A 62083-nucleotide genomic window follows, 5' to 3' on the forward strand; every position below is an offset into this window, starting at 1 on the left:
AGCTCTGTGTCCCAAGGTGGCCTTCATCCTCCGTACCCCCGTGCTGCAAGCAGTCAGCTGAAACAGGACAGGTGCTGGTGCCTCCTTGAAAGCTTAATGGCCAGCACACGGCTTTCTGAGGAATGGACAAAGACAAAGCTGAAGGTGGCCAGAAGCCTCCAGGCCAGGTAAGTCTGCGCCGGCCCCGTGTCCTCCTCAGACCCTGGGCCAGTCGTGGTATCTCCTAAGTATAAAAGAAATGACAGAAAATCATCTTACATGCAGCAGTGGGAAACAATTCTGGGAAAGAGTCCTGTGAATGCACAGACCTGAGAAATTCACAGAAATTCACAAATTTGCTATTGCTTCTTATGTTAGTAAACATCACAGGAAACAAAGTTTCCAGGCCCAGGCTCTCTGCCCTATGTTATCTTGCTGGGCTCTCAAGTGCAGACAGAGCCTAAAATAACAACATTAGCAACAACTTGAAAACATACAGGTTTTGGTAGTTCAAGCTCATGCCAGATACCTTTGTGGGCGGGATTTTTTTGGAAAACTTTAAAACTAAAGTACAGCTGAACACCTATAGATTTGGGCAAGAGAATTAGAACTAACAGTTATCTATGATTACTTGACATAACAGGCTAACCAATACATGTCCGTACCTATAAGAAAACTCTGCAATAAACACATTTGTAATTTGAGTGATTTAAACAAGGAGAGAGTTAAGAGAATGGAAATCATGGTATTGAGTGGAAAGAAGAAGCATTTCTATTCATGAAACCTAATTTTATAGTACTTTTATTTACATCAGTGTAATTGGAATGTAATTTGTTTCCATTTATTGTTTAAAATCTGTTCCATCACAGGCACATCAGAACAGCCAGTTAAAAGCCAGAGCACTATAAGCAGGCGGCAGGCTTCTCTCTGCCCATGCTCCTCACCTGCATTGCTGCCTTTTTTGAATTTAGAAAACAGTGCTTCATCTTTTCACAGCCCATTGCACTTTCTCAGCTTTTTGCACTAGCATAGGCTGTTGGAAACTCAAATGCAGTATTTTTAGGATCATGTAGATGGAAAACATAACTAAAAGCATACACCAAAATCTCCTGTGCATCTTCAGATTTTGATCCCCTGGCTCAAAAAAATACTTACATTCCTTCAGTGCCCAAATCCAATCCATGTTACTTCACAGTGTGCCTTGAAGAAACTAGCAAGACTTGCATGGAAGGTGGGTGTTTGTAGCATTTACTAGTTAACAGGAAATAATTTACTTCTAAATGGTTTCTGGTGATATGTGTTAGATTGCTGCTATGTGCTGTCTGTTGTGGGTTCATGTGCCATATAATCCATGTGCTTTACAACCTACACAAGATTAATCATAAAGCCAAGCTATAACTAAATCACAATCAAGGTAAAAAATCTACTTTTATGGTTGTCTATTTTTTTATTACCTACAGGTTTTATAGTAACTGTTGAGTCCAAGGTATAAAATGTAATTTATGTATGTTAAAAAAGTTTAAATGCTGTCTGGAAAAACTTTGCAGTCAGGAGAACAGGTACAGTAAATGCAAGGAGGAATATTATGAAGTAGGCTTCGGTGTATTGGCAACATTATTCATGGTAGAAGATGAGTTGACAGTGTATTTCTCAGGACTGAGACAAAGTGCGCAGATAAAGCTTTGTGTTCTTTCCTACAATACAGGAGCATGGTCTGAAAACATGTTTGCTTTCTTTAAAGAGTATCCCTACCTCCAGTGACAGTTTTTTTGATAGGTTAAATTTACAATACTGTCATCCCAGGAAAACTCTAAGATTACTGAAGTTATCAAAATCACAGCATAAAAAACACAAGACTGGAAATTGAGCAGTGAGCAGATGCTGAAGTTTACTTTCAGCCTATTTGGAACTATTTGCCCTTTTTTCCTATAAAAAACACTGGCTTGACTTCTAGTGCGTAAGTATAGGTGCAATGATAAACATGCCGCAAGGCTTTCTGCAAAACTAGAGGAAACCAGAGCTTCCAGTCCTGATATTTCTGATTACAGCTTCTTAGTCCTTCATTATACAAAAAAGCAAAGCAGAAAATTAGCTTTTAAAAATCATGCCTTGGTCTCTTGTATACTTGGAGTAAATGGCCCTCAGCTGTTGTTTAGATGTTGGTCACACCTGTTGTAATGTCAACATACCACAAATGTTTTTTTCTACACAAACCTTTCAAGACAAACAAAGTAAGATTCAAAATTTTACAAGCAGATGACAGATTCTGGAAAATGTCAAGTGGTCATTGTTTAAAAACAGGAGTGTAGTATAGAAATGAAGCAGTGTTTCCAGTAATATCTTTGAAGGTGGATACAGAAGTTCTCTTTTATAATCCCTCCAGTATCCATCCTTTCCTTACTAACTAAGTATTTTTGTATTCAATTGATTCCACCTCCACATGATGAGTTGGATGTTCCTGTTCCTCCGTGGTTATCACTATGAGATTTGATTCTGGGCAAGCTGACAGAAATGCACCATGGCAGCAGCATCTTCAAATTATGAACGGTACAGGATTTCTGTGTAAACATCAATTTTTCCAGATTGCTACTGCCTGAAAGCTTTAGAAGCTATGCTCACAACTTGTGTCTGTGCTAATAAATCTTGGGAATGTTTACCAGCAAAAATGTAGCTAGCACCACCGCTGGTTTTAATAGCTCTGGTTTTGACAGGGCAGGCCAGAACCAAGGCTTGACAACATGCATAATGCTTGGGTGTTGGCAACTGTCCACCTTATTACTGACACCTTCTTACATCCTTAGGTCATCCTTGAGTATACCCCAGTACTGCTGCAGAACTCTTTCTGAGCACTGGAGATACTGTGCTACTGTTGGAAAATAGGCACTAAGTAGCCTGCATTAAGACTGTCAAACTGGCAATCCAGCTCCATCTGGATCCTAAATGATTTTCCATCATCATATAACAGTATAAGGTTCATTTGCCATCTGGCTTCTGAATCAACTGCTGTCATACAAGCAGCACCCAGCTGGTCCAGGGTCAAGATTAATTTGTTATTTGGGGTATCTCCATTTTTAGGTGTCCAGCTTGAGTAATTTTCCTTGCTGACAGCTTATCAAAAGGGGTCACAAGCACTTACCGTTACTGGAATACTGGGAAGCTTTAGCAAACCCTCTACTGGTACTCAGTGGGATCAGTGTTGCAGCAACTATCAGGAAAGAGCTGGAGTAGTATTGTTACAGGAGCTAGGCCTAGGGTGTCTGCATAAAGTTAGGTCGTGTACTTATTTGGATCTTAAGCACTTCTGTTTTTCTTCCTGTTTTTGGATGGTGGTATTAGGAGCAAGTAATACTAAACTGCAAAAAAAGAACCACCTTAAAATGCATTACATTTGGGTCCCAAAAGTTGAAGTCCTGAAAAATAATCATTGGTGTTGAAAATTTTTGCCTATCTGCTTTAATATTCTGGCCATCGTCTAATCTTTTCAGAGTATCAGTCATTTATCCTTTTCCCTGAGCTTTCCTCTGTACACATATGGTTCAAAGATATAATGAAGGTGACTCATTCGATGAGACTCTCCTTGCCCAGAGGAAACTGTGAGGTGGAGCAGTACTTTGCCGTAAGCACTCCAGGAACAAGCACAAGTGCTAAAAGAGCCATTGGTTGTGGAGCTCTCCAGCTACTGGAACACTTCATTTCTCATTTTTCATTCTTATTTCCTTTAAAGCCATTTATAATAGAGCTACAGCCTGAAGTGGAAGAACTCACCTTCGCTGTAAAGCTTCATTGCGAGGCAGCAAATTGTACTGTATCAGAATATCCACCTTATCTAAGATTCATGGAATGAATTATACATATTACATTGCCTTAAAAGTGAAACCTGGTGAAGTATTACTGTAATTTAAAAATCTAAGTGGATTTGTACAGTGAGATTTAAAATTTAAACCTGTTTAAATATTGAGCTGATTGGGAAAATATTTTTGAGAAATGGAATTCAATAGGAAAAGAATCTCCATTCGGAGAAACGACAGCCCCAAACTAATTTTATCATAAGAACAAACCATAAAGAAAGGTGTTCGCTGGGCTGCTGCCTTCTAGGAAAGCACATAAAATGACAGTCACCTGAATGTGTTAATATCCCTTAGTGGGAATTTATGCTGAATTAGGAATCCAAGGAAATGCAAGGTAATTTACTTTGCAGGATGATAACAGAGACATTCTGTGCAATATGGATTGTGCTAACTTTATTTTATTGATTTATTTTGATCTAATAAAAGCAAACAGTTACCATTGGTAGCTGATGCATGCCTTTTTGTATGTATTTTTAAAAGCACAAACCGTAGTGGTGACCAGCTCTCAGCCTCCCGGTTAGTGATGCCTGTCCTCAGGTGAAGTGGTATTTTAGCCCACATCCTCCAGCAATCATTACCTCTTGTCAAAGCAAAAGGGATGTCTCCATGAGAAAAATGTATCAGATTCTATCTTTGCTCTACTAATAAGGTGATCATAACAAGGAGCAAACTGGCAAGATGATTTTTTGTCTTATTAACACAGTGCTGCCAGAGCCTCATTTTACCTCTTCCTCTGTGAGTGTTGCAGGATTTTATGGGTACCATTTCCCTGCCTAAAAATGATGACTATCTTGCTCTTTACATACCAAGGTTATTTGCCTTTGATAAGGATGGTGGTAAAATGTTTTAGCTAGCAGAACAGGGAGATTTGCCCAAACACTGTCTCAAAAATGCACTTGGATTAGTGAGATCATTCTGAAACTGATCTGATATCAGCCATCGTTTTTAATCTCAGCATTACTTGGTATGCTTCATATGCCATGTGTCCTCTAAACAAATATGCAATAAAGCAGGCTGGTGAAGTTAACCAGACAGATGGCTGAAATCCTACATGCGAGATGGATCGGTAAATGGATAGGTAAGGACACGGATGGGTGTTTCAAAAGGCAGAGGAAAGGGTAGTTGATTACAAGGCTAGATAGAAAATGGAAGGTATTATAAAAAGAAATATGGGATAATATAAACAGAGCCCCTAATCCAGTTGACTGTAAATCCCTTTTTCTTAATTGGTTTAGAAACTGTGGGCTGTAATGTGAGACAGAGGGCTCTCAGCTGCTTTTCTTCTTTGCTGCCTAGAATTACATTAAGAGGAAAACAATAGCAGAGCTGACAGCTCCTTGTCTGTAGGGGCACTCGGAGCTAATCTGCTATTGAGACTAATACAATTATATGGGATTATAGGATTGCCACTGATACACAGATTAGGGAACTCCCAGAGGGAGTTGCATCTTGGGGTATTACACAGGGGGAAAATATATAAGGGTCCCAATTATTCAGAAGTCTAAAGAGAAAGCTGCAAAGATACGTTTGGATTTGTTGTTTCCCTGGCTCTTAAAAAATAACACTTGCACACACACAAACGTTCCCACCCAGCAGGAGAATAATGCAAGGGACTTATATATATATTGTTTACTCCATACACAATGCTCCAGTGTTCTCCTGAGCAATCTGAGGTCAGAGAGAAAAATGCTCATTTTATATTGCCTTCCTGCAAGGGTACCACCTCGATGCAGTAATTTGAAATGGAGGCAGAACCCAGACCTACATTTCATATGGCAGCTGGCTGTCCCTGCTTTCTCCCTCCTTGTGCATGCACAATGTATAAAGACAGTGGCCCCAAAATGGAACGATGTAAAAATCTCTTGTGTGTGTCTTGAATACCCATAAATACTGCGGTAGTTGTGAGCCCTGTCCTTACCTCCTGTTACAGATCTACTCTGTGCTCGCAGAATGAGCACAGAGCTCACACACACACTGTGGGTGTGTGTGCTGCAGACACTGAGCTGACAGCTTCTGGGCAGCACAGCTTCTGGTACCTCAAGCCTTTAGTGAATTATACTCTTAGCAGCACCGTAAGGTGTGCAAATGCCAATGTCCTGATTTTAAAGCTTATTAACCAACTCAGCCCAACTAACATAAATAGTGTGTGCTAGTGTAACTCATCAACTGTAGCTGTCCCAAGTCTCAAGTTACGGGGCCATCTTTCACACACAGCAATTTAAGTTCAGATATTTCATGCATGTTCTTTTTCCCTAGCCAGTTAGGAGCAAAATGTAAGGATGCTGTTCCCATTAGTCCTGTTCCCAAATCCAGGTCAAACAGCTGCCATGCTGCTTAACAGCATTTGCTCGTATGACAATAGTAAGTAGAGACCTTCAGCAAAGCTTCCCACCTCCTAGTCTAAGTTCATTCCAGCCATCTAATAAGAGAGATTCTCAGCTCCTGAGATCTGGAGTGAGAAGAAAAACAGAAGTGTGGAAATGAACTATGATTATCTCATAGCAATGATTCATGACAAAGCGAGGAATAAAATGTGATGGACAGCAAAGCCCAGTACTCGCTGGGCCACGCTGCTGTAATTCAGACCTGGCAGTTATTAATGGCAGTGGAGGAGAGGACTGTTTTCTCACTCTAAACTTAAAAGGATTTTTCCATGCATCCAGGACCATACTGTAAGGGAATCCTTTTATTTTTTTTCTTTTTTCTTCCATTTAGGCAAGTGTGTTTTATATAATACTAGACAATAATTCCCTAAAAAACACATTCTTTAAACCCTGACCTGGAGGACCTTTGACCTTCAAAGAGCAAGAGCAAGAGTTACACATGGGCCAAAGCATCCTTAGGAACTCGTCCTTCATTTTCTTTCAGACAGTGTAAAACAAAGTAGCCTTAAGGTCTTGAACCTCCATCTGGCACTACCCAAGTGCCAAGATAGGTTTGAGATTAAAGGAGTCGGGTGGTTGTTTGGCCTCCACCTTCATCCATCTTTTGAGCAGACCGTGCATTCTGGTCTTCCTCGGAGGTGCCTGAGGATTGGTGTCAGGAAGTGGCCTCACATTGCCTGGTATCATCCTTTAACACACAACAGACAGATCCTCCATCTGAACCAAACAGCATGTAGTGAGCATTGCGTTACGAATGGCTCTGGAGCCTCTGCAGCCCTGAGCACTGCTTGTGGGATGGACCTGAAGTACTTTGCTAGAGGGAACATGCTGCTCGCCAGTTTTAGTAGTCCTCTGAGAAACATCCAGTTCCTGCAGACAGTGGGAAGAGCGGTCAGGAGATGGTTCTGAGAAGCAGTACGGAGATGGAGGAGAAAACAAAAACAAATTCCTCGAAGTGAATTTAATTCTAATCATGCCCTCTGCATGAATGAGTCAAAGGCTCTGTACATCCCATAGACCTTCTCCCATGTTCACAGGAGGCTGGCAAGAAGAAGAAAAGTTGGCCTTTCTGCAGTGATATTATTATTTGTTGATTGATCACCTCACTGTTGGTTTGACTTAGAAGGAAAACTGCTTCCTCCTGCCACTGTGATTGGGCACATTTACTGCTCCATCCTCTGTTTTATTTTTATTTTTATTTTATTTTATTTTTTTTTCCTTTAAGAGGGCTTTTCCCTCTGATCTGCATTTATCTCTTAATAACAACTTCCAGCCACTAAAATTAACCAGTTCCTGCTGAGGCTAATGCTGCATCATGGAGTTGGAGAATTAACACCTTAAAAAATGACTGTAGAGGGAATTTCAGCTCAAACACAGCTCAGGCTCCTGCACATTCAGGAAAAGATTTTGTGTCCATCATCTTGTCTTTTCTTTTTTTGGTAGCTACATTAATTGATTCATTACAAAATATTACCTCTCCCTATACATCCAAGCTTGCAAAAACAGTATATTCATAACATTTAGCAGCCAGAGTTGTAATTTATTTGTATTTTTAGGAAGAAAGAGCTCTTTCTAGGTGATATGCCACCCGAGGTCATTCAGCATACTACAAGTCTGTACCCCAAAATTATATGAAATAGAGATTAGCTTCAGTCTTGTTGTTGTTGTTGTTTTGAATACTGAATTTTAAAAAGAGGTCTGAGGGGGTGAAAACAGAGAACACGAGTTTGTCAGCCCCACCCCCCCAACGTGTAACCTAACTTAGGGGAGAGCTTTGGGGTAAAACTGTCTGAATCTGTGCATGCAAGTTCATGTGTGTGTGTGTGAGCGACGGATACAGATTCCCATCTGGCTGGGTGCTGGGGACAGAGAGCCGCAGGTGCAGCAGGGAATGGGAAAGGCAGATAATGTGCAGTACGGAACAGGAGCGCTGCATAAAGCATTTTAAAGTGGGACATGTGACACAGGGAGTTGCTTTTATGGGTGAGAAGCATCTTGTTAGGGTCTGAAGTGGATGAGAAGACAACAGAGCTTACTGAGGAATTCTTGTGAGAGAGAGTGGAAGGAAAGGACGAGGGGAAAGTGAGCAGAAAGTCTCAAGTCAGATGATCCTGTTTATCCTCAGTCAGCAGTTGGGTGTTTGCATTTGGTGTGCAGGGAGCTTGAGCACAGCAGCAAGCATCCTTTACAGCACACCCACACATCACCTGCTGTAAGGTGGGAGCTACACGGAGCTGAACACACCTGTGTGTACAGGACCATGCGTGGGATTCAGAAAATAAACAAGCTTGAAGTAGTACAGGGCAGATTAGATTTCTGTATACCTAAGCAAGAGATGAGGGATGCTTTACAGTATGCTATGAAGGGAAGTTGCCTCAATGGCATTTCTGTCCAAGTGCTTTGCACTGCAATTGTACAGCTCCTAACAGCAGTGCAAATGAAACAATCACTCGTACGTGGAAGGAATCAGCAGCTACAGTTGTTCACAGGTACAAACAGGTTTCTCGGAGGGTTAAGTACAATAGCCAGTTGCCAGCACAAATATTTGTTGTGGTTTTAGTTTACTTATTTATGTGGGGATTGAAAAAGTGAAAATGATGAATTATTGTTCAGTCATTACTGAAGAAATATATCTACAATCCAAGAGTGGGCAAAAATACCGCTTTGCTGCCACGTTTGTATACACAGCTTTAATCTTGGTTATATATGAGAGGAGCTGAATGTTTATGGTTATCTAACCAGGGGACTATAAACTTGGAGCATAAATGACAAAACATACAAGAAGAATGTAGTTCAAATGAGTACAGAGGGTCAATCAGAATTAAGAGAAAGGAGAGGAGAGAAACTGGTTTAATTTAAGCAGCATTAGGGGCTAGATATTCAAGATGTTATTTCCCTGGTGCTTGATGAAAAACTGCCTTTTAGCTGCGCAAGGCTGTTTCTCATAATCACAAAAGATGTTAGCATGTGCATGGAATTATAATGAAAATTCACTAGAACCAAGAAGCCAATTGTAATTTTGGGGTGTTTCTGCTGTGGGGTGCTCAGTTTAAGACTCAGAAAGAGCTCAGAAGTCTCTCTTTGAGCACCTCTTCAAGTGTCTCTTCATTGAAAAGTTGGATGTCGAGAACCAGAGACCCTCAGCTTCATTAATCTTGATAACCTTGTCCTGTAACGAGAGAGGAGAACCCAGACTTTTCTATATATAACTCCCAGAGAATGCCTTGGGATCTTAAACATTGAAGATGTATTGAGGAATGATCCCAAAACATTTTACAAAATATATCTGTCAGGAAGCATCAGCACAGATGGACACGCTTTGAAATTAATCAACAATATGGAGATGCCCAGCACCACAACAGCAGTTCAGGGCAGGAAGTAGAGGCTATTGTAAGCAAGTGAAACTGAGGGGGTGAAGTTTGGTTGGCAGAAAGTAACATTCAGAATTGCAGCCTGATTACATCGTAGTGCCACATCATCTTACATGTATTTGTATCTCCAGATTGTTCCTTTAAGGATTCTGCCCCATGACACAGACAGACCACCTAATGGTCTCTAGGTTGCCTACTCTTTCCCTTCTGTCATCCCTTAACCTTCTAGTAAAGCCAGGTTACACCTCTGATCTTGATCCTGTCAACTTCTCCTCCCATTTCAGAGTTAGGGAACTTCCCCCAGCAGTCTCACTGTGGGACTCGAGATTTCAGCCAAGTGCATGGAAGCAGTGGGGGGTGAGCATACCCAAAGCACAAGCTGACCTCTATTTCACATGTTCTTGGCTCAGAGATATTTAAGTCCCTTCCATGGTGACACCATTGGTACCAGAGTTGTGATGTTACAGACATAAGAGCTCTGAATTCCACCACGAAAGCAAAGATCCCACCCAAGACAGAAGCAGAAGATTAAGCTGGAGAGTTTGGCAGCCTCCACCTCAGTGACTGTGCAAGCCGTGGCCACGAATGATTGAGTAGGCCTCTGCCTCAGAACTTCTCTTCAAGCACTCAGAATTGGAGACATGCAAGTGTGTTGCACCCATTTACCCTGGCGTACACCACATCCTTCACATTGCCCAAGGGAGGGACAGAAAGAGGTGGAGAAGGAAATTTTCTGTCACCTACCCACCCAACAGCTGGGGCAATGAACACGTCAGGGAATACGCAATCGATGTGTGTCTCAAGATCATGATTTGTTTTAGTGAGATACAGCAATAAATGTGTTAAAAACAAAGCATGTTCACGTTTTACAATTGCATGCTTTTAAACAATATTAACAAGATTAATTCAGACCCTTTACAACACAGAATGAAAGAGTATTTAGAAACTTCTAAAGCCGCACACTGTGAACCTAACAGTCTGTAACTGCTTCGTTAAACTATAAAACTTTTCAAGCTAACATAATGGATTCATGGATAGCAAGGTCTGGAGGGATGGATCATTATGCTCATAAACTCTGACCTCCCGCATACGACACAGTCCAGAGCATATCACCCAGTGATACCACCATCAAGCCCAATAATTTATAGCTGAACCATGCCATCTCTTTTAGAAGCAAGGACATCCAATCTTGATTTAAAGACTGTAGGCGATTAATTTACCACATCCCTTTACCATCTGTTCCAGTGGTTAATTATCTTCAGTTAAATGTGTATCCTATTTGCAGTCTGATCTTTTCGGCTTTAGACTTTTATCTGCCTCTCTGTGTGGACATGATGGCTCATAATGCTTTGATATTTCCCATGCATTAGGACTGAAATGTGATGCCTGGACTGGAAATTTCAGGTTTGGAGTTTTGTTTTGGTTTCTCTTGTTGAAGCCTTAACACAAAGACTTTTAAGGCATTGGCACAACACACTGTAATATTTCATTTTGGAGCAATTTCAATGACTCAGTGTTAATGGCATATAGTATTCCAGATTTTGAGGAGTAAAAATATTATGTGCACTTCATCTGTTTGTTTAAAGTGGGTTTTCCTAATGAAGGCTGTACTGCGCTGAAGTGTGGAAGCAGGAGTTTGATGTAGTGGCAAGAATAAGGAGTGCTGAGAGTTTTAATTCTTCTGCAATGGTCCCAGTTTTGCCACGGCAATTTGATTTGTGAGGCCCATGAAGTCACCTCACTCCATAGTAAACAGTTATGGGGGCTGGGTTACAAAGTGCACTGAGATTTTTGGAGCTGGGCTGGCTGAATGACATAAAAAAACAGTGCCAGCTTGATTTTGTGTATATTTGGAAGCTTAATAACTTCAATTAAAGTGATTTCAAAATCACTTCAAAATTGAGTTTTATAGGCAGGAAGTCTGTCACACCGTTCTGAAAAGTATTTTATCTACCAACATATACATACAGACTTACATCTCTCTTCTACACATTCATGTGCAGATGTAAAATCTAATTTTGGTGCTTGCATTGTTTTATTGCTTAACCTCAGTTATTGTTATTGCCATGTCCTCTTTATAACCTTGCTCTATATCCCATTTATTGGAATAGTCCCACTGCCTATCAAGGCCAGAACTCCATTCAGTCTGTGGTATTGCACTTTTTCTGTTTTTCCTTCAAACGCTTTTTCCTTCAAATGCTTCAAATTTTCTAGCTGAATAGAACCCAAGTTCCTGGAGGATGACCATTTCAAATTACTCTTTCTCAGAAATACTGTTACCTCTGTGAAGTGCGGCTCTAAGGCCCACGTCTGCCTTTCTGACAATACAGAATTCAACCTCTTTCCTCTCTCCAAGGAATTAAATAAGGCTCTCTCAGGTTACTGACTTCCTAGCAGATACGATCATCTGAATGCAGACAGTTCCTCAGATACCTGGTATTTTCTTTGACTAAATCTCTTTCTTCCCTGTGCCACCAAAGTCTTCAGATTTATCAACAGTCTTCATCTTTCTTGGTAAAAAAAAAAACAAAACAAAACAAAACAAACAGCATTCCTCATTCTGCATTGCACTTGCTTCCCTTGAGCCACATAGAAGTAGTCTTACGTGCAGAGTAGAAAGCCTGGAGTTAAGAAAAAAACGCAACTACAAAGCTGTCCAGCCTCGTCCTAGCCCGGCCACTCTGCCAGCTGGCACATGGGCTTCCCTGCAGGAATTCCCCCGCTGCCCTTTGCCACTCAACAGAGACAGGGCTCCATGTGGGGATACTGCCTACGTGACTGGAAATTTAGTGTTTATGACCTGCTTTGCACTAAGTCCCCTACTCGAGGGACAGTGTGTGCTTCTGTGTGAGGTGGCCCCCTCGTCTCATTGCACGCACTGGTGCAGCTTTGCTTGTGCCATTCCAATTCACACTCTTGCTTACTGCCCAGTAACTTTGGGGTACTGGTACGGGCACGGGGACAGGATCAGCAGCGCTGTGATAATGAAGGCTCTGTGCCTTCCTCCAAAGAGACCGCCAGGATGCACAAGGAAGGCCCAGTGCCTGCTTCCACTGCCAGACGGCGCCGTGCTGTCCCTTCTGTTCATGAAGCAATTAACAGTGAATTCTGGCAGGCTACCATAGGCAGCCAGAAACCAGAACACAGGGAGTTAATTCCCTGCTAATCCTCCTCTCTTTCAACAATCATGGAATGCTCCTAGATCTCCTTCAATCAGGAGCCCTAATTAAGAGAATCCTTTCCCGTGTCTAATTAAAACCTAAGAGCCAAAGACCAATCAGGTAGCTTTAGAGAGATGCTCCCAAGCTGACAGAAAGAAGTGTTTGATGGAAAAGAAGCTTCGAACAACCACCAAATTATTACAGCAGTGCAAATGCAAATGGAGACGCTTCAGGGAAGTCCACCAAATTCTTCTTGATTTTAATTCTCTTCTCCTTTGAACTAGCGTAGTCTCAAGTTTTGTTTTCCTGACCTCAGCTTTTTTTCAAGCTGCTGGCATATTCCTGGTACCAGCCACATTATCTTAATCAAGATAACTGGAGACAGTGGCCACACAGAGCTACGTAGGTTATCTCCTATGGAGGCAGATTTGCTAAGTCATGAAATACGTACCAGATGTAGCTATTAAGAATGTTTCCTCCCTTCTACCTCTGCTTTACTCTTGATGGATAATGTATTCCCAAGATACATCAGGTATTGTGATCCTCAGCAATATTTGTGCTTACATCGTTCAGACACTAACAAAAGGTGAAAAATGCTGTTTATCTAGCTACACAAAACACAACGTGAAAAAGCACTTCTCTTGAAAGATCTGTTTACTCAACTGACATCGGCAACTGCTAGCTCGGATGCATTTGAGAGTGCGAGAAACCTAAGGCTAGGAAAGTGCACTGCAGATGTGACAGGGAGAGATGCTGCAAAGCAGGAGTGTCTGCAGCAGGAGTTAAGGAGAGATGAGCGCTTCTGAAGCAGCAGTACTGGAGTGGTCAGCAAGGGCAGTCCTGAGCTGTGCGGGCGTACAGCTGGCCAAGCAGCCCTTTCAGTCTGCACCCTGCTGTCCCACAGCAGCAGGCCTGGCCCAGGACACAAAGCAGGGCTCCTCTTATCAGAGAGGAGCAGAAGTAGCTCAAAAATGCTGCGGTACTTCTGTCTTGCACTGAGTTGTGCCAGGCACACAAAAGTCAGGCCAAGATATCTGGCCCTTGTGCTGCACTCAAAACAAAATTTCTTTTGATCCATATTAAATTTGTGCCTTTTGATTTCATCAAGAGCTGACTTGCATTTAGGCCATAGGACAGAATGGAATTCATTATCTCGTGTCTCTTATCTTTTCTATTACTTTGCACTTTTCAAATTAAGTCATCATACTCTTTTTTAACTTCATCTGGCTTAGTTTCTCATTCCTCCATGCTGTGTCTAATAGTTTTCTTAGGCTCTTGTCTGGCTTGCTCTCTGCAGTGGCCATTTAGAAATGAAGCAACCAAGGCTGAATGCCGTCGGTTAGTTGGAGCTATAACACCAATCGATGTAATCCTACTTCAGGATGTTCTGTATTCTCCTTCTTCCCTTTTTCATACAATCTGGCATTTTTGCTGTTTCTCTTTTAACACCTCTGCACATTGCAATGATGTCTTCATTGAAATCTCTTATTTTTTTTCCCCGGAGGGGTTGCAGCCAAGGGTGTAGCTTAAGCAGTTCTTTCCAAAGTACATTGTTCCCTTCCTTTTCCCCCCACATTTAGGAAAATGTGGTATCAGTCATTTCTCTATCATGGGATTGCCGCTTGGTGGACCCAGCACTGGCTGTGAGTTCTCGAGAGCTCTGCCCCACTCTGTGTTTCTGGGGTTGTGTTACAGACGGCTCCATGGCACATGCTCGGCAGCATTTCACCTTGTTCTCAGCTGATGTAACCTAGAGTCCAGTCCTTACACGGGATCTTACAGTTGCTGACAATAAATCACTGGCAAACAACTGCAGAAAGCAATAATGGAACAAATGGAAAAAAGAAAGAAAAAAAAAAAACACCTTGATGTGGCTCCTGGGTGCCCCACCAAATGAGTACAAAAAGATGTGTGTGTCACAGTGGCAGCAGTAATCTACGGCTCCAGTAGAGCGTGCATTGTCCCGGGGAGGGTTGTTTCTGACTCTTGTTCACCTGCTCGGTGACACTAATGAATCTCTTCCTCTCCCTGTCCTCTGCCAACCCCTGTTTGCATTGCAGGGGGAGGACAGCCTTGCTAGATGTCTCTGCGGCACTGACTGTAACAAGGACTCTATCTCAGCTCGCTCTGCTAAGTGTTACCGTAACACAATTAACAGGCAGGGATAGAAGGCACTAACACCAGGAATTACTCCTGACTGTCAGAAGGAACAACAGAGCATTATCTCTGCATCACAGCAGCATCTTTATGGGTAGTCGTATCTTTAAGTGTCTTTGCCACTGTGAAATAACTCATGCTTTGGAATAAATGTGTGTACACATTACACATCATATGTTATATATGATTTATTTATACATAAAGACATCTATGAAGTGTGTATATATAAGTAAAAATTAAGGTCTTCTGAGGGGAAAAGCCTAGTCAGTGAAGTAACTGGCAATGGCAACTATAACTATCATTAGGCTTAATGATTTAGGCTGAGACGCTTAAGCAAGTTTTCCTTTGGGAAACCAAAGCCCTGGGAGCAGACAAATCCTGCACAATCCTGCTTTTAACCATCACTCAATAGAATCAAAGAACGGCTCAGGTTGGAAGGGACCTTAAAGATCACATAACTCCAACCCCTGCCGTAGGCAGGGATGCCAGGCTGGTGCTACCAGGAGCTGTTCGATACAGGGCAGACAGCAGTGGTGTAGACAGGAGGAAAGCTCTTCTAAATCTGCAGCTAAGCCTGAGTCGCGATGTATCAGCCACTACCTTTAACCATGCACTGCAGAAAGTGATAAAACTTTGCTTCAGTGCCCATAAAAGAAATTTAATAAATGCTTTAGAAGCGATTTGTCTGTTGCCCAGCTTCAAGGCTTCTCTAATTCCTTATCCTCAGCCACCTGCCCTCTGTCCCCCCCTCACAGGCCCATACCACCCCCTCGCCTGGAAAGTGCAGATCCCACTGCAGCTGTGGGCTCTGCTGAGCCCCTGCAAGAGCCACACAGGTGTGTTAGCATCTATCAGCTCTCCCAGAGTAAGCGCCTGTCTGCAAGATCTTATCGCTTGGTAATTGTAGTGTCATTTGAGGTCACGTACTCCGCTCTGAAAGAAGAGTAAATTACCTCAGCCAAACCATAAGGGAACAAGACATTGCTGGAGAGCAGTTACGTGGAGCAGCTGACCTGAGGTAATCTGATGCCATGGAAGCACTGAGACCGAGGAACCTGTTGCTAGAGAGACCCTGTGAATGTAGATGCTGAGCAAACTAGCACAGAGCTAGTGGAAGCAAAAACTCTGTTAATTGAAAATAATCAAGACCAAATATATGCTTGAGCTGCAAAGCTTCCTGTGATCTATTAGTCTTGCAAGCTGTTAAAGGTGTGTAGACCCTGACAACAGGTCCCCACGAAGGACTTCACCTACAGCTCCTCGCAGGAAGGTGGAAAAACTGCTTTGAGGGAACAAAAGAAAATATGCTAATCACTGCGCAGAGTTTCTTTTCTAATAATTCCTGATTTACTGCAGAATCCTAGCTCAAATCCCACTAATTTGAGATTCTTTGAGTACTTGCTACAATATGCCTGACAGCAACAGCAAAGCCACCCTATAGGAGTGTAATTTAGGAGTTTGGGCATCTTCATGTTCTTTCTCATAAGATTACAAACTGGGGAAAAAATGATAATACAGCACACTTTGTTTACTGCCTGCTCCCCTCTCCTCTAAAAACAACCAAAAGAAAAGTATCGCACGGAGGATTACGCATTTAATGAGACAGAAGCAATTCCTTTAGTGCCGAGTTCAATTAACAATAAACACACACAGGCAGCTCCTGCTGTGCAAAGCTTATCCAAAAATATGGATGTCTCAGAGTTTTCTTGACAGACAAACCAGACTCACTGACTATTATTCGTAGCCCACACATTCTTCTGTCATGCTGTTCCTTAGGAAGACTGCTTGATGGTTATTCACAGTGGTGTCCTGATACGCTCTTTGCTGTATGCTGATATACTTGGGAGTACAACTAATAATTTGAATTGTTTGCCTGCGGTGTGGTGGGTCATTCAGGTTTTGCAGTTCTTAAGTCTACACAGATTGCTCTGGAGATGACAAAGAATTGGCCTCTGTTTACACACGTACAGGCAAAATCCCTTTGAAAGAAGTGAGACTCTGAGTTGGGAAGTGCCTTGCCAACTCCCAAGACTCCCAAGGAGACAGATCGTCTCACATATTGATACAACATCACAATGCAAATATCATATTGCAGTGTCGGGACAACACGCAACAAGTGTTTTGTGGCGCTCCCAGAATCCATTTGATGTGATCCATCCCTCCTCTTGTTCCTTCTGTCTGTGTGCAGAAAATGTGGTTTGTTTCTTCTCTCTTCCTGGATGCTTGGAGAAATAAGAGATGAAGGTTTGAAAAACATGCTGCATACCAGGCGCATTAGCTGCCCTCAAGAGCCACAAATAGCCCTATTATTCTTCCAGAATATTTATATTACAGTAGCGCCTAGAGGCTCCAGCTAACAGCATGGCTGTACAAAACTAGGCTGTCTGCCAGCCACAGTATAAAATGCATGTTAACACACAGCCCACTCTCCAATGAGCTTGGGATCCTCACTGCAACTGCCGAAGTACAGATTTTTTTCCCCTTCACATGTTTCACATGTTTCTGTGAGACAGGGACGTTCCAGGTACCTGCGGCGCTCTCACTGCAGCCAAAACTCTGGATAGTTCTGGTAGGAAATTAGTGCAAAAAAAAACTTTTATGCGAGGGGAAACTGGTATTTATTTACAAAATCTTTATGTTGATTTTACCCACTTTAATAGATTTCATTCAGTCATACTCTGTGTTATACTTAAGGATATACTTATACATATATTATTTTGAAGAAGCAGGCTGTTTTGATAATTGTTTCCAGGTGATGGTGGAAGTGGACAGTGTGTTTACAATATATGCTAAAATGACTGTGTGTTTTGAGCTAAGGTATTAGTAAGAAGTCAGTCAGTTTTCTGCTGCAGAAAAGATTGTGTATGCAAATTTGATTGATTTGTAGGAGCAAAGCCACCTCTCAGCAGCTTGAAGAATCTCTTCAAGTGGTAGAGGAAGAATCTGGACTGCAAAGCGCAGTGTTGTTGAAGTGTTACAATAAAGGCTACTTGCTTCAGTTGCTATGCCATCCTTTTCATAAGAAAAAGCACGTCAACCGAACAGCAGCTTACATTACATTCCTCACAAGGTACCCTGCCAGGAGTAACAACCTCCCCACATACTACAGGGGTAAAGGTCTCAGGATTAGAGTGAACAAGGTCAATGTTAATTGATGCTCTGACTAATCACAGGGTAAGTGCTTCCAGCCACAGGCAGTCTCCAATATTGGCTTAATCTTCCATATTAGTCTAGAGCTGCTGTGATTGTAGTAATTTTAAAGGAGCATATGTGCATATACAGGTTTGTTACATGTAATAGCGAACCTAGTATTAAACTTTCAAGAAGTCAGGCATGTGTATGAGGACTGATCCGCAGTGCTGGGTATCTCCGTTAATTTGTTTGCGCAGACAAGCACCTAAGTACCCGTAGCTCCCTGACAGTTTGGGGCCCACTCAGCTCCCGGACAAGTGCCACACTACAGCAGGCTGGCGTTCAAAAGCAGTGACTACCATTTTGTTGTAGGGTACACAGAAAACAGCACCCGTAACTCATGGCCTTTCTCTTCCTGGGCAGTGTGTTGGGCCAGAGTTAGTGTAAGTTCTGGAACAAGACCAGAAGAAGAAAAGCAAAACCAAAATCCCAAAACAAACAATAAGAAAAGAGTCCACAAGGAAGAGCAACAAGAAAAGTGAAACCCTTTAGCTGCCACATTGTAGACATCTCTTTTGATCTCCGTATCTCCCATTTCTGATCTGACAAGTATTACAAATGCCAAGCCTACACCCCTCTTCCTTCCAGTGATTAATGTGCTATGGTCTTTCTGAAAGCTTAAAGAGCTCTCCCTCCGGGCCACAACATTTGATAAAGAAATGAAGCCTGACGATTAATAATTCCCCGGGCTGAGTTTTTGTTTAATAACTATTCTGTCAGTGATAGATCTAAAGGGCGAGGGTGTGGATGTGCGTGCATGCGGAGGGAGTAATTTGATTGTGGCCAGGAGATTTGGCAGGCGGGCATTACAAAGCAGCTCTTTAGCAATGGCTGGAAAAGCAGCGTGACAAATCACTCCGCTCTCTGCTTCCCTGGCCTACCCCCTCTCCACAGAGCTATCTCATTAGGTTCGAGCCAGCCAATCCAAGCCTATGATTTGGGGAATATTTCCTCCTTGACATTCAAGAGAACAATTCCTTACCGGGGGAAAATTACATTTAAAAATAAATGGAAAAGCATCAATCAGCTAGGAAAATATATTCAGCTTTTTGGATCTCTGGAGAGAAAGTGATTTTTTTATTTTATTATATTTAAGTAGGAGTGAAGGCCACAGTTTGATTTTTTTTAAACTAAGATAACTAAAATGATAGCACCTTCACATTTGCATATAAACTGTTACCTTTTCTTTACACAGAGACAGTATTTTTCATTAAATGTAAATCCTGAATATTTACAGACCTGTGGAGATGTGCTAGCAGATACCTGTTGGTAGAGACAGATATGCCACATAGTGTGATAAATTGCAAGGCCTGTTCTGGGATGATTTGTATGTTGTGGGTTTTTGTAGACAGCAAGCCAACTGTGATTCCAGGTGAGCTTTTTAAGAATTCTCAAGCCTCCTTTCAGGATTTAAAAAAAAAGATCAAATTAGAACAGCTTTCTTTTAAAAGCAGTTCTGTACTAGACTGCATTTTGTTCACTCCTTTGCTACCTTAGTCCAGAAAAATATGAGAGTCAGCCAAGCCACTAAAGAGTAATTTTTTCACGCACAGTAGCTCCAAAGTTGGCCCACACAGGCCAGTCTTCTTTATAACATCACAAACTGTGCACTGAGCCAGAAGAAAGCAACCACACTATTGACAGCTTTCCTGGAGCATCCAGAAATTCCTGCTGAGGTTGGGGTGGATCGTGCACCTTCCTCATAAAACCCCCTGCCTCAAGAAGCCGCTGTCTTCAGGCTCTGGACATCTGTCCTCTCCTAACCTGGTACTACTCAGGCCTCTCCCCAGCCGTGTATCACATCTCCCAGTGAAGATTGCCTTCCTGTCAGAGAGGCTAAATGGCTTCAACATGTTTCACCCCGAACGAGCTGTGTTGGCTCAGACAGCTTAAATAGGTATGTCTTAACGATGCCAGCTGACCTGTGACAGATGGAATCAGAAGGGACATGGGAAGAAGAGTCCCAGTGGCTGATGGTGCTCACCCAGTGCCTCAGAAGGTCATCGCGGAGTCAGGAACATAACCCAGGTATTCTGGCTCCCAGTGCAGCTTTCCTATTCATGAGGCTCGCTGCCGTTACAGCTCTGACAAAAATACATTCAGCAAAATGAGATTCCCCCGCAAAATGTATCTAAGGAGATATTTTCATATTATGAGAAAGATTATGAATTTTATCCGGGGGGTAAATAACCTCGTGAATGAAATGTGTCATTGCTAGGCCGTGAAAGAGGAATTCATTACATCACCTTTTCCTAATGGGACGTTATAACTGATGGTGTTTTATTTTTGCAGTCGTGCAAACTCTACCATGTCACATAATTCACCACAGAGAGCTGGAATTGAGGCTTTGCCCATATCATTACATGAAGATGAAGTGCTAGTGCTGCTCTGAATTACATTTCTATTCATTTTACTCCTTTTTTTTTTAAGTATTTGCTTCCCATACATGAATTGTTACTATTATGCTAAGATTCGCTAAGGCACCTTGCTGACAATTTTTCCTCTTTTTTACTCTGAATTAATAACAAAATGCAAATCAGTAGCAGTGGTTTTTTTTTTTCATTCCATTTAATACAATGCTTGAATAATAGAGCATTTAAAGGTTTACAATATATATTAATGGCATTTAAGCACCCTTCAGAGTAAATACGCCTTTGTTTTTCTTCATCTTCTCCCTCTATCCTCACCCTTTCCTGTATTGTGCCTGCTCTCTGCACCTCACACACTTTAAAACAAGGCCATCGCATCACATTCTTTCCTCTCCTCCCCTTCCTTTTGAGTTGGCAACAAAATCTATCTCACTACTTAAAGAAAAATGACCACTCACCGCCCCCCCACACACGCTGCAGAGCCAAAGCTCAATATATCTGGTCACCTAGATAAATCCAAGCGGCATTGTCAAGGCTGAGTGTCAGGCCACAGTCACAAAGGCTGCTGCTCTATTAAATTCTTTGGCTAATAAAACACTGGTGTGGCAGCTTTTGTCCATGCCATTACAAACAACAATGACTGTTGCTTATTAAGTCAGACAAACAGCAGTTTCTAAGACTACACCAGATTTTTTTCCTTATTTACCCAATTAAAGCTATTGGTTTCACCTACAATTTTTGTTTTGTCATTGGCACTATTCAATTACTGCTTTTTTGATGGTTAAGTGACAGACATCTTTTATTTAAAAAGAAAAAAGAAAAAAAAAAAGATTCCCTAAATTATCCACCCCAGATTTTCTGTGAAAGAAATTTACAAAACAGAATCTTTTTCCCCAGCAGCACTTTTAGCTTTGTAATAGGAGGATGGTTTTCTGGAATCAAGAAATGATGAGTCCTGTGAACGAGAATTGTCCTCTGTGCCACGGCAACATCTCTTCTCCCTGAACAGCCCGGCCCCACAGCAGTGTTCACCATCTGTGCTTTCCCAAGGAAGTACTCTTTCCTCCCCTTCTTCAGCGGGGATTGGGCAGCTCTGTGGTATGTTTGGGATTCATCACCTCTCTCCAGCTCTCTTAGGTGTTTTATAAAGATGACACAATCATCCCAGTTTGAAAACTATTGCCAACTTCAGCAGTTTTGTGGATGTATTTGGTTTGGATCCATCACCATTGCTGAGAGACTATGCAGCTCTGATCACTCCTAAGCTGTCCTGGAAAAAAACGGATGAGAAATAATAGCTTTTCCTTCTTGCTTAACACTCGCTAAAGCCAGAAACTAGAACAGACCATCACCTGCTGAGCGCACAAAACCCAGGAGCCATTTCCAATTGTCAAGCCCACGGTACTCAGCAAGGAAGGTGCTGACACACACTTCTCCAAGGACAGCCCATTTTAAACCACGGGTGACTTCTGGCAGGGCCTGAGTGTCTCGTTCAGTAACTCAGGACTACTCCAGCAGGGTCCAAGGAGATGCAGCCCAGGACGTGCCAGGTACCAGCTGCAGTGATGGAGCACACTCACACTAGCAGCTCCGAGTGCCAGAAACCAGCACTGGGTGGCAGGCTAGGACAGCACTTAGCAGTGGCTCCCAGCCCTGATGCATCACTTCCAGCTTCTCCCACAGTTGTCTCCTTGGCAGCTATAAAAGGCTTGGTTGGGTGGTACAGGAGGGGAAGCCCATGCACTCAGCACGGGGGCTGCTTTGCTCTACTAAATGGCCCTAAGAAACCAGAAACTCCCTCTGCATGCAACCAAAGGAGGCTGCAGATATTGGCGCACTTTTTCTTCTCTGTTTAAACCTGAAGTAAAAACAACAACGCCTTTGAGGGGGAAAAGTGCGACTGGAATTTGTCCAGGCAACTAATCTTGTGGGTGTAATTTTAGACTGGAGCAGCCCGGTAGCCACACACATTAACACACACAACTTGCTCTGCGTCCCTGTGTGAGGTAAAAACAACTTGGAAGTCAGCAGCCTTCTTCCCCATGAAAGCAACCAATAAAGCATTCCCCATCACCACCAGTAAGGTGGCGTGGGACTAACTCGCAGGGTGATCCCCTGGGCTCAGCTCAGCCCTCTTCCATCCCTGTGAAAAGCAAGGAACCTGCTGGTTGTATCCAGGAGCGCGTTTGAGACAGCCAGTTAATAGGGCTAGAGATGGTTCTGTTCCCACAACCAAGCTGAGGTTCCGTCTGCGCACCATTGCAATCGCCTCTTTTTGTTTGGGTGCTGTGTTACAGGCCAGCCACTTTGCTCCCTCCTGGGCCTGCTGTGATTCATACCAAGTGTCTGCAGACCATGCAAACACCCGGGCCCTGTCTGAATGCATAAAATGCTAATCTCATTAGATTTCTCATTTTCAGTGTAATATTGTCACAGTGCTATGCACCACTGTCACAGATTAGCAAGCTTGCCAGAACGGAGCCCACTAATGAGTTAATCCAAATAACGCTCAAATCCCAAATCAGATTTAAAGCCATCTAGACAGAAGACCTGCCAAGGATGTGCGAGGGGTAGGAAGGGAGAGGGTCAGCCTTGTTTTGACAGAAGGAGTTGTCAATTAAGTGAGAGGTGGGGTATAATGGAGAAGCAAGCCTGCATTTTCTCCTTGGGAGGACGGACTCAGTCAAACTCCAAGCTACCATCCATGGCCAGTAGCCCAAATGGGCCTTGAGAAATAATCTGAAATAACAGATACATCCGTATGGAGTGTTAGCTTTTGCCCTGAGAGAGAGACAGTTAGCTATAAAAATCAGCAGCTAGCAAAGCTGCTGTTGCCATAATTTAATCTAGAGTGCTTGGAAAGCCTAAGCAGCTTATAGATCTGAGCTTGATTCATTCCAGCCAGGAATCCTGGGATGAGGAAAGGGCCATTTTTCATGCAGTTGTTTCTTACTCTGTCAGTGACCCAACACGCTGAAGAGATGTGCAGAGACTCAAACAAAAGGCTTCGAGGAAAACACAACATCTCAGTGTTAGTGTTCCAGGTAGGTTCTTCAGATGTAGCTGCAGCCTGAAGGGTAGAGCTGGCAGGGATCTCTCTTTTTAAAATTATTTTTTTCCCCTTTCCTTTTAGGTGAAATTGCTCTTTTAAGGGGAAAAAAACAATTATTAAAGCTGAAAATTTGCATGGGTATATACCAGCGTCATTAGGCCTCCAGTATGATACGGTTCCAACTTAGGCATGAAATTTCTGGGCAGAGCCTCAGGAAGTGCTTCAGAAGAGCCTGGCCAACAGAACACTATCCCAGAGCAGGGGAGGCCAAGGTCACAACAGGGCTGTCCACACCTCAAACAAGGGTCCAAACAGCAGCTCTTCAGGATAATACTGGCATTTCTCTTCCATACTTTTCATAAAATAAACCTTGACAGGTGTCAGCTTTGCTCATGGAGAGCAAGAAAATATTTTTTGCGATGTTGGCATATTTTCCTGGACAGAAATAATTGTCTCTGGTCCAATGCTTTACCGAAGAGTGCCTAGAGAACAGCATGGCTTGTCATTGCATTTATTTTCTCTTTGTGGTCCAATCTTTTATGCTTTCCTCAGGAAAGTAGTACACTGATCACTATAGGACTTTTTTTTGGCCAGGGGTGGGGAATAAGTCTTTCATCCTTTAAAGCAAACCCAAGAGCTTAGCATCAAGACCATGCAGTTTCAGAGAAGCAGCCTGCATTTTATGCTGACTTGTGCATCATCAACAAATTCATCCTTAAGCTTTAATTTGACTGTTGATGGACTGAGGTAGGAAGAACAAGGTCTGACTCTCCGATGGGGAATTCAGCTAAGCAAAGCATGTGCAAGAACCTTAATTTGATTAGTAAACATGGGCAATTCCTTATGGAAATCTCTATTTCTAGGAGCTTTTGTGGAGTAAGTGTGTTAACAAAATCTTTTCTTCCCAAAAGCCGTGTTGTCATAGTACATCCCTCCCTGCTGCACCTTCCAAGCATTGTGTCAACTGACAAGCAGAGCGTGCAGGCTGCTGGGCTGAGCCAGAACCCAGGGAAGTCCGCGTGAAGCTCTCTGTTCATTTCACAACATCATGATCCAGGCCTTGAACCGCACCTTGCGTGCAGACAGAATAGCTTGCTTATGTCTTATTCCATCTCTCACTAAGCAAACAGTTCGGTACTAAGCAGAGTATTCAAAGAAAGAGTGTCCATTCTGGTTTACTGTTTTGTTGCTCCGTAAAATTATCCTGCTGATGAAGGATGCCAATATGCTGCCAGTTTTTACACGTGAGATGGATTTTCCAAGTCATGTGTTTTTGACTGCTATCAAATAGATCCCAGCATAAGGGGCATGAAAGAGCCAGCAGTCCCAAACTTTCCAAAATCTAGCTAAGCTTCCAGGAATATGCATTTGTGTGTGCAGATCCTACCCCTTTAATAGACAACTGCCCACAACAATCTTCCTGCTCCATGCTAACAAGGTACTAACAACAATAGTAATCACAGTTTGTCTGCTCAGCTCACCCCAGGAGCATGGCAGCAAATTGATGATCATTTCTCATTGTGAATTATGACACAGGCACATCACCTCACCCCTGGAATAAAGCAGCACCTGCCAATCCTGTTAAAACAGCAAGGGGAAAAATGAAAGCCCTGCCGTAGCCAATCTGATTCCCTGCTGACTCTAATTACCCAGACGGGAATTTTGCAATTGCTTCCTCCACCAACTCCTGCTCTGCAGTCTGCAGACTTTGGCTAGTTCTTTCTTTTGTATGCCTACCACCACTGAGTAGATTGGGTTCCTAATGAGTCTTGACACTAATGGTACAGGGAGACAGCGCAATTACATATCCCCCTCCCATTCAGAGCAAACCTGGCAGGAAATGACCTGAGACCTCACACCCTTCTGCCCCAAAGAATCCAGTTATAATGCCTCAGGAGCAGGGCCAGCTGGTGCACGCTCCCCCCTCCAGCAGCCCTCGCTTCACTTCCCCTTGCCATTGTGCAGGTGGCTGGAAACAGTTCTAATCCACGACTGGTGGGTTGAGGCTAACACAGAAGCCAGGGAAGGCAAAGCACATTGGAACTGAAGCCCATCAAGAAAGGAAAGGAAAAAAACAAAACAAAACATTTTTTCGCACATGTGCTGGAGAGCTCTAACACACAGTTGTTGTCTATTAGGTGTTTAACAATGTGTGTAACTCAGCCTGCTTTAAAAGGGGTGGGAGGGAGGAGGGGGAGACATGTGCTTCTGTGATTTCCATCTTGATTGTAGTCCAGGTGTAAAAGAGACTGGAGCTACCTATTGAACTGTGAGCTAATTACAAGAAGAAACAGATGTTGTCTGCTAATGAGGATGCAGATCCACAAGAAGCATCTTAGCTGGTGAGGAATAAGCGTGTCTTCCACTCCTGGAGAGAGCAGAAGTCTACAAAAGATGTCACACCTATGACCCTTCTTGCCACAGCATCTGAACAACTCACGAAGAGCAGTATGTTTGCCCCTGTCAAGAGCCCTGCAAAAGAACTCTCTAGCCCCATTATACAGGTGGGAAGATGAGGCAGAGGACCAAGGACACACACAGAGACTGATCAAAGCATGAAATAGGCCCAAATCAGCTTATTCTCACTCCAGTGCTTTAAATACCAATCTATTGTTTGCCTCATGCTAGTAACTGTGAACACAGCATTTCATGTATCATTTAATTTCTTTCACTGCTTTATACCCTATGATAGCATAATCTCCTACTTCCATTAACCTCACTGCTCCTTCTGTTTCCCCTCAGGGGCCTGCAAGTCTTCTGCCTCACAGCTGTTTATCATGACGTATGGGATGTTTCTCTTAGCTCTCGAAGAGTTATCTGGCCTTTGAGGATCCTCCTCCTCCTCCTCCTCTTTGCCCCAGGGTAAGAAGGAACTGCTGCAGTTCTCAGCTGCTCACCAACTTCTGCCTTGTTCCCCCCCCACATACATGACAGTTCTGCACATCCTGTATTTTCTGTCCTGGACAGTGTTATCTCTGTGGCACTCAAATGCTGCCATCAGCATGAGTGAGCTCTCAAATTGCAATGCTTATGGATTATTACGGTTTAACAAGGAAAAGATTGGAGTATTTATCTCCAGTGTAACTTCCCTGACAGCAGTTACAGCATGGATCATTTCAAGGATCATTTCAACTTTTTGCATCCTATCTGCCTCCAAAATTTGGTATAAAATATACATAATTTTAAGAAAACAACAGCTTATTTTAATCCCACTAATAGCTATTTTCCATATTGACGGAGGTGCTCCGAAGCACGTCATCTGCAAAGTTCTGAGGAACTAGAAATTGTGCTGAGAGAGCATCACGGTTATGCAGGTGTCCCTATTCTAACCCACTACACAATGCATTCCGTGCTTGCAAAACAACAAAAAAGGAGCAGTAATTTCAAGTGGCTCAGGGAACTCCTGATGGATTTCTCTTTTTATTTTCCTCTCCAGTTTTAAAGTATTATTTACTGTAGTATTCAATTAAGAACAAGGGTTTACTATAGCAACGGCAGCATTGAGAGGTACTATTCAGATGCTGTCTCTGAAATACAAGCTTTTAAGCACTTCTTAGCAACACTTGTTGATAAACCTATGGCATATGAGAATGCTGTGTGGTTTATGAGGAGTAACTTGCACACTAAATTAAGCCTGCAGGAACGGTATTGCTCAAGGTCCTCCCCTTCCTCCATGACTTTAATCTCTGAGCATCAGTGCACTTGTTACCAGAGAGCAACACTAATAAAAATACAAAGACATTATCTTTGGACAAGAACTACAAAGGAGGATGTGTCATATGGCAGCTTTTCTCTCTGCCACTGTGTGGCAGCAAAAGTTGCTTGCGATTCGCTGCATCAGTATCTTCACAGGCATTCCAGCTGTGACCTTGCCATCACTCATTCTGGGGACCCTCTCTCCTTTGGCATCTGCCAGCTGTCAGCGTGGGACTCCAGGGAAAATTATAGAAGATTTCTGGAAAATTACAAGGGGCAGCAGAAGGGAGGATTTGATTTGTTTTTATTTTCTCTGTAGAAAGGAGCTCAGGTGCCTGCAGTTCGCCAGCTTCCTGACTTACTTTTGCCTGAGTGTCTCTCTCTGTTCTTCTGTGGGCTTCCACTTCACTGCCTTCCCTTTTCTCATGTCTCTCCATTTCACACACTTCCTCTTCCCGGGAAGTCATAGTTTAAAAGCAATGGCGGTCTTCAAAGAGATGATTTTCTTCCTCTCAGTACTCATTCCTTGAAGGACCATCCCAGCCTGATCAAATCCATTCCACAAGAATGGGAGAACAACAAAGAATCCTCACCCCTTCTGATGTGGAGCCTGGGTATTTAGACAAGACATATCAATGACTGCGATCATTATCTTCCTCCTCAACAAGTTTTCCTTCCTCAACTGCACTCCCTTTACAAAGGCACCTTCCAGCAAAGCTGCAAATGGATGTGCACTGGGAAAACCCGCAATTAACAGCTGTGGTTAACCACAAGCAGATAAGACCATTTTAAACATGCCTGTCTTTGTCTAGACTAGATGCTAAGTGGTGTTTGAAGTATACTCACTTTAGATGCTGTGAGTAATTCTGTTTTCACATTCCCACCTGCTTCCCCTACTGGTTGAGAACATCATAACAAATATATTCACGGTTCCTGTGGATTTGATATTCAGGATTCTCACTCTTTCATCGATTGAGGTATCATTGAATTCAAGCTGGCAGTGTTCCACGCTGCAGGACAGAAGTGCTGATCACTGCATCCTGATTTCTTATCTCATTATGGCCTACATTTTTAACTGATGTACTCGATTGCATTTTGCACTCCTTCCTAAAATCAAGCTGCTAGCATGGCCAGGTAACCACTTCACTCCACTACAGGGTTGCTATTCTGGGGCAGCAGCTGAAGCAGCCATTTCAGATCTATTGTTTGTAAGAGGTGCAGGAGTTAAGAAAGCTATATGCACCAACAGTATTACCGTGCTCTCCAGAAAGGTACCTGCAAATATGTTCAAAAGCACATTCTACCAGAAATTTAGGGAAGAGTGTTAGATTTATGTAAAGACCAAATGCTCCTCTAGTTAGGAGCTCCTGGTTTCTGTTGTTATCGAGGTCATAGCTGTAGAAAGTACCTGAGCACATGTAGCCAAGGACCTGATCAGCTGGAATCGGGTGCTGCTGATTACAGCTGTTGTTTCAGCAAAACTTTAGGGAAACAAAGATGCACACCCCAGGCCTGGCAGCAAGAAACAGCTCTGAGCACTTACACAGTTACAGCTGGAGAAATAGTGGAGCATCAGACTGCTTGTTAACTTCCAGTGCCAAGGTTAACACCTATATTCTAGGCCTCTCATACACACTGTGAAATTCCCTTTGATTGCCTGCTTTTCTCCTCCAGCCTGTAGAACCCCAATAAAGACTTGATTAGACTATTTTCAATCTTCTTCAAGAAGGCACGGACAATTTTAAGTGAAATGATGGTACACAAATTGTTTTAATTAGAAGAGCCCTATTTTCTCCTTGAGTAGAATCATACCCCAGGTAGCAACAATACAAGAAAATCAACAGGCAGCCTGTTTGCCAGTTACCTGAGCTTCACATCCGCGTGATTCAGCACATTTGCAGCAGGAGTTGGTTACCTTCACAGAAACATTTATAGCCTGATTTAATAATGGCTCTTTGAATCCAAAAGCCAGAAATTTCACTGAATCACTTCAAAAAGAAATTAAGACAAGTTTTAATCTTTGGCAGGCTAATGCCAAGCAGGAAGTGTAGCCAAGGTCTCATTCATTAAAACCAGTGCTATTCAGTTCCAGCGCATCCATCGCTTTGGTTTTGCAGAAGGCGTAATTTTATGCCGATGCTTTCCAAAGTCCCACATTGCTGCATATTTCAAATATTTTGCCCCAATATGGCCTGATTATTGCTAAGTGGGAAACCTCTGGCAACAAATAGCATGCAGGCTGGATTTAATCTCAGAGGAGGGGGAAGGATGAACATTAGGAAAGGCCTTCTCCTGTGCTGTCCCTCAGCTCAAACTATTTGGCAAGTCACGGGCACGCTCGGTACCCATGCATATCTCCAAGATTACTTATCCGTTACTTGTATCTCCAAGAGCTCTCTCTTCAGCATTAATTCAAAGTCTGCTTCATCAGCTGGGAGCCAGTAGGAGCTGTGCATTCCCTGCAACTGGTTGCTTTCATTCAATTCAATCACACCAGTCAATTTGTGAGCGCAAATCCCCCAGGCACAGACCCCCTGAAAGACTTAACCCTGACCAAGCACCTGAAGTCCCTCTGTGCCCATGGTCCTGTCCCCTGGCTCTCGATACTCCATTTTTCAGCACCCACCCTAGCATCTCCCATGCACAGCTGCAGGATGTCGCTCTAAGTTGCCTTCCTCTTGCATGGGGGAAAACAAAAGTGCCTCCTCAGTGGAGGAGACTTTATGTAACATAAGACTTTATTTTAAGAAGTTGTTGGAAAACATACAACTGGCAGATATAAGAAGGGATTAGTCCAGGTGTCCTGTTCATACACCAGGTGAACCCCATGCTCCCGAGTACTTTTTCTGGCAGCTCTCACAGAGGGAACTGAACCCTCTCGGCAGCACGCACCTTGGCTGTTAGAGCTCACTCTGAATTCAAGACATGGATTCAAATCTCCTCATGAGAGAGGCAGGGCTGTTGGTGGGGAATAGCACCATTCTACGTGAGAAGGGGTTTGGAATTAGGGTATCTGGAAAGGAAGAGTTTATGCCCTAACTTTCAGGAAAGAGCAGCTGTTTGTGAAGCCTAAGTGAGCAGATGTCTCCTTTGACAGCGCTGAATGTGGTATCTCAGTTCTAGAAGGGGGCACAACTTTCAACATACATCTATCTTCAGCTCGCTGGCTTTTGTGAATTGCACTTTGTTTCTTCCTGGATGAGAAATTGAATGCCTGTTTCTCCCTGGATACTGCAGAGAGAATCTAGGTATCTCAGCCAGGTTTGTGATATTACGAGGTCTAAATGCTTACATCTTGGTGACTTTATAATAGTAGAATATGTATCCTAACAATTATAGGAGTTGACACGGATTTGTACTATCATAATCTTCAGGAATAATTCTCTTATCCACACCCTGATGGCTTCCACCCCGCGTGCTCAGGTTTGGAAAGCAGCTGAGGAAGAGATGCTGCCAGCCAAACCACCAGTGCCTGGTGTAACCGTGCTCTCAGCCAGCAGGTAGTAAGGGTCTCCACCTTTCTGTTCACAGCCCTCTGAGCTGAAAGGGAAAAAAAACACCACAAATTTATAATCACAGTCTGAAGCTGACTAAGCTGAGATGCTGTGAAGCATCCTCTGTCACAAACACTCTAGATTATCAGCAGAGATGAGTGAAGTTGCCTCTTCTCCTTGCTGATGACTAAGCCAGATCAGCTCTGCCGGGCTCCACGCAGAGGAGACTCTTGCTGTGACAAAACCAGCTTTAAGACCACCAGTGGGAAGGGGAATTGGAGCAAAGACTTGAAACAAATTTAATGGGATGGCCAGTGGTTTTCAAAGGCTTACACGGTGATTTTTTTTTTTAGCTCAACAGCTGAACCAGAAGAAAAACATAAATATTTTATTTTACTTGGATTGAGCCATAGCCTTTGTTTTAAAACCCATCATCCTTCCTTTGCGTTGAACGAGTGCCTTATCTGTGCCAAAATGGGATATTTTGTTTTCAAGGACTTATAAGAAAAACAGAAGAAATGAAGGGTTAGAATCACAGAGGTGCTATAAGAGGCTGTTTGCAGTATAACTGTTCCCCAGCAATGGCTCATGAATTTACCTCAGTTTTGGGAAGTCATCCCGAAAAAACTAACTACTAATGGAGGCAAGGATTAAACCCCAGCTCCCCGCTGAGTGTTCTGTATGCAGGGTTAGGAAGGCGTGGCATTCAGCATGGTAAGAGGTCTCCCTGGACTCAAAAACCTACACAGACACTTGAGGAGGGTCTGAGGCCATCCCACTTCTGAATGCCCCATTGCCTGTCAGTTGAGGCATGTTTCTGCGTGATGGGATGTTCAAGGAAGGGGCAGATCCTCAGGCTGAGAAGTACGCGATCTGTATTCTGTCAAATTCAGAGGTTTTCACCATCCCACACCTCTCTCATCCTTTTCTGATGAAGTTATGTGATAAATTTGACTGACATCTGCCAGTAATGATGTAGCTACAGCAAATCCTGCCCTGGGTGGGAAACAGCCTTCTTGGCATCCCTTCCAGCTCCCTTTTTCTTTGGCCCTGTGGCTCAGATTGATGAATCTCTCTTGGGTGAAACAAAACCACTCTTCACTATTTGCCAGGGGAGCTTAACAACTTACCTAAGGATGAATGCAACTGGGTAATGGCTGGCTGGATAAATTTTGGGAATGGGTTTTCCCTGGACACTCTCTAACCATTCTGAATTCCTTGCTATTATACAGCAAATTATCTGGGGCCCAGCCAGGATAGGCAAATAAGGGAAGTTCTGGTGAAGGAGAACAGGTAAAGGAACCTGAGGTTACTTTCTCAGGGAAGCTGAATTTTAAATGTTACCTCAGATGAGGCAGAGTTTGTTGGAAACTCTCTGGCTTTGAGAATTATTTTCATCTACTGAAACACTCGGCAAAGTGTCCATTTTCCCTGATCACCCAGAGGTTATTTGTGCCCATCTCCAATGGCAGCCTTCTCCCAAGCATTCACTCTCGGGATGGAGGCTTGTTCCAGTGATTCTGATCCTTTCCCTCACTGCAGTGGCAGTCTGTGGTGTAGCTTTGCCTCCCATTAGACTTCCTGCGGAAAGCCAGCACTAATGCCAGGTTTGGAGACAATACTGTCCCTCCATGGACCGTAATGTGAGGCTGCAAAGCAAACTTTGCTTTCAAACAGCCACAACAAAATAACAAATCCGCCCCTTCATTTTCTGCACTCTATTTTCCTAATTAGGTGGGTGGGAGAACAAATGTCCACATGCAGAAAGTAGGTGGGCATAGGCTGGATAAATCCCATGCTCCCAATTCTTGGCATGGAACAGCGCAGCCATTATCCCTTCTAAATGTCAGGGAACTAGCTCCAACTCTACGAGGTGCCAGACACCTGCTCCCACTACTCCCAGCTTTGCCTTCTGCTGTTGCATCTCTCACTCGCAGGCCTTGGTGTAATTCCACTCTGCACAAATTGAGCCGTAAGTGCCAGGAAAGTGGGATTCTGAAAGCATTTCATAGAAAGGCACAGACCAGGGCAGCGACAGACCTACAAGGAGGGACACAGCTGCCACTTCCATGAAGAGGTACCACTCGGTACTGAGACTGCACATTGATAAAAAGCCAGCAGAGGGTTAAAGCAAGATGCTTTCTTGCAGGCAGATGAAGTGAAATGGATTTAGGGATTTTTTCACAACAAAAAGGGGCGGAAGAGCCACAAAAGGCTATTGAGAGGAGATAGCTAGCTCTTCTGTCTGACACATGTCAACAGAGAAGCAGTGGCAACAAAACAAGGCTGTCATGTTGAAAAAGCAGATCTTCCAGCCACAGGCTAGGTTGCAGGGCAAATTGTGTGCAGCAAATGCCTCGAGTACAGGGGAATCCTTGTGCTGCTCTTCCAGCACACTTGAGGAACAGTTGCCAGGGAAGGCAGAAGCAGCAAGCAAAGGTCGTAGCTGTTCCACTGGAGGCTGGCAGGCAAGGAGGGACTTACCCTGTCACACGGGAGGAGCAGGGAACACAGGCAGGGAGAAGAGGGAACATGTGCCACAGCCCATGATGGCCATCATTCCTGAAGACAACTGCCACCATCCCTAGCTGGATTAGCCCACTATTTACACTTCTGTGACTGAAGGCTCGCCATTTCCAGTTTCCTTGGTAAATGAGGACACAGCATACCATTCCTGATGTACTCCTGCAACTTCTTACCCTCCTGTAACTCCAAGCAGGGTTATTTATCTGCTGGCTACTCCATAGCACATCACAGCCCTTGTAGCAGGACAAGATCAGCATTCTGCTTAGCTCACACCTGTTGTGGCGACCCTGCAGGCTGCTAGCCATAGCACTGCAAAAGAAGTAAGCCATTCAGCAGCAAACCACAGAGCCAGGTAAGAAGCCGGTTGGTAGCTTGCTCTGTAGCTCATCCCATGGCTCCACTACTATCACAAAAGTATCACGGCTCTGCAGTTTTTGTGACAGTAACAACACCATCACCACAGCCTTCAAGCACTTCAAATTACCTGTTTGGTGAAAGCCCTGTGCACCATTAGCATATCTTTAATATGAAGTCCTAGGAACAGTGATGACACCTGAAGACAGTGCAAGGCAAGCTCACTCTGGTGCATTTGAGAAATTGTGCATCACCCAAGAAGAACGGGACACACTGATAACACAACCTTTTCTGCTACATTGTGCCGCTTTGGAGGCTGTCCGCTAAAGACAGAAGATAACATGCCAAGTGAAACACAGCTCTTCTTGTGACTACAGAGTGGTTTCTCTGGTAAAGGGAAGCACTGCTCTCCCAATACAAACCATTTGTCAACATAATGCTTCCACTAATGACAGACCCGGTCTCTCCATGAATGGCCCTCAGAATAGGTCCTAATTACACCATGTTATTGCAGAGGAGGAAATGTGCATAGAAATTGGAAAAACTGGCGTAGAAACAGAGCAATATTCCCAGCCTACTTTCCAGCTCATTTCCAAACTCGTATGACTCCCCCATATGTCAGCTCGAGTAGCAGTGTTAACTATTCCATTTTCTGTGGAATTGGTGAGAATCAACTTGGAGGCTCTTATGCAGGAATTCAGTCTTTTGCCCTGAGAATCATAAGCATTAATCAAACCGTACACTGCAAGATAATCATTTTTAATTGATATTGCATAGCACTTAGCAATCCCCAACCAAGTTAAAGAAGCTTGAACAATGTTCAAACAAAGCAAAGATATTGGCCTTCAGGAGACAAGAGGCAAACAGATGGAGAGGGACCGTGAGAAATTGAAAAATGATGTAGATTTCAGTCACATTCTGAGTCTTATTTATTAAGGAGCAAGTTGCTTTATAGTGGAGGTTGTCTGTTACTGTAGGGTTTTTTAATGAAAATCATTATTGGAAACGGTAAGATGTGTGCCAAGCAGATATTTTTCTTACTGAATTTCTTATTTGCTAACTTCATATACTGTTTCAAAATACATTGCTATGGGCAAGTCTCCTTCTGAAGGAGAACCTCTAAAAATCACTATCAAGAAGATTAACATCTAGCATATAAAGCAACATAAGACAGTAAGTAGCTGTATATGGAAAGGAGGAAAAATATTTGCCTAACAAGATGTCGGCAGGTTGAATTTTGGTCCCAGATAACCGGTCTAAAATAAATCAATTTACATGAGCGCTAACCTAACTGAGCTCAGACTCTGCCAGCCAAACACACGGTACACTTGAAATCTTGTTGCTTGGCTGATACCAGTCTCATTGTTGGGAACCATGTGGATTTCCACTTCTGGAGTATTAACTTCTTTTCAGCCAGCAAAATCCACAGGATCTGTTTGTCTTGGAATCAGAAAGTGCCAGCTGTCTACTTCACCCAGTATGAATAAATGCAGATTTACTGTTTCAAAAAGACTTATAAAGAATAGTGGTTGTCTGAAGCCAGAAGCAACCTTTTTAATCTCCACAGGCAATCTCCAGACTTATTTTCCTTTTAAGCTACCTGTGGCCTAAAACCCAAAGGCTGCATATGAAGATTCCTAAGATCAACCTTCAGAGAGAGAGAGAGAAAGTCAGATTCTAGCTGGAGCTATTGAAAAAGTTTCCAGGCTATGTTTGCATTACGTGCTGTCTTGGAGAAGTGCCCGATTTCAGCTTATACAGGAAGCATTAGCGTGGCCAATTGTGCTATAAACATCAGAAATAACACTCAGTCCTTCCTGAGTTTGTTGTACAGCATCTAGCTTGAGAGAAAGGAAGAAGAGGAAAGTAAGAGTAATAGAGAAGGAAGAGGAAGAACCAGTAAATTTTAAGTGGAAGGAAAGGGAACGACCACCTTGAATTTCAGAGATGAAGCAAAATGAAGATGAGAGAAACTGAGCTCCATTAATGTCTATTCTGCCTTCCCACAAGCGCAAGCCAACGGGGTACCATGAAATCCAGCAGGCTAGTAGGTCTGTCTCTCTTTCACTTGTAGTGCAAGCACAAAAGCAACACCTGCTGTTGCTATTGCAAGAGAAAAACAAATACCTGATAGGAGGGAAGAGCAGAAAGCAGAATAATCCAGATGGCTTCCCCTCTCTTGAGTGCAGCCCAGTGCTAGAAATCTCAGCCTGCACTCCTTGCTCCAGACACAGAGTAAAAGACCACAACCACAAATCCTGACCCCTACTCACACCATAGCAGGTTAGGAACCTAGAGGTGTTTAGGTTTAAGTAATCCTGTCTGAAAACAACTTCAGATTTGGACATGAAGACAGAAAAGCTCTAAGTCTTTTGATTATCAGGAAGATAATTGCCAAACATAATCCAAAAGCTTCTCAATTAAGATTTCAGCTCAAAAGACCCACCTATTCAAGATGGCACAAATTCCACGTAATATTGCGACAGGGGTAGAAATCTTAATATCTCAATGTTTGTAGACCTGAACTGCAAAAGCCCATCAGGTCTCACTGATGAAATGCCGCATCTGCTCCTGACTCCTATCTAGCACTCTTTTCACCCCCCAGTTTTACCTGTCTTTTGCAGTTTACTAAGCAGTAGTAGGGCTTCACTCCTTGCTCTGGGACCCCACACCTCCTGTGGTTCTCCAGACTGCTGCACCCAACATGGAGTTGCAATGAAAGGGAGAAGGCAGATGGTCTCCTTTGCCAATAAGTATCTGCCCAGCAGCTGCCTAGCTTAGCAGCTAATAAAACCCAACACCTGGGAGTATGCACTAGCATGGCAGATACTCCTTCTTATGTGTCTGTAGCTATTGTATCACACAGAAATTCACGAAAGTGAAGAAGCCTATAAACATGTCCTGGGCTGGTCTTGAACCCCAAGCATAGCTGGAACAGATCCACATTTAAACCAGACCAAATACCTCCACCTAGCTATAAAGGTGCATCACCCAGGTGCAAACCAACCTTATTACTTCACAGCTGTCTCCTCTGCACCTTAGAAACACCCTGTTAGTGCTTTGAAATGCCATTTTCTCACACCTGTTTACTTTAAACTGATTTCACTGCAGCAAAGGCATTGTCTCCCTTCATTAGCAGGGTTTTCACAGAAATAGCTTTGCTCCAACTTATGTATTTTAATAATTTAGGCAACCAACATGTACTTGCTCATTTCCCTTTCAACTAGCAATGCAACCATGCGAGTGCAATTCAGTGGATGAAGCAGCTATGAAAAAGTGTTTAGCCATGACCTTAAGCAGCCTAGTTATGCCAGAAACTGTCTCCCATTAATCAGTTGCACTTTGTCTCTAGCATTGACTTAACGCTCTTTATGGAGCCTTTTGTTGCAGGAAAGATGTTGGATTGCTCAAAAATATCAAAATTACATTCAGATTTCAGAGCACAGAAAAAAAAAAAAAAAAAAAAAAAAAAAAAACAGGAGGAGAAAAAAACGTGACAAAATTCTTATGAATTTTCCAGATGCTGCAACATGTACTTTTGGAAATGTGGTGCATCATTTTCTTGTGTTATTTGAGGAACTGTGTAATCACCCAGTTGTTGGGCTTATCATACAAGAAGTTGCCAGCAAATAACTGTTATCTCTCAAGTATGAGATTTCTGTCCCTGGCTGACACTACTGATTAAAGAGTTCCTGCGGTGAGTGAGTGTGGAAAGGCAACCATTTTAGCTGGCGGTATATTGTTCCCCATTCATATTGTTTAAAAAAAAAAGCTGGTGCTTACACAAAGGACAAACAGCATCATAGCTGAAAAGACAGAAGCAACTACGAGGCTGCAGAAAAACAAGTTATAATTCAGCACCAATGCGAGACTGTTGAAGAGATGTTACACTGAGGCTGGCAGGCTGTGTTTAGTTTGATAGGTATGGTACTCTGTTCATGCAGCTGCCTGCCTGAAACTGTAGAGATCATCCTGATTAGAAAAAGGCAGGTCCAGAAGCTCTTCTGACCTGGGTAATGGTGCACTAGCTCAGAGGGACACATGCAGCAGGGAACCATGCAGCAGGGTACCCATCTCCTACCTGCTCACCAGTTCTCTGGAGGTAGCTAAAGTCCACAGGATTTCTGCTAAGAAACATCGAGCAGTAAGACAGTAATCCCAGTGGGGGCAAAGGATGTCTTTGGAGTCAGTGTCTCTGCAGCATCTAGAGATGTTGTCTCAATGGCAAATGGTTTAATAGAAAGAGACAACTCCAGAGTCAACAACAATCGGAGCTGGGGCTTGTAATCTGAACAGCCACATCTGACCTTTGTTTTAGCTGTCATGGAAGAAGAATATCTTCATGTTGTACAGGCAAACACCAGAAATAACACATGGAAATTGAACAGGAGAGACAGAGCGCGTGAAATGGAAGGGTTAATGCAATCTTTTCTGCAAGAGGGTGTTGCTCCCTCCATAATTGATACCAAAGCAGCTTTGGGCACAGTGCATCCCAATGAGAGAGCATGTGGCCTAATTTGGCACTTCTTCCACCAGCAGGAGGCTCTTCTGCAGGCTATTCACAATCCAACTGAGGTTGGCATCCTTGCCTGGTTGAAGCTGACATACTGTGCCACATTATGAGTGGGAACAGGACCATCCTAACAGATTAGCGTGAGCACAGACTTGCCAGAATACCAGTATGTGGATAATAGTTAAGTGTTAAAGGGGGGATCCCTGTCCAAAAATGATGAAATGACAGTCTGTCTTCAGCTTGCCCAGCTACAGTTAGGAAATCTGTCACAGGATACAACAGCTGAGCTCGGCATACCCCAGCGCCCTTTCTGCAGCCCACATCAAAGTAGAAACCCTGTTTCAAGAGTGGGAGTCTCCAGGATCCAGAGATGGGCAGGTCCCCAGGAGAAAGCTGGGTGAACCTTAGCAAGGTGGTTGTTGTCCTTGCTGGGGTGCCTTGTTTAGCTGGGAAGCCCAGTTGAGAATTTCTTCTGGTTTTCCAGGGGATTTTATATGTGTTGGCTTCATGGGGAATTTTGTAGTGAGGAAAAAAGGTTAGGGTCAGGCTGTGTTGAAGCCTGTGCAGATGCACAAAACATGTGGTAAGGCAGGAAGAGGCTCTCCCCATTTCCTACAGGCTCGTAAAGCAATACCCCATGTTGGGTCTGAGTGTGTTAGCCCCCATTTGCTCCTTGCAGAAGTGCTCTGGCCAAGTCAGATGGCGTGCTGCTGTGTCTCAGCAAGCACCTCGGCTGGTTGAGTCGAACTGGCTGTTAAAGCTGGCATCTGCACCCCGTGCACACTGCTGACACCTTTCCCCCAAGCTGTGCCACCTCCTCTGCTGTCGTCAAGCCCTTGCCTCACCACCTCCCCATCAGCGAGGGACCTGGCATTCCTCCCCCCACGTCTGATGGGATTATTCCCATCCCTAGGCTGTCCTGCATGCTTCCTGCCTCCATTTCCCAGTGCAGGTAGTACCAAGATGACCCCAGTCACACCGCAGAGACCCTCTGCATTCCTCGGTGACCTCGTCCATCTGTCTCCATGCCTGAGAAAGCTCACAGAAAATGAACTGAACCTTTTGCAAGATGCTTGCTGCACATAACCAGGAGCTATGGTGTGTGAGGCCAGGAGGAATCAGGCTCACAGGACCAGCACCACCACAACTGGATTGGCATCCTCCTTTAGCCTTAGCCTCTCAAAATTAGGAGTTTTCCCATCTGTCATTAGAAGAGGCACCTGCCAGTTAGGTTGCATAGGTGATGTATACAAAAAAATACTCTTCACAAGGAATTAATGTCACCTCTGAATACTCTTCAGAAGGTTTTCCTAGTAAAAGGGGAAGAAACAACTGTATTTGCACAAACTGTGGCAAAAGCATTTGACACGTTTTATAGGTGTGTGTTGGAACACAGACATATTTTTAACCCTAGATAAGATCTTGAGGAAATGTTTACTGGGCCTCAGAGGAAATGTAAATCAAAACTGCCAAAACTGTGTCAGTAGATTTCATTTCAGTTTACTTATTTAAAATGAGAATGAAAACAAGCAGAGTTCTGGGCAAGTTTGTACTTCTGCATCTCCTTTCAGATCTGTCTGTTTACATTATACAGTGTTTTGGGACTGACACAAAGGTGGCAAGTTGCTGAATTCTAAATGTCCTTCAATAGCTGGAGCATTGCATTCCTGTGCCTTTTGATGAGTCACATTACTTATTTGTCACATATGTTGTTAACACAAGGAAATGTATTCAATAAAAAAACTAATCCAGGCAGCCAGCCATGGGCAGATGAATGAAAGTGACCAAAAGCAGGTTGGAGCAGAAAGAGATGAAGAGAGAAAGGGCTGTTAAATGTGTGCAGTCTCCAAATCCTTTTAATATCAGACACAAAGCCTTTAGAGAGTGAAATCAACACTTCCCACACTAGAAACCCCTCTTTCTGCTCCTGAGCAGAAAGGACCAGGGTTAGGACCAGGCTCTTTTCTCATCTGACCTCTGTGATCTGAGCTTTCTCCCTTGACCTGACGACAGAGGAGGAGAAGCAGCTAGCATTTGTGTACACTGCTTTGCAGGGATGTCAGGAGCCTCTGGATCCTTCATCAGGGCCCACAGGGGCCCATTTTGGAAGGGAAGAGAAAGCTGAAAGCGTTGCCAGCGTTATGCTGAGCTGTTGTCCTCTGGAGTCCAGTCTCCAGCCAGGTTGTGAAATCAGAGGACTTGGACTCAAGACAAGAATAAACCCGAATTCAAAACAAGGTTTTTGTTACACCACCTCATTTCACCACTGTCTCCTTAGGGCACGTGGACACCACAACAGACCGCTGCCAGCTTCGTTACTCTAACACAACAGTTCCTCCCCATCGTTTTCTGAAGGGAAGTTAATATTCGGCTATGTTAATCAGGGGTAATTTTTGGCTATCCCAAACAGCATATCCAAGTCCCTTGTGCCTGACAGCTGAGGCAAAGCTAGTGTGATAGATTAGCACAGTGACAGCTTCTTCCAGTCTTGGTGGTTGTCTCAGCCATTGGGAGCCAAACTCTGGCCCTGGTTTCAGAAACTTAAACACCTCGTGATAGTGTAAACTGGCCCCATCCACAAGTAGCCTTGCCAAGAGCCAGTTGACTTAACAGGCATCACAGAAGGCAAAGGAGCCCAGCTCGTTGTTCCAGCACATGGCCATGAAGCCAGATGAAATTTGGAGTGAACAAACTCATTTGAGCTTTTCACACCAGTTTTGCTCTTTGGCTGGAGAGGAAGCAGTAGCAGTTTTGGCACTTTTCTAGCAAAGAAAGGCTGGGAGGGGAGGAGGCTGAATACTTTCTCTTGAGATAGGTGGGTACATAGAAACTCTTTGATATGATTCCCCCTGCCCAGGGCCTGGCCAGGGGCTCAGTCCTTCAAGAGATGGCTTTAGGCAACTCATCTTTCTTATTTCTATCTCAGAGAGGGGAGTCTTTCCTAGACCAAAGCATCTGGGAGGTCTTGAGCACTGCCTTAGTGCCGTGCCCTGTTTGCTGGCATGGCTGTGGCCAACTGCTATGGGAAAGGGCATCGATTTTGTGCCTTTTGCTAAAAGGAAATGGGGTTTCCTCCCTCAGAAGGCAACTTCTGGCTGTGTAGGTTTGTTGGCCACCAGCTGCTACAGCTGTTATGCATGGTGTGGAGAGGTGCGTCTTGTAGTTGCACTGCAAATGAAGGATTTTATTTTTGGTTTTGTCTTTAAATAACAGGAATTTAATATTTCATTATTTGAGACATGTTGCTTTTAGATCTGTCCTCTGAGAAACTGAGATCACCACAGCCTGGAGACCCGCCAGGACTCAAGGGAATTACAGTCCTAGACTAATAAATTTTGGTCTGACCTAGAGCAATCATAAATCCTAAATAAACCGTCTTACTTCACTCATGTTACTCAAAACTCACCATGGTGTTTCAGACCCTGGACATTGTCCATGCCCGCTTTTCCTGAAAGGTCAGTTTCTTGGAAAAATTGTGTTTAAGGAAGCATTCTTGCTTCCCCAAATATCCTCCCTATTCATTCAAAAATGAAATAAAAATATAATAATTAAAAAAAAAAGAGGCTCTTGTACTCTAGAGAAGATGAACAATCTTAACACATTCTTTTGTCTTCCCAGGCCTTTCAACTTGCCAGGAAAATCCTTCTCATCCGCATCCTTCCTTTGCTGGCCCAATCTCAGCAGCTTTCTCAGTAAACTGATGAAATCAAAGTGTAATCTGGGATCCCTAGCAGAACTCGAGCTTGTCCATTCAAAGGCTGTCTGCTTACCAGTGAGGCCATGATTCAGTGTTACACAGAAGAGTTCTGTTTTCCCCCAGCTTCCACCTGCTGGGGCTGAAACTGCTGTTGCCCAGCGAGCACTGCTGTGCTTACAGCATTGACCAGCCAACCCTTGCAGCTCTCCACTGAGGTTGGCAGGTTGAGGTAGGCAGGGGGAACTGGATGCACAGTCTGCAGTAATTCACAGTGTAGGCTGGATTTGTGCAGAGACATTGGCACATGTCCCACTACGTTCAACTAATTTTGAGAACCTGACCCTAAAATTTAAGATCAGGGTTGAACCACCTGTAAGAGCAGGTCTTGGCATGCTTTGTCTCCAGTCCTGCAGCACAGGAAGAACTGAGTTTCAGTTCCTAAAGTTTTCAGAGGCAATTCTCTGCTCTAAACCACAGCAGCCTCCTACGGAGCCCAGACTGTTCCTCTGGTGCTCACATACGCTGATTTTGGATTCACACGAGCCACTCCACTGCTTGCACTGTCATCACAGTGCACTTGAGATTCAAAAACAAAACTTTGTCTCCTGCTTTCCCACATACGCCGTGATTGCTTGTGCACCGGGGGAGTCCTGATATTCTCATCTACCTTCAGGAAGGATCGTTTGTCACTTCAAGCCCTCTAGCCACCTGGAACATGGAAATCCCATTTACATAAATTCAGGGCCCAGGTTGTCTCTTTGCTCTCACTGTTGTCATAGCAGCCTAATTCACCAGTGGTCATGTCAGCCCTTCACCTGCTCGTGGTGCCTTGGAGTTACAAGCAGCAAACACAAAGGGAAGAATGGGAAATTCATTCTTCAGTCTGGCTCAGAACTGCAGGGTAAGCATGCAGAAGAAACCTAAGGGATTTCATACAGAGAGGTTTTAGAGGGACCGTAAGCTACTCTGGAAATGGCTTATCACACAAATATATCACAAAATAGCTATTCTTCCCCTCCTTAATAATGACTTTCACAAAGTTCCCCTTACCCACAAGATGAGTTCTGGAAAACCACATGTACCTTAGGGAGCTTCCTAGCTGTCTTCTACTACAGAATGGATTACCTAAGGATTTCAGCTTGGATTAAACTCCCTGTGGAGCTTCAAATGTTGTCTTTCCACACCAAACAACATCCAAATCAGCTGTTGGCATAAACAACAGTCAAGCTGCCCCTTATTCTTGCCAGAAGAGTCAGGTCCAATGGGACTTTGCAACCACAATTTTTTTCCACCATAGCTTCCAGATCAAAACTTCCCACCAAGCAGACACCCAGCTCTGGAACGATCTCCAAAAGGCCCAATTCCAAGCTAAGGAAGGCAAGGGCATGGGTCCAGCTCCACTCCGGGACATGGCAGACGATTCTCAGAAATCTGCAGGAATCCTGTTTGCCTGAACCTGAGCTGAATTTGTCCCATATCAAATTTTAATGGAACTGGCAGAACTCTTACATTGCAGCATTCTTCTGTTCATTTAGTTCATAGTTCAAAAACTAATATCCCCCATTTATCAGCATTTCACATTGAGTTATTTGTTTAGTAGCAAAGAAAAGTGATTAAAGTATACAACATGGTGAAAATCACATTCTCATCCTCTGCACTGCTGTATAATTCATGCTGAAGAACAAATGAGATTACAGCTCTGGGACTGTCTCCAGAATGAGTTACATTTGTCCCGTTTCCCGTTCTTGCTATAATCTTTGTCAAGACAGTAGAATGATACATCCCATTTGCTGTCCCTCTCACAATATTTGTCACGCTACTGCAATAATAGAGTTGCTGGATACCCACATACACATCATGAATTATTTGTTGATGTAAGGAAAGTTTTCTTGTATTCTCGTCGAGTAATCTGCCCTTCCTTTTAAATCCAGAGGCAGGTACTAATAGACATTATTCCTTTTTATTTATTTTATGATAAGACTTGGTACTCTCAATCCTTTTTTTAGAAGTTACAGATGAGGACGGGGTGAGCAGCAGAATGGTGGCAGATGCGATGCATTACTTTGCTAATTGCAAAGAGGGACCTAGGTGTTGGAAAAGATTAAACTTGCTATTATATTATACAAATAAACCTGTATTATATGAATAATCTCACGAGCCCTATAAATAATGGCATGTTTATTGAACATGCCATTAGAACAGCCATCTACCCGTAGGCAAACAGCTTTGAGAAAACTTACCTTCTTATGAAGGCATTTGTGCACAACTGCTAGTCATCAACTAACAGCATTTATTTAACCTTACTTCAGAAGTGGATGTGCTCCGGTTGCTGCTGAGTAAATGCAAATGGGAAAAGCAAAGAAAAGAAAAAAAAGGAATGCAAGAAAATTGGTAGTGATGCTTCAAAAGTAATGGGAAAAGAAGGGAACAAACATTCCCCTGTGCTGTTTGCCCTAGAAGCAGTCCTTCACGTGGCAGAATACCAACAGGGAGTCTGGTTACTACCCCGAGCAAGCAGTCCCCTGTTCTGCTGGAGGTTCAGTTTAAAGCTTTACCTGCTTCTCCTTGGTTGGAAATCGTGAGAGAGGAGGCTCATTCCTGTTGTCTTCAACATATCTGGAGCCTGACCGGTCTGCTACCTCAGGCTCCTGAGGTATCTCTGCAGCTCTAGGAAGGGGCCCCCCAGAGCTCACAGCCAAAGCACCTCGCTGCTGGACACCCCCAGGGCCGAGTTAAAATGGCTCCGGGGTGTCTCCTGTCTTCTGGAGCTGGGGATGACTAAATGCAGACCTGAAAACAAGGAAGTGGAGACTGTGGGTAAGGGAAATAGTGATGAGAACCAGGAAACATGAAGCTAAGAGAGATCCCAGTCCTGCAACCTCAGCACTACTTGAGCACCTTAGCAGAGAGCACAAGTGCCACGGATACATAGCATGGGCACTCACTGCTTTCCCTGCGGCGTCTGCCAGCACTGATCTGCACTTCTGTGAGCTGCAGTTGTACAGAGAGATGGCTTTGCTCCACTATGATGCACCCAAAGCAGCTGTGTTCTGGCAGCACCACTGCTGGTGCCAGCCACATGGGAGAGGACCCAAAGGAGCATACCAGAGAAGGGGAAGGAATGAGGGCAAGCTGAATCAGACTGACAGCAGGGTGAAAAGGGTAAAGAGGGGAGAATTGGCCACTGATAAACAATGGATTCCTGATTGGCAAGAGCAAAATGATTTTATTCTGTCTCAAACAGGATGACATAAGCCAGCCGTGCACTGCCTGGGTCTTTCTCTAGGAGGTGTGCAAGCCTAGAAGTCCTAAACAGCAAAGAAATCAAAACAGGGAGACTGTCACTCATGCCATTCACACACACACAAAATGAACTTGTCTCACTATACAAACAGAAGCAGCATTATGGTAGTCAGTTTTGTATTTAGAAATGGAACAGTAACAGGAATGCTGTCGTGTGTTTTTTTTTTTTTTCCAGAGATTATGCATTCTTCCTGGGTAGTTTTTGTATTGCTGTTTGATATATGCATTTCCAAATGTGAAATATAGGCATGAACATTATGTACCAGCTAAAAAAAAAAAAAAAAAGTATAACTGTGGCATTGAACAGATGTCTGGAGAGAATAGGAACAGGGAAAGCATAAGGATACTCCTTCATCCCCCAATACCATCCTCCCAGCAGCCAATTATTTTCAGCTCAAGAGGTGTCCTTGCCACCCCAACATTTTCCTTTCCTTAACCGTAAGTGTTCAGTCAGCTTGTTCACGTGAGAGCTAGGTAGTAGTCAGTTGTCAGTGATTTTCAGCTATGATCCAGAAGGATTTCTTATTTTAGAAGATGGGATACTTCACACTGGTTAAACTTGCCTTGAACTAAAAGACCATAAGCCAAGCTTACCAGAGGCAAAATGCTACCTCAGTTTTTGCAAATTTCTATCAGTCAACCGACAGAGTAGGAGAAGAAAACAAATGACCGTAGATTCCCCAGCTAGAACCAGTTTTTCATTTGCCACTGTTTACAAAAGATGTGTAGGCTGAAGCCAGTTTCCTACACCTTGAGAGCAAGAATATTTTATATATATAATTATTCTGTTCTTTGTTCTTGGTTGTATGTTTCATTCAGCTTAATAATATCTTGAATCTATTGTCCCGTGTTAACCACAGCAATTACGCTTATGCAAAACCAGAAGAAGGTGTGAATTTCCAGGAACCATTGTGGGGTTTCACAATGTGCTGAAGAAGGAAAGCAAGCAGTTGCATAATTATTCCAGCATGACATGTTCATGCATAAAATTAGGCCTTCTCTCCAAGCACTGTCTGTCAATAAGCCCTGCAAGTCTATAGGAGAGCTGCTCATAACACATTCAATTTTACCTATCAGTGTGATGTCCAATTACTTGGGAAAGGGTGAAAGACTTTATGCCACATCTAAACATGACAGACATAACCTTTAAGTACTGGCAAATGCCAAGATGTTGCTGGCAGTAGGCATTCTGAACATGTTTGTGTTTTTCTTTGTACACAATTTCCATTTTTTTAAAATGCAAATTCTAAAGTATTTTAAAACTCTGCATTATCACATTTCCCAAGGAGCCAGTTTAGAAAACGGAAGGAAGTTTTTACACTACCTAATTTTTCTAAATCATTAACATAAAATAGGTTTTGTTCCTTCCACGGGTACTAAAATAACATTTCCTTGACCCCTAACTTCAGCACACAAGTATCAGGTTATAAATTCAATCATTACGTCCTGCACAAAAGATTTTTTTAAAAGTAACTCAGTTTTGTTGTATTGTTCTTAAAAAAGATTTCTGTAGTTTTGGGTTACCCATCCTAACTAGAAATGGGTGGTCAGAATCACAATGTGCATAGAAGAAAAAAAAAAAGTTTCTATGTGTAAAGGATGATATGTTTTATCCTTGTTTACTACATGGAGAAACAAAAAAAGAGAAAGCTGGTTGCAGTCACTGAGACAGCACGCTTTAGCAAAAACAGAACTTTAAGAATCACAGCTGCTATATTAACCAGAGAAGAGCTATTTGAGTACTAGGGATACTTAAAATACGAAGTGCTTTAAAACGGAGACTGCCCGTATTTCCTTTTTATAAGACTGTATTTTATTTCTTTATGCATTATGGAACTTATCTTTTTGTCATTTGTTGACTCCCGATGCAGCACTGGACTGCTGCTTCTCTTTCAGATAGCTTGAGGAGCTGGCATCATGGGCTTTACATGTATGTTCCTGCGAACATGTTGTGGCCTTTGATTTGAAGTCTGTGGCCTTCTGGGAACTCCAGTGGCAATCTTGGTTGCATAGGTAATAGCGTTACGGCTGAATGTTCAACTACTGTGCCCTTGCTTTTCTTTGTTATTAGAGGAGTCACATTTTTTCAGCAGGGCACCATAAGCTGGCTTAGTTGCCTGATGCACCGAGAAGTTAATGGGGACTAGAGCAAGGTTCTCATGCGATGCCTAGGACCTCATTAGGGATGCAAAATAAGATTGTAAGAAAATGGTAACTGAGATGTTTGTTACGTGCTTTGTTCATCTGTAGTGATCTTTTCAAGACTGCCTTTCTCAACTTTTTCTGGCCCCAAGGAACTATCTTTTTGCATCATTTACATCCTGATCAGAGCTAATAACTCAGCAGTTATTTAAATATTCATGGCAGTATTTAGCATATAATACTCAGCAGAAGCACCTTGCAGAAGTAAGAGACAGTTGTAACCTTCCAGTTCATGCTGAAAACTTAGCTCTGACCGACTTTATATCTGTTCCACATCCTGGATAAACATAAACCCCACAAAATCACTGCCTTACTTGCCTAACCTAGATTATTATTATGACTCTTCCTCTGTTGATCATCATGTATGAGATAAGAAAACTCAGTTCAATCATCTTTTGCTGTCTCTTACATATAATGGATAGCTACTGGTGGGGAATACTTTTTCCTTGACGTTAAGAGCTAGATTACAGTGCTCAGCTCAGTCCATCTAAGCAGCTTTAGGGACTGCTACAATCTGCAGTTCTCTGTTATATACCAGGTTATGGACAGGGCTTTTTGGCCTCTCCCTAACTCTTACATAAAGCCACAGTCCTCAGACAAAGTAACCACTAAGAAAGGAAGCTCTGGGCCTAAGATTCCTCAGTTTAAAGAGAAAATGGAAATTGAAATGCTGGTGTTGATGAGTAGCCTCTTCATTATCTTCATGCAGCAAAGAGTAGATTTCCAGGACTGAAGTTAGCAGGAAATCCTTTCAAGCAGCTTTGAAAATTTTAGCCAAGAATCCTCTTCTAGCAGACTTTTGGCAGCATGTGTGCACCCTTCTGGTTTCCTTTTTGATGTAGATCAGGCTATGCATATAGTGAAGGATTAAAAAGCAAGATACCAATAATAATAATAATAATATATTCATTTCAAAAACTGGCAGGTTTTCTTCCTTGAAATCAGGAAGTACCCTTGAGCCAGCTGGGCAGACTGAATGCTGGCTAGCAGTACTGTTTTCCAAGACAGAAGACATTTGATAACCTCTTTCAAGCATATTTTCTTTCTTTTTTTTTTTTTTTTTTTTTTATCTCTTTGAAGCTTGTTATGTATCTTCTTACTGTCTATAAAGAACAGTGAGGCCCTGTTTCTGACAGAGGCCTTGAGGACAACACATCTGATAAATCCAAGTGATGATGAAGATGATGACTGCTTTAGTAAGCTGTAAAACCCCTGCTGTTGGCAGGTAGCCATGCACAGTTGCCTGCTTCACTGTTCTGGGAATTCCACAGCAGTCTGACAAATCAAAGTCTTATTCCAAGGCCCATCTTTGAAGGTACAGTCATACAGGCCTTTAGGACCGGGGGCCCAGGATCTGAGCATGGTTTTAACATTAGAAAGCTTGGGGAGGTTTCTTAACAGCAACAGTAGTTACAGTTTCTGGCCAGAAAAATGCCCATATACAAAATAGCCATCCACCTGCAGTTTACCAGTGGTGGCCTAAGCAACTGACTAACCTGCTGATCTCCTATCCTGTGGAAAACGTAAAATCGTGGTGAAAGAGGGTGAGAAATTTAACAGTGCATGGCACTTCCCTTCTGAAGAAGTGGAGTAAGGGACACATACATTTATCACCAGCAAATCTTAGCTGATGTGATCTGTGCCTCATGAATGGTAGAAACGGAAAGGCTCCATTTTGTACTATACTTGTGCAACTCATTGTTTTCTCGTTGTATAATAACCACAGCACTATGATCGTGATTCATGCTTGAAACTGTTCAGCAGCTGTTTACTTTGTGCTGTATTTATTTCTCTTGCTGACAGTCCTTTGTTATTATAGATAGTACAACAATGCTCTTTTAATTTTTACACAGAGATGGAGAAATCCACCTAGATGCAGCCTTTAAGAATCTTTTTCTCAGTCCTCTCCTCTGTAAACTAGAGATGTGGTAAGAAATACAAAAATGGGGGAAAATTGTATACTTTCTTCTCTCTCCCACCTAAGGCCTGCTTTTGTCCTTAACAGGCTCAATGACATTCCCAAACAGCTGAATGTTTTTGTTCTTTCTTTCTAGGTAGATTTTCCTAAGCAATCAGACTTCTGCTGCAGCATTACATTAAAAAATATATATTAAAAATAAATAAATAAACAGAATGAGCATTTTAACTACAAGCAGTCTTTGCTCTTTCACTGCAGCATGGCTTCCATCCAAAGCCAATTATGTAAAACAACAGCACCTCAGCACCATTACCAACAGCCATCTAAAAGGAAGAATTACACCTACTCAAAGCTGAAAACATTTTCAAGAAATTTAATTATTTTCTTACTTTCTCGCCTTGAGCATGCTTCCTACCTTACTTCACTCTAAAACGCCTTGGGTGTTATTCATCTAGAACATATGGAGCACTATATAAATCCAAGTTGTTGCTGATTTTACTTAAAAGTCAGGTTTTATTTTCTGTTTTTACTTCTGCCTGTTTACACTCCTTGAAACATCTTTTGCATTGCCCCAGATGTCGTTTCTCACAGTGCTTCATCTTTTCTACATGCTAATCTTGCTTCCTCAGTACTTGTGATTTTTTGCTTCATATAGTGATAGAGAGAAATGCAATGCCAAAAACTAATTGTCAAAGAAAATGGCAAAATGATTTAAGTTCATGCCTTTAAATTCAGTATCAATTAAGTTTAATGGTCAAAATCCTTTCATCGATTTATGAAACTGCGTAGATCATGATTTCTAAAGGAAGAAGTGACTCTGAGACAGCTCTATCTAATAGAAAGATTTCTCTTTATTTTACAGCCTACTGTCTTAACTTTAACATACTATGGATATAATTTGTAGCCTTTTGTTCTCATATTGGGTTTTCAATGATCTTGGTCAAGAATTCCAAGTATGCTGATAACAGCTGCTGGCAAAGCATGTTCCCTGTGCTGCAATTGACTATAAGATGCAATAATTGAAGCATGATTTACTCTCACATACGGCAACAGGGGGCTCTCTAGAATATCCATCAGTTACACCCTGGAGGCAGAGGGAGTTGTTAGTTACTGGCTAAAGTTGTGGTGGTCTTCTAGCATGTTTTTCATTTAACAGCTGGGTGCTCTGCAGACCATAGGCATTTCTAGGGAGTGTTCCTCATGAGGAAGTCATCTTAATTAAGATGACTTAGGATCACATGTAAGCAACGCATCTTTTTCACTCCTTTATATACAGTTCTTCCCTAACATGAACTAGGAGCTGTGAGTGAAAGCAAACATTTGGAAGAAATCTCTTTGACTTAGGCATGTGATCAGACAGCCCATAAAATATGAGAGGCACTGAAGTGAAGGGGAAATTTGGAGGGAAGAGTAAGAGGAAGAGACTGAAGGACATATGGGAATATACATAGAAATAAGGCAACTAGAAGCAGAAGACAGAACTTGGCCCTGTAGCACAGATGTTTTTTGCAAAGCAAGCAATTAATACGGTATAGTGCCAGCCATCAGCCTGAATTCCTCTTGTCATCATTGACGAGAATAAATTAGTAGACATCCATAAATTTTGAAAGGAGGAAATATGCACTACATTCCAAAGCATGCATATTTCTATTAACTTACCCTCTGTGGAGCTGGATGAGAAGAGGCAAAATCTGGGATTTTGGGTCTCATTCCTGTTTGAAAGCTTCCATTCATTTAATCACCACTCGTTTTGGCCTCATATCTCTGCAGTTTTTCTCAGTACTAACTCTTGCTCCTGCTGCTGCTGAAGGCAATGGAAAAAACATCATTGTGCTCAAAAGCACTGGAATTGTAAATAGTCTCTCAGGAGTTAGTCAGCATGGATATCTGTAGAGCTATCCGGATGCCTGCTAACAGCAAAGTCCAAATTTTTCACGTTGGGATAAGGATTATAGCAAAGACCTACAGAGAAGAGAAGGCCTAGGCAGGGGCCACGGCTTTACCACTTAGTAGCGCTGTGCTTGCAGGACCACAGGCAGTTCTTGTTGGTAAATACCGAAGAGGCGCTGTGTGACTGTTGTGAGAAACTTCAGAAAGCTCTGTAAAGTCCTGCACAAATGTATTATTATGCTCCGTGGCAGTACCTGCTGCTTCAGTCTTGCTTGCTGTCCCTGTTTGAAGATCTGCTGTGTGCAATGCTGTTAAAGGACTGGAGAGCTCTGGCGAGGAAAAGAGCAGTTCCTTGGCTTAAAAAGCCCTAAGAAGCATTAAGAAAGCTTGTTGGTTCTGCACAAACATAGCAGCATTCAATTATAACCCAAGCTTTTTACCAGCCTCACTCAAGTACAGCAAATACCAGCTGGAGGGTAAGGAGGGATTTGCTTTCCAAACAGCTAGGAGAGGCATTTATTTCACTAAATTAAACAAATATCATCCTGTTTATGGCAGTAAAAGTCAGCTGGACATCATGAGCTGTGGCCTGTACTGCAGGTTGTTCAGGACTTGGCATCCACGAAAGATCTCAAGGGAATACAGCAAAACTACAGAAAACACAGATATGTGTCTGTGGGTCAGCGGGAACCAAGCACAAAGCCCCAGAGATGGAGGGCAGGTTACTTCCACCAGCAAGACTGATGTTGCTGGTGCTACAGTGTTCTCCTACGGTCTCCTGAGAGAGCATCTACCTGCAGAAGAAATGCAGCATGCATTGACCATCGCAATTTCCAGAGATGCAGCTTCTCCTGCCTGCAGTATATTGGCTTAGTCCTGGCTGTTGAGGGCTGCCCAGTGCCTGACCAAAGGGTGAGAAACCATCCCAGTTGGAAAGGGGGACTGGGTACAGTTCCTTTGTTGTATGTATGAGCACAGAGAGCACTTGTATCATGCAAAGAGCACTCACGCCATGCTTTCTGTAGCCTTGAGGCACTACGTATACGAGTAACCTCTACCACTAATCTTACTTGTCCCTTACTGTCCAGATGACGGCTGCTGGTGATTCTGAATCTCTCAGCTTTACAGGGTCCCCGTTATCGATAATGCAAGAAAAAGGAACTCCATAAAACTGAATGATACAGAGGATTTCCAACAGCAATTTCCATCAGCTGGTTATTCTCATTGTGACCTGAGTTTGGGCATTTTGTCAGCAGCCACTCATGCACTGAATATTCTGGCAACCTGCAGAGAGGCTGTGACCCTCTTCACTGCAAGCAATCTAAGAGGCAATAGGGCATTCATTCCCTCCCAACTAACGGGTGGGAAGGTTGATTGATTTGCTTGATTGATTTGCTTGATTTGTCGAGCAAACCTCCAGCTGATTTCAGGGGGGCCGGCACTTCACTCTCTCCCAACCTCTTTTGCCCTACATTCCTACATGCCCTGCTTTTCAGTACTAGCTTACTTTTGTGTAGTATAAGGACTTCCTTCTTTATATTTTAGAGAAAGCAGTCTGATAATGCAGACAGTCTTGAAAATACAAACCAGAATACACCTGCCACCAGGAAAAGGATAAACTTTCTGATTATTTTAAAGAAGAGTTGCACTGGGCTTGTGAATTGAGACCTTAAACATGCCCTACCTGAGGTTCACAGGAAATCTATAGTGAAGCCAGCATTTTAGTACAGCTCCTGAGTCCCAGCCTGGTGGTTTTTTTTTGTTTTTTTTTTTTTTTTTTTTTTTGTTGTTTTTTTTCCTGAGGACTGTCATTCTGCTGGTAAGATTAATGACTGTACAGTGTGAGAGAGAAACGGGAGTGGACTAGTCAGTACTAATGCCAGTACACACACACGCAGACTTACTTCCAAAAAAAAAAAAAAGGGAACTTACCTAGCAATAACTTAGAAAATCTGATTTCTTATTTGTTCCAATGGTGAGAGGCATTTCCTTTGTCTCAATCTACTTCTCAGCAGGAGTCCCACGCTGATGAAGTATCATCAAATTGTCAGCTCCCACTGAGAGAGACACCCGCACTGCTCACTGATTGGAGACATGGAAGCAGTGACAGGTGTTTCTAAAAACTGTTGGGTTTGCAAGTTAAAGGAAAAAAATATATACATATATATTTTTTCCCCTCCTGAAAGGTATTTCTGAAGCAGAGGAGCCTGAAACAAGGCCGTGAATATTATGTTGGGAGAGACAGAAGAAAAATGAAACTAGCTAGTGTAGTGAGGAAAGGGGTGGTAAAAGAGTGTGGTAGAAGGACATAGAAAAGATACATTAAATAGAAAAAAAAATCAGTCAGCCTTTTTGATCAGGAGCAGTAAGACATACAATAAAATTTAAGAAAGTCAATTTCAGTGGTACAAGGAAGTTTGTTCTAGGTCAGCTGAAATCTCAGTACAAGGCTGTTTTTGGGGCACACCTTGCAATGGGCCACTCAATCAAAGGAGTTGGTGAGATTCTGAAAATGAATTAATCATTTTTATGAATAACGGGGATATCTGCACGGGGTTATTGGTTAGAAAGAGAATGCAAAATTTATGCAGGACCAGTAGCACCACATATTAAAACTGAGCGGCTCTTCTCACAGCAAAACCATATTTCATTTGCCTTTTTAACCATTTCAGAGAGAGTAATGGAAATTCTCATTGAAATTGTACAGCAATGATCTCCTCTGCTACATGGGGATAATGCCAAGCCCTCCTTTTACATAGATGAAAACAAGTGTGTTAATTTATGTGAGGTCCACAGCTGCTAAAGTCAGGAATGTGACATGAATGTCCATGATACAATGAGTAATCCTACCTTCAGCAGGAAGCGAATGGCGTTCAGTGAATAAGCCTGGGACCATACAGAGAGGAGAAGGTAAAATATTGACCAGCTTCTCACACAGCGATTATTTGTCTGTCCTCTGCATTGTGAGGCACAGGCCCTCTGGGGAGGACTAATATAAGCTCATGTAATTAGATAATGCATGCACACAGGAGGGTTAATTAAGGTTGTGTGGTTCTGACGTCTCCCACCTCCGTGTTTGAGTTTGCAGCCTTAGAGGTGTGGTGTTTTTCAGGTGACTGTTTTTACCTTTCATGTTTGTCTAACAGAATGTAATCTGTATTCATTTTCTAACACCAACCAACCTTTGGCTTCCCCGATTGTTGCTAAACTGCACTGAAAGCCCCTCATCCCACCAGCGCAGGATCCCTCTTAGAGCTTCAATCATGAGCAGCTCCCTCCAGCAAGGGAGACTGAGCAACAATAATAAAGCATTCTCAGTTTCTTTCTGCCACTCTTCTGAAAAACAGCAATGGAGCTGAACAGCCACAGCCAAACTCGTAATAAGGTTTTAATTCCCTTTTATGTGGGGATACACTGATACCAGGACTGGTGTAAGAAAGCAATTGAGTGGAAAGGGGTTGGCTTGTGTGGGCATGGAGAGTGTTCACGGTAGGCTACCCTGCGATTCGTTTGTATAGAGCATGATTCAATATGCATTGGATGGATAGATGCTAACTGAACAAAGATGTCTGAACCCTTCTGTGCTCAGAGTAATTCATGCTGTCTGTCATCTAAGGGCCAGATGCTTCCTCTGGACCCCTTGGGCAAAGGAGCTGGTCACAGGCTATGAAGAGCACAGTCTGGCAGCTCCCCAGATAAAGTGTCTAGTCATTTGCTGCCCTGCAGCAGCTGGGGGGCTGTGGCAGCAGCCAGGGACTTGGTACTCCACCTATTGCTATTAGGCAGATAAAGCGGTTTAATTGTGTATCTGCAGGGCACTCTCCTGTTGTTTCTCTGTTTTCTCCCTATTAACCCTCTTCTGAGCACACCTGACCCCTTTGTCGTGGAGCTGAATGGTCCCACTACGTCTAAGCCTCCCAAGACAGCTTTTGGCAGCAAATTTAGGCCAGACATTTTCCTGTCTCTCTACAGTATTTTTTCTCCTGCCATTCTTCTCATCTCATGTGCAAACCCTCCCGGGAAAGGCCTACAGAAGTTAAGAGGGATGAAACCAATAAGAGTCTACAGAAGTGTAATACTACTCTATTCTGGAATTGAAACGCAGAGCGCTGTCTTCTGCAACCTTTTTGAGCCATGCTACCGGATTATGTTCTTTGACAAAGATGTTAATTGTATTCTATTCTATAGGATGTTCAGAATGTAAAGAAAGGTTATCATTTTCTCTTAAATTCTCCAGGGCTTTTCCACAGAAAACGACATCACAGACGATATAATGCAGTCACCACATGAAGTATGCCCATGTCTCTTTTGTTAGGTACCTTTTTTATTTTTTGTATGAATTATTTATTACTCATTAATACCGGAGGAAGTGAATTGTGCTCCTGAACATGACCAAGAGAATGACAGAGGCAACGTGGCAATAATTACAGGAGTGTGTGAGCTCTCTAAATGCCTGTAAAAATGATTTAGTTGGTTGTAGAGGGGGAAAAAAAAAGGATGTTTAATGCCTGTTTTTGTAGGAAGCTTGAATGCCCAGGTGATGAGTGCTATATAAATACCATATAGACCATTTTAAACAGTCTGTAAACCTCGTCTTGTGTACTCATACTGAGAGCAATACACAAACAGCACAATGCTCTTTGACATACTGACATCTGCTCCTAAAAGTTGAAGTGTTTGGCTGGATGAAATAACCATTGCATCTATAGATGAGGAGTTGAGCTGCCCACCAGATCCTTGGCAAATCCATTGTGAAATGAGAAAGAGCTCTCAAGGCATCGTACTCTTTTGCGTGTCCAGAGTGTGCTGCCCCTGCAGAAAATCAAATCCTCAGCCCATAGGTAGGGCTTCACAATCTACTTTCCTTCTGTGGTCCTCAAAGAGTTTTAATGTGCCTTGGGTACTGCTAGAAAGCTTAGACCTAACAGCTTTTCATGCATTAGGGATACAATACACTCAGCACACCCGTCCTAATTACATCTTGACCTTTTCTGGCAGGTTACCCCAATAGACGAGCATCAATGAATTTAGTAGTAGGCTCCTTCCTTTTAAAATAATCCAGTGTCTTCATTTCTCTTCTGTAAGCTGTTTTACATTTTTTGGCCCCATCTCTTTATGGCTGTTAGGATAATTAGTTGCTAAAATAAGTCCTTCTTAAAAATGCAGGAGTAAAACAACAGAGCACTCTAAAATAGGTGCATTTTGTGAAGCTGTCACTGAACAGAAGATGTGGCTGATCATCTGAGTGACATGAACAGACAAAAGGGTTATAGGGGGGTTATTTTCCACAGACAAAGAGCAGAAGTCCTTGCACTCTGAATAGCTCTTGTTTTAGAATAAGGCACCAGAGATAGAGGGTGAAGGGTAGTTTGATCCAGGTAGGTGGATCTACACAGCAATCACCGTTGACTTTCTGTGGGGGTTGTAGAGGGGTCTTCCCATTTTGCCCATGGTATGCTTAGTTCCCCTTCACAATACACCAGCAGAAATCAGTAGACAGCTACTGGTGCTCCTGGCACCAGTGGGAAGTGGAAAAAAGAACAGTGCTGTGTATGTAAGTGCACGTGTGTGCACAGATGATTTGCTCTGTGACAGTGACTGCAATGGACTTGGCTCCGAAGGAGCACTCCCTGAAGAGTGGCTGCAGGATTGCTGTAAGCCTTAATGGCATAATATGTTTAAAAAAAATGCACAGCCGCACATTTGCATATTTATCTTGTACCATTAAAGGCACAGACAGCAAGTGTCGGCAGCAGAAATGAGGAGAGGGGAGACTTAAAGATTTTGCCACTGATGCTTAAACCTTCCAAGCAACCAGAGTGAAAAAAGCCCCTGTGCTGTTTCCCCCTACAGCCCTGTGCTCCTGTCTGCACCGGCGCTGTCTGATCTTGAAATAGTTTTTAAATGTCTCAGGAACAGACTCAATTTCGACATTGCTGGTGCCGCTTCAATGGGAGGCCAGTTCCTGTTTTATACGGTGCTGTATAGGTCTGCTGCTGAGCGCAGAGGAAATTAATGTCTCAACTCACCATAACATGAGGTTTTGTCAAGCGTGCAAATATTTTACTTAGTGGGGTGGAAATAAAAGAAATTTTTGTCCCCCTTCCCCTTCACCCCTGAACCTCAGTTTACTTCTTTTGTGTTTCTAATTCCAGTTGGAAGCATGAAGTACAAAAAAAAAAAAAAAATCCAAAAAAGGCATTTTGCCATAATCCAAGTTGTTGTTGTTTTTTGTGGTTTACAAATGCTTCTTTTGGGACTTTATCCAAACTGCAAGCCTTGGTGAGGGTCAATTTTATTCAGCACTCAAAACCTGATAGCAAAATTTTCCCCCAAATCAGGAGGGTGCTGTTAAAAACACGGATGTTTAAAAGTAATGCGCACTTAAGGTTCTTCTCTTTAGGTTTATAATTTTTCAGTTCTGTTGGATGACAGGTTTTCAGCCTTTCCAACCCCATCAAAAGGAACAGACAGCATTTTTTAAGAGAAAGCTAAAGATTCCCACAGACCCAGAGTTCAGAGCTTAAAGAAAACAATCACCAAATATGGCAAGGAACCATGAGCTGGAGATGTTGAAACATCATTATTATTATCTGCTCATTCTGTCTTTCCCAACAGGCTTCACACCAAACAAAGAGCAGAGAAAATGCTCTCACCTAGGACAGGATGAATAAGCCGGTTACATTTTAAGAAGTGCCAGGCACCCGCAGCTCTGGTATCAGTGGGAAATGCAGGTGCTCTGAGAATAAGATCCTGTCATCAGTTTTTTTTCTGCTGTTGACTTGCTTTCTTGTTCTCTGCTCAGGTGGGACACAGTCCTGCTCCGTTTCTGTGCAGTGAGACTAATGGAGACTCGAGGCTGTTCTCTGCCAACTTGATCTGAGGGCTTGGATGGGGTCCTTCAGCCTCTTGCATGCACCTACTCCCTGAGTGATGTGGATTTGGCTTAAATACCCCTTTGCTTGCTTTTCCCAGTGTATTTCCCACAGTGTGGGAGGATGCATGTGCCTAGGCCTTGCCCCGCCACGGAGCTGATATTTGCCTGGCTAAACGTCTATGCAGAGGAGTGCAGGCCTCATTTAATTTCCTGCCATGACCTTACTGAACACAGCAGTGTGGTGGGAGGTTCAGCAGTGGAGTGCCTGACTCTGCAGTCAGTGGACAGTTGCCTAAGTAGGTGTGTAAAGTGCACCCCACCAAAAGTTTTTTGGTGAACTCAGTGCCATCAAGTTGCTTTTTCTGACCTCAAACCCCAAGTCTAACTGGCTCTCTCTGAAGTCCCTTGATCTCAGTTTTTCCATGCATGGGTTGCCCAATACGACCCAGTGGGAGAAGAACAGCTTCAGAGGACAGCATCTCTCTCCCTTGGCTGTGTGCAGTGCCAGTGGCACTGCTTCTCCAGCTGACGTGCCTGAGAGCTTTCCTTAGCTGTCAGATGCTGAGCAGGGACTCCTGCTGGTGTGCATGGCAGACAAGTGACTTTGAGTCAGCTGATAGGAGGCCATGCTACCAGTCGCCACAAGTGTGCTTCTGCTGGAGCAGGGAGAGGTTTGAAGAAAGCCAAAATGTAAAGCGTATAAGGAAAGCAACAGGAATCCAAATGACCACTGACAGAGATGCACATATTTCCATGCTAGGAAATGGGGGTGAAGAGACTACCTTTTTCTTTCCTAGAGCTGCCCTTTTAATACATCCTTGGTAGCTTCACAAGTTGCAAACACCTGTGAACTAGCAAGGGCTGAAAAGAAGCATGGATTTCTCTCCCTGCTGGTCCTGCATTGATTGCAATTAAGGAGGAGGAACTGTAGGTAAGGCTTATATGAGTGCATATCCTCCCCAGTCCAGATGAGTTCTTGCTGTTTGATTTTTATTTTTTTTCCCTGTCACTTCCTTCTGCTTGTTAAAGGTGCCAATTGTATAATTTTGCGCTATGATTTGAGAACACTATTCACACCCATGGTAGTGATGTTCCACTTCATTGGGCTGCACAGCTTTTAATTTCAAGTTAATACAGTATAGAGGTTTTATGTCCAACATTCTAAATGCCACGGCATGTTGATGAAAAGAAATTACATTGATGAAACAGTTAGGCAGTGATTAATATGATCCATAACTCAGAGTGATGTAACAGCCCTAGCTTTCTCTCCTACACAAAGTGATGTCCAATTACTTGCTATTGATCAGATATTGCATTGCACCAAATGGGATGCCAGCATCAATTCATTTCATCATATTGAATTTCAGCCAATATCAATGGATATTTGGCACATGTTTTGCTGAAACATTTGTCTGCCATCACAGAGCTGATGAACAGGTTGGCAGGTTTTGTTTGTGAAAGGGTGGGAAGGAGACAGAGAAGGAAGAGAAAAGAAATGCACTAATTCTGCTGGTGAATTTCTCCCCATGCCCAGCACTGACAGCACAGGAATGCCTCCCTGCATGTCCACATTTGTTTCACACAAGTGGCTGCATGCCCCTTTCAGGCGTGTTAACATTCTGTGCTGCTCACTGCTTATTTTTTATTGATAATCAAGTGAATAATTAAAGCCCAACAGCTACGTAAAAAACACATAAATCATATGTGAGTAATGCTCCTCTACTCAGGCGTAGCTCCTGTTGTAAATGATGGCCTAGAAATCCATGATTCATGCCAGCATGTATCACTTCCTCACTCCACGTTTGTCTGTAGGACACTTTGGGTGCCAGCTAAAGCTCAGGAGCGTAGGATGGAGATACATGGGGTGGTCTTCAGATGTCTCTTTCAGCTCACTTCCCCATGGAGTTACGGTCTTGGTTTTGTGTCTCTTCTGGGCTGTTGAGGTGCTGTACTCCCAACAGACATGCTGTTAGCTCTGAGCTTCCCTTTGCCTTATTTTTAATGTGGGTTTTGCTGTTGTAGGATGTTTTTTGTGATTTTCTTTTGGTTTTGTTTTTGTGTGTGTGGTTTTTTGGACCTGCTGTTATTAGTTCACTTCTAACTTTTCTTTTACTCTCATTTGAAAGAAAACCCTCAGGTGGGAGTGCCCATCCCGATTAACCTCTCTGGCTAAGATCACCAGTCGTGTGACTGCCACATGGAGTACTGCTAGGCCAAATGTAACAACATCTGCCATGCATTCAACAACTTCCTTTTGGATTCCTCGCACTCTATTTTCACTTTCAGCTCTAAGCAGGAGTGAGATATGTTCTGCTGTCTCTCAGATGCCAAAGCACTGGGAATGTGCCATCCTTCCACTGCGAGCTGGGCGGGCTTAGGAGGCTGACAAATTAAGCCAAGAACTAGAATAGGAGTGGAGACGAGCTGTCCACAGCTTATTTCTGTTGACCCTCAAGGCACCTTCCTCCGGAGACCTTCCTTCCACATCCTTGAAAAATACAGGAGATGCAAAATTACCAATTATGGAGCTGTAGCTCTGCAAATATTTACATATCTGCTCAATTTTATGCACTTGAACAGTCCTTGGGGCTGTTTGAGGGTGTAAAATTAAGCATACGTGGAATTTTTTCCAGGCTCCAGCTTTCTACCTTACAGACCAGATGGCATCTCTTGGAAAGCTTTGTGGAACATTATATATAGAAACAATTCCATTTGTTATTCTAATTATTTGTTTGCTGAGCACTGACAGCATAGTTGATACGTTGCAGATGTTGAGAAATGGCTCTCTTTTCCAAGGAGCTTGTGACTTCAGTCAAAAGTGGCTACAGGGACTTGAGGAGGACAGCCTACCTGAACTGCTTTCTTGACAACCTGTTTGATTTTTACATGAGGGCATCATTTTCTTTGTGATACTCCACTGAATTCCACGGTAGCCAACTACAGAGCCTGTGGCAAGATTGCAGTGTGTCCTTGGGACACAGCAGCTTGATCATGGTACTCAAACTGGAGATTGAGTATAAACAGAAAAAAAAAGGCTGAGATTGCCAAGAGAAAGGTAGATTAAGTAAGAGAAAATATGAATTTATTTTAATTCCAAGAGCCCTTATATTTTTCTTAATCAGTTCTAGTGTTTAGCAATAGTTAACTGGTAGGAGCAGAATAATAACCACAGCTGTCCACTCAGTATTGAACTTCTAAGAACCAAAATACTTTCCGTTCTTACCCTTTTTTTTAGAATATTTTTTCCAAACCTAGTTTCAAGCCTGTGAACAAATTATTACTCGGCATGTGGCTGGAGGGAGAAATATTCTTCTGCAATAATTCAGTGGATAAAGAATTTAAGGGACGATCCCCCTGGCAAATGCTTGTTGTATTGCAGAGGGTATTCACCTGATGAATCAGTCTGATCCTTGCACTTGGGCTGCATCACACAGAGACAGTTTTTCAGAGGACTAATTTTCATCAGTTCCCCTCTGAAACCAGACCCCTTTGCAGTATTTTAGAATAGGTACACAGAAGGCAGAGCTACTCCAAATCAGGAGACACTTGTGATTTTGTAGGTTCATATATTTGTGTAATGAAAAGTATTCCCTCTCTTTCAAACCAAAAGCCAGATGAAATTCTTCAATTATTCATAAGTTGCACAAAATCATCATGATTCTTCAATATAGAGCTCTCAGGATTAGACTAGGAACCTAAACATCTCAAAGCCCTTACTTACCAGTTTCTCTCTTGAAGAGATTCTACCTGTGATGTGAGATTGTCAGCTTTAGTCAAAAGAAAGAGGAAAATCTGGATTTTATTTATTATTTATTCATTTTGCAATACTTCTATTTTACTTATTCCTGCTTTTTACTTCTTGTTTTATGCTAAGAAAGCATTTTGTTTTGTTTTTTTTTTTGTGTTTTTTTTTTTGTTTTTGTTTTTTTTTTTTTAAATCTCTGTTGGCAGCAAACAGGTAAAAGAATGAAGGAGAATAAATGCAGTCACTGATTACTCTTATCAGACTTTCAAAAGATAATGAAATGTAAAACCTTTAAAACTCAATTAGCATGATGAAAATACCCCTACAAATCTCTGAAACAAACTTTGAACAAATG

The 62083-nt window shown here is 42.9% G+C and overlaps 2 long non-coding RNA genes across 7 annotated transcripts; both read right to left on the bottom strand.

The window, feature by feature from the left end:
- Nucleotides 1-20581: 20581 nt before the first annotated feature.
- On the bottom strand, nucleotides 20582-36471 carry LOC137858355 (uncharacterized). Its single transcript, XR_011097667.1, has 2 exons — nucleotides 36195-36471; nucleotides 20582-21731 (listed from the first exon to the last, which is right to left on the bottom strand). It is a non-coding gene; the product is annotated as an uncharacterized lncRNA (long non-coding RNA).
- Nucleotides 36472-39387: 2916 nt separating this feature from the next.
- Nucleotides 39388-54081, bottom strand: LOC137858356 (uncharacterized). Of its 6 annotated transcripts, none has more exons than XR_011097672.1 (6): nucleotides 53957-54081; nucleotides 53039-53188; nucleotides 50876-51020; nucleotides 44349-44583; nucleotides 44034-44122; nucleotides 39388-42713 (listed from the first exon to the last, which is right to left on the bottom strand). It is a non-coding gene; the product is annotated as an uncharacterized lncRNA (long non-coding RNA). The 6 variants fall into 6 exon arrangements; XR_011097671.1 differs by having other exon boundaries at nucleotides 44034-44125; XR_011097670.1 differs by lacking the exon at nucleotides 39388-42713 and adding an exon at nucleotides 43304-43877 and having other exon boundaries at nucleotides 44034-44125; nucleotides 50876-51017.
- Nucleotides 54082-62083: the final 8002 nt, after the last annotated feature.

The sequence above is a fragment of the Anas acuta genome, chromosome 6 (assembly GCF_963932015.1).
Source record: "Anas acuta chromosome 6, bAnaAcu1.1, whole genome shotgun sequence".
Classification (NCBI taxonomy): domain Eukaryota; kingdom Metazoa; phylum Chordata; class Aves; order Anseriformes; family Anatidae; genus Anas; species Anas acuta.